This window comes from Sapajus apella, unplaced genomic scaffold (genome assembly GCF_009761245.1).
Source record: "Sapajus apella isolate SASKATOON/1434 unplaced genomic scaffold, GSC_monkey_1.0 scaffold153, whole genome shotgun sequence".
In the NCBI taxonomy this organism is placed as follows: Eukaryota; Metazoa; Chordata; class Mammalia; order Primates; family Cebidae; genus Sapajus; species Sapajus apella.
In genome coordinates this window covers 2,474,719-2,544,576 of record NW_022437093.1, presented here as the reverse complement: position 1 = coordinate 2,544,576, position 69,858 = coordinate 2,474,719, and the positions used below count along the sequence as shown (strand labels likewise).

General features: G+C 53.7%; 1 protein-coding gene across 2 annotated transcripts; it reads left to right on the top strand.

Moving 5' to 3' along the window:
- Positions 1-17,903: 17,903 nt before the first annotated feature.
- Positions 17,904-69,087, top strand: CRHR1 (corticotropin releasing hormone receptor 1). 2 transcript variants are annotated; one of them, XM_032266079.1, is made up of 13 exons: positions 17,904-18,212; positions 40,582-40,669; positions 50,115-50,234; positions 55,260-55,345; positions 62,427-62,533; positions 63,301-63,421; positions 63,617-63,770; positions 64,085-64,145; positions 66,444-66,516; positions 66,757-66,842; positions 67,001-67,136; positions 67,294-67,335; positions 67,882-69,087. In XM_032266079.1, the coding sequence occupies exons 1-13, from the start codon at positions 18,180-18,182 to the stop codon at positions 68,020-68,022; spliced, it is 1,248 nt and encodes a 415-aa protein (XP_032121970.1). In that variant the 5' UTR covers positions 17,904-18,179; the 3' UTR covers positions 68,023-69,087. The 2 variants fall into 2 exon arrangements, with proteins under 2 accessions (XP_032121970.1, XP_032121971.1); XM_032266080.1 differs by lacking the exons at positions 17,904-18,212; positions 40,582-40,669; positions 50,115-50,234; positions 55,260-55,345 and having other exon boundaries at positions 62,428-62,533; positions 63,245-63,421.
- The last annotated feature ends 771 nt before the right edge of the window (positions 69,088-69,858 follow it).

Below are 69,858 nucleotides of genomic sequence, written 5' to 3'. Positions count from 1 at the left end.
TTGAGTCCAGGAGTTTGAGACCAGCCTGGGCAACATAGTGAGACCCTCCCTCTACAAAAAATACCAAAAAAAGCCTGTAATCCCCACACTTCGGGAGGCTGAGGTGAGCTCAGGAGTTCAAGACCAACCTGGCCAACATGGTGAAACTCTGTCTCTACTAAAAATACAAAAATTAGCCGGGCGTAGTGGCGTGTAGTTCCAGCTACTCAGGAGGCTGAGGCAGGAGAATTGCTTGAACCCGAGAGGCGGACGTTGCAGTGAGCCGAGATCGCACCACTGCACTCCAGCCTAGTGACAGAGCGAGACTCCGTCTCAAAAAGAAAAAAAAATGTGGTGTGAGAGACCTGGCAAGGCAGAACACTCCACCCCTGCAGGAGCAGTTTGAGGCTTGTTTACAGGAAGCCATCGCATAGGCCTGAGAGTGTTCCTGATGAAAAGGAGACGTCCACCTGGGATGATAGATCTTTCAGATACATGATGATTTAAATTTTTTTACAAAAAGGTCAAATTCTTCCTGGGAGGAAAGAATCAGCAAGGTGCAAGGGGAGGCAGGTGAGGTCCTGCCTCGGTGGTTGGAAGTCAGTGGCTCTGCTGGCATGGCAGGGGAGAGGCCTGCAAAAAGCTCTTTTAAAAAGAAATATTGTAAATACTTTGCAAACATTTATGGATAGGTCTCAAACCACGAATTTTGACAACTAAAGGATTTCCAGAGAGGCTGAGGGAGAAGCCAGAACTGAGTGAGGCAGAGATTTATGACAGTTTCTGTTGGATGGAAGGTCCCTGTCTGCACTCAGAGACCTGGGTTACATTAAATCTCGCTTCAAATGTGATTGTCTTAAATTTAATGGGCAAAAGAGAGGAGTTAGATAAGTTTCTGTACCATGATTTTAACACGTCTCTGCTTTATGAGAAAAAAATATCTCTTTAAGAATAGCAATGGGTAAGCTGTCACAGTTCAGTTACCTGTTCCGGAAGCATCGAACCTCCCCTGGCTCATGCTCTGTGGTGGCAGCTACTTGATTTACAAACAGGCAGCCAAGAGAAACTAGCCAGCCGCTCTAGGGCACTGTCCCACCTTGCCAATTCCACCCCATTTCCAGAACAGAAAATGGGTAGGATGAGGACTGCTGGGAAGGAGAGGGACAAGACACGTGTGAGAGAGGGGGCGTCCGACTGGGGAGAAGGCCCACTCTGCAGAGGGGTGGGTATCAGCGGCCTCTCATGCTCCTCCCTTGCCTCTGGGGGAGACTTTTAGATTCTGCAAAATGCTTTTTAAAATATTTTTTATTAAACTGTTATCACAACTTCCTGTGGGGTAGGCAGTGACATCCACAAAGAGGCATTTCCCTGGTTTGCAGGAAAGGTAAGCATCAGACAGGTGATGTGGCTTCCGCAGGTCTCATAGCTGCCAGGCAGGACAGGAAAGGCCCCAACACCAGGCAGGGGAAGGGTAACCCAAGGGCAGCCTGGATCCTGTGCAGATGTCTGAGCAGAGGCATGGCCGAGGGAAGCAGCCTCTGTTCCACTCAGGGGGGGGTTGTGGGAACAAAGGAGTGGCAGAGACTCAAGTCTAAGGACCTCCCCGCCCTGTCTTCCTGGCCTCTGTGTCTTTCTCATGCCTGCTCACCCACCCACAGTGCCCTCCTGCACCCAGTGGGGAGGGGCCGCCCCTTCCTCCCAGGGGCTGTGCCCAATGCCAACCAATTTCTGCAGAGCTTCCTGTCTCCACAGGCATCCATTGTCATTATTCTTTAAAAGAATCGGAATGGATTTTATTAAGAGAAAATCAATGCACACAACATAACCTGCAGCAGAGAAAGAGAGAGGCTTTCGTTGCAGTCTCGGTGCCTTTCCCCGTCGTCCCTCCCACCACCTTGGGCATAAGCCTTTGTCCCTGGGCCTCCCCACTCCTCTTGCCTCTTGCCGGCAGCTTTGCTCTGCAGCCCCTTCTCAGCTCTGCGCTCCATCCTGGTGACTCCTCCCAGTCCAGCCAGACCAGCCGCCTGCAGACTCACTCTTGTCTTTGGCCTCAGGTCAAGGGTCTCCCCAGCAGGCCTGCCCATTGCCGCCTCCCTCCAACACTGCATCCGTGTCATTCCCCCAAGAAGCAGGCACTTCGGGGTCAATAGCCGCTGGTCTCCTTTCACTTCTGTGTGACCTTGGGCCCATTGCATAACCTCTCTGAGCCTCAGGTTCCTCATAGGTAATAATCTAGAAAATAACACTCCTTTACCTGCATTTTGGGACCAAGGAAATTACCTGGTACATGTAACAGCCTTTAACATGTGCTGAGCACATAGTAAGCATGTAGTGCTGTTTGATTCTCTCCTCAGGGTCCGCCTGTGTCCCTGCTCCTTCATTCCCCTTCTCTGAGCATTGAATTGCCGGAAGGTATGTCCTCAGAACAGAGCAGCCGGCCCCTGTCTGCTCTCCTTGGTGTACCACGTGCACTGGACATCAGGCTCCCCATGAAAGTCCTTGTGCTCAGACTCCACTTAGGAGGGAGAGGGCTGGAGTTTGGATGTCATGAGCACTCAGAGCATCCCAGCAAGAGACAGGGACCAGAAGGGTAGAGAAAGTGAGGGGAGAAGGAAGGAGCAAAGGGAGGAGAAAGAAAAAAAATCATGGGTGCAGGAAAGAAAGGAAAAATCCTTTTTTTTTTTCTGTAAGAGACAGGGTCTCACTATGTTGCTCAGGCTGGTCTCCAACTCCTGGGCTCAAGCGATCCTCCCATCTCGGCCTCCCAGAGTGTTAGGATTACAGGCGTGAGCCACCACTCCTGGCCGGAAGGAATCTCTCATTAGCAACAGACAACTTGTTAATTAGTCAGTGACTGGTACCAAGGAGGGACTCAAGGCCCTTGGTTGTAACAGATGATGGATGGATGGATGGGTATATGGCTAAATGGAGGGAAAGAAAACAGGGAGGAATGGAAGGAAGAGGGAAGGGACAGGGAGGGAGAAAAGACAGAGATAGTCTGTGTTCTCCCAGTCTGGGCTCCCCTTCCTGTCCAGCTCTGGTCTCCCTTGAGGGGAGATGGGGCTTCCAGTAATAGCTGCTCTGAGGAGTTCTGCAGCAAGGACCCCTGTTTGGTTTTGACTCACTGCTCCCCAAATCTCTACCATCCATGTAACTTTTTTAAAAGTTGAGGGCACTTACTTTACATCTTGACAATACTAAAATTTTGTGGACTGCAGTTTAGAAATGTTGCGGTGGGCTAGAGAACAGAGTTTTCTTATTTATTAATTAATTTATTTATTAATTTATTTATTTTTGTGACAAAGTCTCGCTCTGTCACCCAAGCTGGAGTTCAGTGGCACGATCTCGGCTCACTGCAACCTCCACTTCCTGGGTTCAAGCGATTCTCCTGCCTCAATCTCTCAAGTAGCTGAGACTACAGGCACATGCCACCAGGCCCACCTAATTTTTCATTTTTAGTAGAGATGGGGCTTTACTAAAAACCATGTTAGCCAAAATGGTCTCTATCTCATGATCCACCCACCTCAGCCTCCCAAAGTGCTGGGATTACAGGTATGAGCCACCGCTCCCAGCCAAGAATAGAATGTTCACACTGGAAGATTGAAGGGGTCATTGAGGTCTCTCTTGAAAACTACTCACCCTTTGAAGCCCACTTCAAATGCCCTTGACACTGAGTGGTGTTCCCCTACTTTTCCCCCAGGGAGAATTAACTAGCATCCTTTTCTGTGCCTCCATGACCCTTATATTCCACTTTATTTTGTTTCTTTCACGTGGAGTTGGTTGGTTGTGCCTGTTCCTGCCAGACAGAAAACTCGGAGGGCAGGAACTGTGTGCTGCTCAACTGTTTCCCTATCGCCTGGCATGTAATAGGTGCTTAATTCACATTTACCAACTGAATTAGTCCAACATCTTTACTTTATAAGGAAGGAGCTAAGACCTAGGCGGCACCAGGGCTGGCCCCGGTGTTCGCCAGCTAAGCTTGGCAGGGCTGTGTGCTAGCCTAGGTTTCAGCTCCCTGACTCTGAGCTGGCTGTCACAATTGCTGGGTTTTCTCTTGGCATTTCTGTTAAGTCAGGTAAAGAAAGGACTCAGGTAGGGATAGACCATAGCTAAGACCTCATCTTGGTTCAGCAGATGTCAGAGTGGCCATTTCTGTTCCTACATTTACACCATGTTTATGTTACTGGCAGCTGCAGGTTTGCTTTAAGGGCTAATAGGTCCTGACTAGGATCTTACCCTGAGCCTGGTTGCATAGAGGATTGTGCTTCCTCTTATGCTTCTCTGTGTCTGACTGCTAGTGCCCTAGGGAGGACAGTAGCCCTCAGTTAAATAAGCTAGGTGGGGGGATAGTGTCATGAAGATGAGAGGAGGCCATAGAGAACTTAGCAGCTCCCTGGCTAGGGGGCCGAGGCTGACCCCTGCGGAACCCACTTCTCCCAAGTCTTCCTCATGGGCTTTGGGATGGGGAATCCTGGAGCTCTGAACCAGCCTGGTGGAGACGGGGTTTGAAAGCAGATGTAGGGAGCTGGAAGAGAGTCCTGGAGCCCTAAGGGCTGGCATCACCCCGGATCTGGCCTTGCCCACCTGTGGAGCCTTCACCCCAGCCTGAGCTGGTTCCTAGCATCTATGTCTGTGCCCCCAGTGAGTGTGGCCTTGTCCCTACGTGGAGTTTACATGCAGTGTGGCCTCCGGGGGACAAGGGTGGAATCTTATGTTCGATCGGTTAAACAGTTCTGGAGTGGGCATGCTTTGTGCCATGCCTGGAGGGTGGGTGGTGATGGGCACAAAGGTTGTGCCAAAGGTAGTTTATTTTTAGGGCGTTTAGGGTCTTGTGCCTCTGTACCTTCCCCAGGGCTTGGCAGCCAGGAGGGACCCTGCAGGGGCAGACTGATCAGTGTCAGCCTAGGGTGGGGTCAGGAGGTGGGCAGCCTCCCTCACAGGCCATCCATGCACTGGGGTGAGATGGGCCCAGGGAGTGGTGTGAGGGGAAGGATAATCAGATTTTCAGAATGTGAAGGTGCAGGGCAACAGGGGCCCCTACGTTTCTAGAGGAGGAGATGGCAGATATGGCCAGTGCCCCACCCTCATGCCCTCCACTGGGATGATTCTGAGCTGGGGGTCCCCTGTGCCTCCCTGAGTTCCTCAGTGGGATTAACCTCCAGTCCCAGGCTTTCTTCTCTCCCCTGTCCCCCTTCTCCACCTCCCTACGGAGACTTCCTAGGATTACCTCCCAAATAAACAACCCGCCCTTGAATCTTTTTCACAGGTCCTGCTTCTGGGGAAACTCAACCCAAGACAGTGTAAATCAGTGCAATCTATTTGGAGAAAGATTCAGCAGTAAGTATCAAAATTATAGATGTATATGTTCACGGCCAGCAGCTCCACTTCTGGGAATTTATCCCATAAATATAACCTTTCACATGCCATGTGATCTATGAATGAGCTTATTTACTGCAGCACTACTTGTAAGAGCCAAAGATTGGAAGCGCTTAAATGGCCATCACTGGGGATGAGTTAGGCAGATTGGGGTTCATTCAGTCAGCAGAATATTATACAATCATTAAAAAGGAATGGAGGGGGCTACTCTTATGGACTGCTTTGGAACAATCGGCTAAGTGGAAAAGAAGCAAGGTATAGAAGAGCACGTTTGTATAAAACAAAAAGAATACGCAGCTATAATTGCTTATTTACTGGATAGACAATCCCTGCAAATCTACCAAGAAACTGAAAACCCTGGAGACTGTGGAGAGAGGACTTAGGTGGCTGTGAGTAGGGAAGGGAGGGAGATTTTCATGATATTTCCTATGCACCTTTTGATTTTTGCATCATGTGCAAGTTTTGCATTATCTATTAAAAATGTAGTCTATACAACTTAAAAATAATTATGGAGACTAATCATATACCTGGGTGCCTGCTATAACAATCAATCCAATTTTACCTTGTCTTAGAAAAGTTGAACCCATGGCCGGCAGCATTCAACCTTCTCTTTCTCATTTAACATTCCCATAAGGTGGTTCTGCATCATTACTCTGGGTTTCTAAATAAGGAAAGTAGGCCTGCGTCCATCCTTCCCCCAAGATGCTACGAGTCCAAGCCGTCCTTCTCCTATCCCCTACCTGAGACATCAGAAGCTTCTTAAATAGTTCTGACTATTTAAGGGAAGAAGGATGGTTGCAGCCCTTTCTTTCTCGAGTGATTTGAAATGCAGGCCACTGTTTTTGGAGAGGAGGAGGTGAGGCAGGAGGCTGGATGAAATGGCCTTTCCATGTCAGCTCTTCGTGGGTGAGCACCTATATTCCAGGGGACTGGTGCAGTACCTGGCATGTTTGTTGGCTGGTCGGCTGGCTGGCTGAATGCCTTTGTCCCAGAATTCCATGCAGGAACAAGGAGAAGAGGAACCTCTTCTTCCAGTTCCTGGGGTCCTAGTCAATGACGGTTGATGAGCAGAGTGCTGAAGTTGGACACATCCAGCTAAAAATCCCAGCTGTGCCCTCCTTACTGCCATGTAACCTTAAGCAACTATTTACCTGAGCCTCAGTTTCCTCATCTATGCAATGGAGGCAGAGTCCCTCTGCAGAGGGTTAAATAAGGTCCTATTGGGGTGCTGCATGGCATCCTGATACATAGTTGGCTTTGCCAGGTGTTTTCAAGTGCTCCCTCCCTTGCAAATGCCCCTCCCTCCCTTGGCAGAAGGATGACCACTGCTGGGACCAGACACTGTCCCCTCTGCCTCCATCACCCTCATGTCAGGGAGGTCCTCCTTCCATCTAACTTAAAACTCTCTGCTGCTACCCAAGCCCATGCCCTCCTATGCTACTGTCATGCACAAGAGAAAAAGCTGTCAGCTTGGTCCCACCGAGCCTCCTCCACACCTGAAGCCCCAAGGAAGGTCAAGGTTGAGTCTTGTGGACCCAGCTGTAGGCCCAGCAGCCCCAGGCCCTCTCTCTTTGCCGCCAATCCAGTCTCTATCACTTTTCTCCTCTCTGCTTCCTCCTGGGCAGAGGGGTTCTTGGTGCAAGGTCAGCTGTGAGCTGTCCAGGGTCCCAGGGCAGCCTCCTGCTCTTTCTTTGCCTGCTCCCTTCCCCTGCACCCAAGGAGTCAGGAAATAGCTCAGATTCCAATGACAAGGAGACTGGGCCCCCGGTACCGCAGTGGCTGACAAGTTGCATGTTACAATAAATCCCCACAATTAGACCCTGCAAACAACACGGCTGTCGCATCCGTAATATACAGCAGGGAGTTAGCTTAGTGTTCCTGGCAACCAATTCTTGAACTAAAAACAGTTGGCTGTGGCTTCACCTTTCCCTCCTCAGCATCCAGTCTCCATGGGTGCCAGGGACAGAATGACCCTGGTGTCCAGGTCTGGCCCTGGTGCTGGAGGGCAGAGCATCAAGTGTTAACCCATTCTTCACTAATGTGACTGTCAAGGAATTACCCTGCAGGGTAGGGAGGGGGGACATTCTGTGGGGGAGGGAAGCTGACCTGAGATGTTTTAAAGCAAGTAAGAGGATTTTGAGGAGGCAGCCACCTTTTGAAGCCTCCCAATGCCACCTCTTCTGCACCTGCTCGCACCCCCACCCACCCAGTAGCAGCACACAGGGGCCCAAAGGGGCAGCATTAGGGAGTCTAATGGTGTAAGGAATAAGTTCTAGCCCTCTCTGTCACCTTGGGCCGGTCACGTCTCTGGGTTTCGGTTTCCTCATCTGCAAAGCGAAGGATTAAATAAGGTGATGTGTTTATGTGTAGATCCTCAGGCGTGGTGAGCCCTCACAATGGCAAGTACTCTGTCCCAAGTGTGCTCACATGCATCAAAGTCTCTAAAATGCCAGTGGTCAGCATGTCCAGAGAAACAGTCCTATGTTAGAACCTCTGCCTTAGGGCCACTTGCCAATAATAAATCACCCACCATCCCTATGAAACAGGTGGTTCATGAAGTCTTGTCAGTCAGTCATACCTTAGTACAAATGAGTCTAAAAGTCCTTTCCTGGAAGACAGGAGGAAGCATGGAGTCTTGGGGTTCCTCCTGGGGCTGTTGGGATATTGAAAACTTTACCTGGCTTCCCACTATCCCTGTGGAAACCCCCAAGTGGAAGCCAAGAGCCACCACAAGATGTGGCTCCAGCCCAGCTTTCCAACCTCAGAATGTCATCCCCTGTCCCGGGGTCCTAGGACCCTCCCGTTCCCCAAAGGGGAGCAGGCGGAGCACAGGCCCACCTCCGGACCTTTGCTCACAGCGGCACCTCCACCTGGAATGCTGTGGTCCCTTCTGCCCTCTGTCCTGCACTACATTTCTCTGTAGTAGAAATCCTACTCATCTTTGCAAGTACAAATGCCATCAACTCTTTGATGGCGTTTTCCCTATCCCATGTTTAGAATGAAGCCCTCAGGGCCCCTCTTCTAACAGCATTTGAAACAATGTCGTGTTGAGTCAGAAGAATCGTAGGGATCACGCATACCAGCGTTTCCCAAGATATGTAGACTGTGACTCATCGTAAGAAACCCACTCTGTGTTGTGACCCAGCACGAACACACAGAGACATACAAGTGCATAAAACACACAGGCATATACATATAGTCCACATTCAACCATAGATACAAATAGACACATGTACACATACATGCAGATACCTGTGGAAATGTATGTATACACACAGATGCACAGCCGAAACAAATTTCTTTTCTTTTTTTCTTTTTTTTCTTGAGACAGCGTCTCTGTCACCCAGGCTGGAGTGCAGTGGCACAATCTCGACTCACTGCAGCCTCAACTCCTGAGCTCAAACAATCAGCCTCTCAAGTAGCTCAGACTACAGGCACGCGCCACCATGACCGGCTAATTTTTATAGTTTTTGTAAATATGGGGTTCCACAACATCACCCAGGCTTAGAATTCCTGAGCTCAAGCCATCTACCCGCCTCAGCCTCCCAAAGTGCTCTAGGGTTACAGGCGTGAGCCACCGTGCCGGCCCAGTAAGTTTCTTTGTGTAATACTTACCTCTGCTGCGTGCCGTGCTCTGATGCAATTGTTTTGGGTTTTTTTTCTTTCTTTGAATGTTGGTTCTGACACTAAATTTATTTCCTCATCCTGTAATGGGTTGCAAATGCAGTTTGGAAAATACTGAACAAGTTCGACCCCTTATTTGCAGATAGAAGCACCCAGGTGCAGAGGGAGGAAGGGACTGGATCAAGGTCATGCAGCTGGTTGGTGGCCAGACTCGGACTAGGGTCCAGTGTCCTTGATTCACAGCAGTGATCTTTTCTCTGTCATGGAGCCGTGGATGCTACAGCTCCTGCTGCAAGGTTGCAGGTCCACAAGTGAAAGGACCTTGTCCCCAGCATCTCCACCCTGCCTCAAGGGCCTTGTCTATAGTAAGTGCCCAATAAATGGCTCCATTGGACTGACTGCACAATGATGCAAAAGTGGTTTGGAAGTCAACGAGGGCTCTGCTGGAGTGAGGGGTTAATACATTCAGCTGCCGCAGCCTGGAGACAAGGTCAGTTTTAGCTTATTAGTGGGGCTGGGCTTTCCCAGGGCTTAGGAATTCTGAAATTCACAGTGGAGCAGAAATCCTGCTGCTCAGCTGTGGGGGAGGGGCAGAGGCAGGGAAGAGGAGAGGCGGAGATCGATCCATCGGCAGGGAGGGGACGTTTTGGGGAAGGAAGGTGGTCAGGGTGGCAGTGATGGTGACAGGGTGGCAGAATATGAGGGGATATGAGGGAAGCTATATAGCTCACTGAAAATCTGAACAAGCTCCAAAGAGGATGGAACTCAGTTTCCCCCCCAGCTCCTCCTGCCTTCCTCTGAGAAGTGGCAGCGGAGGTTGGCTAGGCGATGTGTAGACGAGCACAGAGAAATAAGAGCGGTGGAGATGCAGAAATGAGTAATTTTGACACAGCTCTGCCGAGTTAATATCAGAGGCTGCGCTGCTCAGAGATGGCCAAGCAGCCACTTGAGGCCTCTACAGCCCCTCCTTCCTGTGACACTCTCCCTGTCTGCCCATCAGAGCTCAGGACACTCATCTGTTAATGAGATGGGCAGCTCATTCCCCACACCCACCCTCTAATGGAGAAGAACTTGGAGCTGGCAGGCAAGGACTCCTCAGGGCGGGGGGTGCTAGGCCATCCCCTGTGGCCGCCCCGCCCCTCTACTTCCCAATGAGGGGTGTGATTGGCACAGATCACAGCAAAAGGAGACAAGTAGGATGGCCTGGCAGAAGCAGAGGCCTGGCCATTGGTTTACTCATTCATTTGGTGAGTACCCACTAAGCGCCTGCTGTGTGCCGGGCCCAGGGTGAGGTGTGCAGGAGTGTAGTTGTGAATAAGATGGAGTTTAGGTTGTTGGAGAGGAAACAGCTTTAGACCTTGCTTTGAGCAAGGGAGAGGCCCACAGGAGGCACTGGTGAAGGCTTCCTAGAGGGAGTGAGGTTTAAGGCAAAATTTATAAAGAAGTTGAGGGGTCCAGAGTCCACGTAAGGAGTTGAGATGGACGGGCAGCTGGGGATGCCCCTCATGTATATGGTTTGGTGGGGCCTCCTCAGCCCGTGTCTGGGCCTCAGCTTTGCAGCATCGGGAACTCTGTTGTTTCAGTTGCCTTTAGTGGGAATCTAACTCACAACAAACAAACCTTCCAGAGATGGAGTCATATATCAAAATGTCAATTTATTTTTTTAATGGAAATATATTTGACAAACTAAGTCTCGGCAGCAGCCTGCTTCAGGATCAGAAACCCAGATTGTGAGCCTCAATGGCACATCACACCAACTGAGAAGCTCTGGGCAAACCTTCATCTTCTATGAGCTTCAGTTTCCTCATCTGAAAATCGGGTTAATCATAGCACTCACCTACAGGAGTGAGGAGGATTAAGTGAGATATTATGTGTCAAAGTGCTTCATCTCTACATGAGAACTATACACGGGCTCACGATTTCATAAATTTGTGTTTATTTATTTTTATTTATTTACCTTTTTGAGACAGGGTCTCACTCTGTCACCCAGACTGGAGTGCAGTGGAATGATCTTGGCTCACTGCAGCCTTGACCTCCCAGGTTCAAGAAGTCCTCTCACCTCATCCTCCCAAGTAGCTGGGACCACAGGTATGCATCCCCATGACTGGATAATTTTTTTTTTGGTAGAGACAGGGTCTTGCCATGTTGCCCGGGCTGGTCTCAAACTCCTGTGCTCAAGCAATCTACCCACCTTGACTTCCCAAATTGCTTGGACTACAGGTGTGAGCCGCCGCGCCTGGCCTGCATTTATTTTTTAGTAGGTGACGAATGCACATGGTAGAAATTCCAAAGGTACCAAAGGACAGAGGTTGACCAGCGAGCCTCCTGCTGGTCCTCACCCTGCCTCAATCCTTAGCTACCCAGTTCCCTTCTTTGGAAGCAACCAAAGTTATCAGTCTTTGTGTATAACTTTTTTCTAGAAAGACTCTTTTATATTATAATAATAACTTGTATTTAAAAATCCAAAGGGAATACAATGAACACCTTTTATTTCTCCTAGGCTCCCCAAACTCATACGCCAAAGGTAACTGTGGGGCAATCTCTCATTTAAAGGATAACTCTTATTGCTGGTCCTGGATGTACCTCTCAGGGGACAGTCTGCTCAGGAGATCAAGTTATAAATGAGAACATGCTGGATTTGCCAGGAAATCGGCGGAGATGGTGTCAAGTTCCCAGGGGATATTTTTATCAACTTAGGGCCAAGCATGAATGGCCCCCATCACTATAGGGAGATTTATCATCCACCCACCCACCCATCCATCCATCTATCCACCCATCCATCCACCCAGCCATCCATCCATCCATCTATCCATCCATTCATCCATCCATCCATCCATCCATCCATCCATCCATCCATCCAGTCCTTTGTGATGGGGCTCTCTGCTAGGTGCTGTGGGGAACACACTGTTTGACTAGGCCAGGTTTCCTTAACCTCAGCACGTGGATATTTTGAGCAGATCATTCTGTGTCACGAGGCCTGCCTTGGGCACTGTAGGGTGTTTAGCTGCACCCCAGCTTCTACCCACCAAATGCCAGTAGCACTTTCTCAGCTATGACAACCCAAAATGTCTTTGGATATTGTGGAACGTTCCCCCTGGGAAGAGCCACTGGTCTAGGCTAGACGGATGTAACTTCTCTGTAAAGATAAGTGGATGTGTGCATGTCCTTTCCATGCTGCTCTTCTGGCTGGCATCTCTGAAGTGTTTTCACTCCCAAGATGCCTTCCCATTCACCCAACTCTTATTTCAAATTCACCTTTAATAAGTGTTCTTAAAAGAAAAAAAAAAGGCAACAAACTTCAATGGCCCTCTTGACCACACTTAATAAATGCAAAATATGGTAACTGTGCCCAGGGTAAGTTCACTCACCCTTGAGTGGCACAGACTCAGACTTGGAGAGAGAAGGAGGAGCCCTCTGTGGCCCTAGCCTGCTGTCACTGCCAACCCCTGTCCTGTGGCTTGTCTCCACTCCCTGCTTTAGCTCGTCTACTGGAAAAAGCAAAAAGGGAAGACTAGACCCAGAGCATCATTTTCCTGGAGCCAGGGCCTCCTACAGGTGATACCCCAGCCCCTTGGAGGGCTAGGCTCAGGTCACCTCTCCATGGTACAGTGGAAAATATCTGGAGTGGGAACTGGGGACATGGGGCTCCAATCCTGTCTGTGCCAAAGCCAGCTGTGTGACCTTGGGCTCAGAGGTACCAACCGCTGAGCTCAGCCTTCTCATCTGTAAAGTGAAGCTGTTAATAACCCCTTCACAGGGTTGTTAAAAGGATTAAATGGGAAAATATTTGTGAAAGCGCCATATCGTGCAAACTGCAAGACAAATTTTAATTATTGATATTTTCTGTTGTTCTAAGTGAGAGAATGAAGAATATCACACTCCTTATCCAAAGGCCTGGAAAATCCACAGCCCCATCCCCTGCAACCCCCAGCCTCGTCCCATCTTCTGTTCCCTTCAGACCAGTCTCCTCCCCTGCCCTATACTTGTTCCTTGGGCTGTGTCTCTAAGCGACCCTCCTGCCTTGAAAGTCTCCCTCGCTCACATGTCCCTACACACTTCCTTCAATACCCAGCTCCCAGCCCACCTCTTCCAGAAAAATCTTTCCTCTGACAAAAGAGGTGGGCTTAAAGCCAGATCGCCTCCTTCCCCAACTGAATTACCTATGGTGACTTCCACAACCCCATGCCAAACTAAGCACAGTGCCGGGCAGATATAGGTGAATAGTAACAATGACAATCATTCATAATACTGAATAATAAAAACAGCAAACATTTGAAGCATTTACAATGTGCTAAGCACTGCGCTGAACACTTCACACATTTTAATTCATCTATTGAATGCCGGCTGGCCATATGGGATTAAACACCTGCCTCTCTGCCTCCAAAGCCCAGCACAAGCATCACCTCCTTGGTAGAGTCTTCCCCATTGGTCTCAGGCAGAATTAATATTCCCGTCTCCATACCCACAGTGCCTGGTCTATTGTTGACCTAATTTCACTAGCTCTTAATTATTTATCAAAGCGGCTGCTTCCCATTCCAGCCTGTGAACATCTTAAGGGCCAGGACCCTGTTATATTTATCTTTATTAGCTTCAGTGTCCAACAGTGACTGGTACATAGTTGCTCCTCATTAAATGTTTGTTGAATGTAGGCACAGATGAATGGAGTAATTAACACAATATCCCCCAACGTTCATGGGATTTTAAAGAGGCCATTTTCCTAGCCTCATATGTCACAAACATTCTAGACCAGTGCTACTCCAAGCATGATCTACAGAACGGCACCTGTCTGCAAACTACATGTTGCTGGGTTATGACCAGGTAAGTGCAGAAATGGAGAGTAAGCATTTAGATGTGGTTTTTTGTTGTTTTTGTTTTGTGTTTTTTTGTTTGTTTGGTTTTTTGTTGTTGTTGTTTTTTTGAGACGAAATTTTACTCTCATCATCCAGGCTGGAGTTCAATAGCGCGATCTCAGCTTTCTGCAACCTCTGCCTCTGGGATTCAAGCAATTCTCCTGCCTCAGCCTCCTGAGTAGCTGGGATTACAGATGTGTGCCACCATCCTTGGCTAATTTTTATATTTCTAGTAGAGCCAGGGTTTCACCATGTTGATCAGGCTGGTCTCAACCTGACTTCAGGTGATCCACCCACCTCGGCCTCCCAAAGTGCTGGAATTACAGGTGTAAGCCACTGTACCCAGCCACATTTATACATTTTTAAGCCATTTGACAGAATAGTTTTATATCCATATGATGTGCTAGTGTTTAAAACTGGGCTTTCATTTTGTCTTTTTTTAATTGCATATTTCTTTTTTCTTTTCTTTTCTTTTTCTTTCTGCTTTTTTTTTTTTTTTTTTTTTTTTTTTTAAGACCGAGTCTTGCTCTGTTGCCCAGGCTGGAGTGCAGTGGCAAGATCTGGGTTCAATGCAACCTCCGCCTCCCGGGCTCCAGTGATTCTCCTGCATCAGCCTCCCAAGTAGCTGGGATTATACGCGGACACCACCACGCCAGGCAATTTTTGTATTTTTAGTAGAAATGCGGTTTCACCATGTTGGCCAGGCTGGTCTTGTACTCCTGACCTCAAGTGATCTGCCTGCCTTGGCCTCCCAAAATGTTGAAATTACAGGCGGGAACCACCACAACTTGCCTTTTATTGCATTTTTTAATAATTCATTCCTGAAGCGTTTTGCAATTATATTGGCCTGTGACAGATTAGAAATATAAAAATACAGAACCAGTCCTTTGCCACAGTTGTCTGAGAAGTATGGTTCCAGACCATCAACCTTCCTGGGATGGTTAAGCCAGTGGAATCTCACAGGCAGGAGGTGTTTCTTCAGCCCTCCCCACCTGGGTCTCACCAATCATTACATCAACTCTGTCTCTCCTACTGTTTGGAAGGACAAGCAATTGTCTTTTATTCCTGTTTGGGATCCTCACATTTCTCCTTTCTTCCAAATCTGGCAGATTAAATGAATGAAAGCCGATTCTGCTGCGGGCCTGGACAGGAAGGGGAGAGGGCAAGGGAGGGATGGGATGAGAAAGGAGTTTGGGGAAGATCAGGCTGGGAAAAGAATGCTGGAATGGAGTAGGAGCCTGTCCTGAGGAGGGTGTGCAGAGGCTGCTAAGATCACCCCAAGCCATGGGGCTGCTCTGGCTGGGGCTGAGAGGGGAGGGGGGTGTGGGAGGGAGGGACAGGGCAGACACTAGCATCTTCACCGAGCCCAGGAGATGAGAGCCAGGCCCTTGAAGGTGAAAGAAAGTAGCTTCAGGACAAATGAAAGGGGATATTGAACCTTTTTACAGAGGGACTGTTAAGTGCCAAACTCTCATAACCCCCCTCAGGCTGCCAAGGCCAAAACTATAAATAAGCAGGTCAAGGAATTAGGCAGAAACCTCCCTCCCCCTGCCTGCCAGTCTGCAGCTTCGGTGGGATGTGGTGGGGTGGAGGGTAACTCAGTGAAATCAAAATGGACAGGATGAAATGTGCTATATGTAGACGCCACTTCAGAAAGCGAGAAGGTCTGACTCCTGGGCAAAAAAGTCAGGAAGAGCCAGACTTGATTGCAGTCCAATCAATGGCATCAGCATATTTAAAGATCATGTCAAGGAGAGGATAATGGGGCTCAGAGAGGCAAAATTTGATGGTGTTTATTAAGCAGAGAGAAACACAGAAGCTGGAACTGTCTAGTCCCTAGAAAGTGTGCTCCAAGGTGGGGCCAGGGAGGGAGCGGGGCCTTGGCCGGGCCTGGGCAAAGCTCCCAGAGGACCAACCGGCTTCTTCTCCTCTGATTCCCAAATCTATTGCTGCTGGTGACTTTCTGATCAAGAATTCTGCTGCCCACAAAGAATTGCTTAGAGGGAGGGACCAAGCTGCCCCTCACACTTGAGCATCCAGTCCACTCCATTGTGATGATGATGTTGATGTTGATGGTAATGATAGTATTGGTGACAACAGCTAACCCTCATTAAGTTCTTGCTATGTGCCAGGCTCCGTTCCGAGCTCTTCACAAATATCAGCTCCTTCTAAACTCCCCAACCATTCTCAGAAGAGCATTTCTACTCCGATTATATAGATGAGAAAATTGAGGCATTGTTAAATAATTCTCTAACTTTATACAGCTTGTAAGCGGGAAAGCCAAGATTCAAAGTCAGGCCGTCTGACTCCAGAACCTGCATGACTTCAGACTGCCCTGCACCTAATTGTTGTTGAGACCAGTTAGTTGGCCAACTGCTTAGCACATCCATCCCATCTGGGGTTGGCTGGGGTGAGTCAGTGCCCAGCTCGGCACAACCATGTGGGTTTTGCAAGACTTGGGACTGTGTGCTTCACCTAGAAAGTGCCAGGTGTGTGGCTAAGCCATGTGAGCAGCTGGCTTCCTGGGCAATGCCCCTCCCCACTTCAGAGCCCCAGGCCCCTTTAGGGCCCAGCCCTCCAGGTGCTGTGAGCTGGGAATCAGGAGAGCGAGGACTAGACTTACCAGCTGTAGGACTTTGGACAGGTCACCACCCTCTGTGTGCCTCCATTTTCTCACCAGTAAACTCTATGTTGGATCATATGACCTCTTAAAATGACTCCATCCCCAAATGAAGGCCAGTGGACCATGAACATGCTGGCTCTTGCCCAATGTGCTGAGAAGCAGGCGGGAGGGAGTAGTAGGGTGGGCACAGCAATGCACAGGATGAGGGCAGGTGGGTTCAGTTTGATTTCAAAGCCGGTTGCCCGCGCCCCAGGTGCTTTGGTGTACCCTATAGGGGTTGCATAGGCCAGGCAGCCTAGGCTCTGCGGGTGAAGATTTCTCTACCTCCCAGTGACTCCTCTTCTCCCTTATCAGCTCTGATAGGAGAGAGGAAGAGGGAAGAGGACGTCAAAAGTTCTGTTCATCCGGAAGGGCTAGGAGTTGCTTCCTGGGATGGGGAGCTCCTGAGCCAATCCAGAAGACGACCCCGGAGTCTGGCGGGAGCCCCAACGCTGCCCTGAGGGCTCAGCCGGGAGGGGGCGCTGTGGCCTTCCCACGCCCTGCCCACGGGCTCCTAGCTCAGTTCGCCTCGCTGCAGCGCAATCCGCACTCGGCTTTCCCCAGGGCTGCGTTCAGTGCCCGCTTGTCCTGAGGGGCACCGCCATCTCCCTTTCATCTTGGGGCTCCCAGCTCCAAAAGGTGCCCAGATCCAGCCCCTTGCCTGAACCAAAGTGGGCAGGCACTCAGTTTGTAAGATGAACGAATGAAGGAAGGAACGAACTAATGAATAAGGGCTCATCCTAAAGAGCGTTCGCGTCTCAGCGCGCACCAGGCACATCAATGCCAAAGGTGCCGGCAGTCGGGCCCGGCGCCCGGAGCGGCTGGATTGGGGGCGGCGAGGAGCTCCCGCTAGCCCGCTGCAGGGCGGGAACTGCCCAAACGCAGGTCGCAGCTTCCCCGGGTTCCGCGGCGGCTTCGCTCAGTGGGGACTGCCCTGTTCCACCGTCACCAATAGCCTCGCCCTCATAAATTCACCTGAGCACCCCGCCCAAGTGCCCCCGGCTCCCCTGGACTTCCCAGGCCCGGACCTCTGCCGGACGGGAGGCGGGAGGCTGCATCCTCGCCCGCCGCCCCCTCCCCCATCCCCATCCCCATCCCCGGCTTCTCCCCGGGCTGCGGCGGCCGCCACCGCCGCCAGCGCGCCCCGAGGACTGCCGTAAACCCGGGCGTAGGGAAAGGGGATCCTGGCGGCGGGGCGCAGGCAGAGGGCCGGGTGAAGGGGAGGGAGCGGGGAGGGAGCCGAGGGGCGAGCCGCGGAGGAGGGACCGAAGGGGAGGAGAGAGGAGGGGAGGGGAGAGGGAGAGGAAGAGGGAGAGGGAGAGGAGGGGGGAGGGGAGAAGGGGGAGGGGAAGGGAGGGGAGGGGACGAGCTGGCGAGGGGGCGGGGAAACGAGGCGAGGAGCGGCGCGGACCGTGGGGGAGGCGGCAGGGGCGAGGCGGGCAAGAGGCGGCCTCCGGCCGGGCTGAATCGGGAAACGGCGGCCAGACTTCCCCGGGAAGGGGCACGCGAGAGCCGGCCGGGCCGGGCCGCGGGGCCGGGGAGCGTGGAGCCGGGCACCTCCGCACCGGGCAGCCACCGAGGAGTCCGGCCGCCCACCGCGTGCTGCCCGAGCCCGCAGAAGCCCGCCGGCCTCTCTGGGATGCCTGGGGGACCCGGGCGTTCAGGACGATAACCCAGCGAGCCCGAGGATGGGACGGCACCCGCAGCTACGGCTTGTCAAGGTAAGAGCCGCCGGCCCGCCCTCCAGTGCGGGCGCCCCCGGCCCCTGGCGGACGCGGGACGGGGCCCGGCTGTGGGTGCGCCGGGGGCGGGGGCGCCAGGAGAGCGGCGGTCAGGTCGGGGAAGGCTGGGCTCTGGGGCAGCCTAACTCTCTGGACCTTTGGAGCCAGGGTTTGGTGGGCAGGGGGAGACTCAGGTGAGAAAAGAAATCGTGGCGGAGCCGCTGGGATGTTGGCGAAGGAGGGGTCCGCCCACCTGGGTAGCTGTCTCCGCGCCAAGAATCGCTCTAGGCTTTGGGGCAGACGCTGGGTTCTGCCTCCCACGCCCTCCCTGCAGACCCCGGCCCCGGGACGGGAGGCGCTGAAACGGGGTTCCCGCCTCGCCCCAGCACCCCCTCGTAGCTCCCCGACTCCGCCCGCCCCCGCCGCAGTCCCGGGAGCGCGTCCTGCTGCTCCTTCTCCTCCGCGGCAAGCTGGGAGTCCAGGGAGATTAATGCCGCCCGCGCCTGCTAGCCCTTGATCAATATCGCAGTCTCCGGGGAGAAGACGGTGCCTCTGGCGGCGGTTCCCATTTCCCCGCCGCGGCCCGGGAGCGCGACACTCGCTCTCCGAGCCTGGGCATCGAGATCCCCGCGCTGCACAGCCGAGCCTACGACGCGGATCGGGCGCTGGAGTTTAGGAAAGTCGCCAGACCGTACGTCCAGCGTCTGCCCGCTGAAGTTCGTGGGCAGCGGGGGCGGCCCGCGGGCCGTGTGCGCCCGAGAAGGGCCGGGAGGCCGGCAGTCTGGCCCGCCGCTAGTGCCAGGCGTCACTTGCAGCCCCGAGCGCTTTCCACAGCGTTCTGGTCTTGCAAGGTGTAGGCGCGCCCGCTGCAGTCGGCCGGAGGAGCGGGTGGGCCTCTGCGAGGCTGCTGGGAAACCCCGTGCCGCGCCCGCCTGGGCACCGCCTTGCCCGGGGCTCGGGACCCCGCAGGGTCCGCTTCAGCCACAAACGTAGACGCCAGCCTGACCCGGTTCAGGGCGTTCAAAGCGATTACATTAAAGAGACTTCGGTGGATTTGGGGGAGGGGTGCGAATTGGCAGAATTTCATTTTTCCATCAGTTATTAAACCAACTGTACGTATACCGGCTTACCAAGTGGTTTGAGTTAAAGCACCAAGATTTTTCAATGAGACGTTAGCTGAGGCGTTACAAGTTACTGAGGTTTTTCTCTAATCGTGCCCCACCCCACATGTTTATAAATTGATTCTTAAAATGACTGAGGGTTGGTCTCATTGAACCCACATCCCCACCCCCGTCTGTTAACTGAGGGCTGGAGATGAACTCAGAGATTATATTCTGGGCATTCAAGGAGACAGACAGATGAGGAAGGTGAAGAAAAACATCCAGAGAGGTCGAATAGGTGGCACTGAATGGGAATATTTTCCAAAAGGCTTGTGTGTATCGAAGCCTGGTCTAAATGCACAAACCAGTTAGACCAAATTCAGTCTTTTAAATGGATTCAAAGGGTTGAAATGTGGGTGTGTGGTTTTTTTTTTTTTTTTTTCAAGTTTACACTGAAATAGATCAATGTTCTTTCTCTGGTCTTCCTTAGAGTTGTATGCAAATCTCTGTATAGAATGATCATGTTTTTCTTTAAAAAAAAAAAAAAAGTCTTTATTTCTGTTATTCCTACTAGATGGTGGCGTGTGTGCCCTTTATGACTGGCCTAATAAATTCAGTAAGCACTCAGCAAATACCAAATGAGTGAGGCGCAGCCAGGGAACGGTCAGCAAATGCTGGTTTCAAAAGCTGGTTTCTATTAAATGGTTGCTTTTTTTCTTTTATTTATGTAGTATGTACAATTCGCTGGGCATTATTCTACCTGCTTTGCAAATATTAAGTTACTGAGTCCTCCTAACAGCCCTAGAAAGTAGGAATTATTCCTGAGACACAGAGAGGCTAAGTAACTGGTTCAGGGTCACACAGCCAGTGAGTAGTGAAGTCAGAATTTAAACCTGGGCACTCTGATATAAGGCTTTGTTTTGTTTGCTTTTACCAGAAAATATCTTTTTTTCTTCTTTTTTTGGGACAGGGTCTCACTGTGTCACCCAGGTTGGAGCGCAGTGGCATGATCTCAGCTCACTGAAGCCTCAACCTCCCTGGGCTCCAGTAATCCTCCCACCCCAACCTCCAGAATAGCTGGGACCATAGGCATGCACCACCACACCCAGCTAATTTTTGTATTTTTTTTATAGAAATGGGATTTCACCATATTGCCCAGGCTGGTCTCAAACTCCTGGGCTCAAGTGATCAGCCAGCCTTGGCCTCCCAAAATGCTAGGATTACAGGCAAGAGCCACGGCGTCCAGCCATCACCAGAAAATATTCTAAGCCCCTTAAACCTCACCCTAGATCTCAGCCAGATGAGAGCCCAGGTAGTTTTGCCAGCATGAGAGTACAAATCTAGGGACTTAGTGTTCATCCCAAATCTAGCGCTGTCCCCAGCAAGTCAGCCAGTGCTGGGAAGGGTCCACTCTGGGGCCTATATTGTGGGCCTCGCACTGTACCAGCTACAGAGTCCTGGGGTGAAATGCACGTGAATGGGGAGAGACAGGGTGTGTGACGGTGTGTGCGTGAGTGGGGAGAGACGATGTGTGTGCAAGTGGCCATGAGTCAGAAGACAGGCAAGACATTGTCTCTATTCCCAGGAAGGGGCAGGGGCCTGAGCACCTGGGAGTCACCTACGCACCCACTGCAGCTCCTCGCAGGGAGGTGGAGTGTGACTGTAAACACAGGTCCCAGTGTCTGTGAGGGGTGCAGAAGGCAAGGCCTCTCCATGGGTTCTAACAGGAGAGTGATCTCCCAGGTGGAAGCTGGTTTTGTTATTATTGTTATTCTTATATAAGCAACTTAGCAGCTATAGGCAAAGTTTGAAAAACAGGATGGAAAAATGATTGCAACCTCACTCTCTGAATCCAGCTGTTGTGTAATTCATTTAAGAAATACCCCCCACAGGTCCCCTTCTTAAGCACCTGTCTGGGAGCAGCTGTGGCTGCCGGGCAGCCCACTCCCCAGTGTCACAGCCCAAGTCTGTTTCACGTTATCCTGAGCCTCCTTGGGAGAATATGTCTGCATGTTGCCTGTGAGTGAATGGACTTTGCCATCCCTATAAGGGTGCATATCTGGGCCATTTCCAAGTTGTTTCTTTGATTAAATGATATGGAGCCAGGTTTTCGAGGGGAGCGTTGGCAGGAGCCATGAGGAATGAGAAACGATGAGCCCAGCGTGTGCCAGTGGGCTGCTGCAGCCTGCGGGAACTACTGGCCTGGCCACAGACTAGGGGCAAAGTTGGGGAGGGGCCCAAAAGCCAGGCCAAGGCCCTCGGATTGAAAATGACCAGCCATAGAGAGGAGTGTGTAGATAACGGAAAAGTAGAACACTCACCCAGAGCCAGTGAGGACGAGCTCAAGTGGAAAATCCATTTCTCACCCTCTCTAACATTTGGCTCCTCAGAAAGCATCGGCCTCCAGCCAAGTTCAGCCACACACAGGGAGTTTGGGGGTCAGAGGTGCCACCACCCCAAGTGCCCATGATACCTGCCAAGGCCATGGGCCTGAGCTCTGGCCATGGCGCGGCCCAGAAGGAAGCAGTTAGGTGCAGGGCTGATAATTTCAGCAGCTATTGAGGGGGAAAGACCATCAGCCTGGGAGTCAGTGAACCTGACTGGTCTCAGCTCTGCCTCCAATCAGCTGTGTGACATTAGGTAGGTCACCTGCACTCTCTGAGTCATAGTTTGTCTGTAAACAGGGATATTGGACCGGATTCTCTGTTACCTCTCTCATCTCTCTGAAAAGTCTGTGTTTTCAAATACTCCTCACACGGGAAGAGTGGGGTGCCACGGATTCGATTCCCAGCTCTGCCCCTTCCTAGCTCTGCCCAAGCTAAGGGACCTTGGAACATGGTACTTGGACCTAAGTACTCTCTCTGGGCTTCAGCATCCCCAGCTGTAAAATGGGGGTAAATGCCTAACTCAGAAGGTTGAGGTAAAGACAAAAGGAGTCAATAGGTGGAAAGTGTCTGGAACAGCGCCTGGCACAGCCTGCTTTCAGAAAAAGTTGCAAGGTGGCTACTTTCAGCAGGAATAAGTTAATGCAGGAACAGCAGCCAGCAGCTCCTGGACATGTAATATATTACACATTGTTCATCTTTTACCCTTCGCGGCACCGGGCCTCACAATTGTTGCACACAGTAGGTGTTTAACAAATGTTTGTCAGCTGGATGGATGGTTTTATTGTTGCTTCTGTTTGGTATTGTACAACTGGAAAGAACCCGTTTCTGTTCCCACAGGATGCAAATGTCATGTCAAAACAGAAGGCTGAGAGATGCTCAAACCACCCTAGCAGAAAAGCCATCTCTGATGCAGAAAGGACTAGAACTCCCCCTTAAGCCCACTGTGGTTATTAGAAAAGAGAAAACAACAGCCAACCAACGCAGCACCCTAGAGATCTGGAGAATCCCTTGGGGGTGGGGCTTCAGCCGGTGAAACTCCAGTGCTTTTGCTGTGTCTGGAAGAGGGCAGGTCGCTAGCAGTGATCTGGGCCATTTCTTCCTCAGTGAAAAGAGGGAGTGGGGTGATCTGTCCCAGCTCTGATTCTACCCTAATCACTCACGGTATCAACAAAAGAACCGTGAGCCCGTTTTGAAGGTAAGGCCAGGTCGAGATTTCAGCTGTAGTTTTAATAGTCAAAGAATGAATTTGTTAATTACAAATGATTCCTGTCTACCTAAATTCAGAGGTCCCTGTCAGCAGAGTCCCTAGGAAATTTTTTTTTTTTTTTTTTTTTTTTTTTTTTTTTTTTTTTTTTTTAGACAGGGCCTCACTCTGTTCCCCAGGCTGGAGTGCAGTGGTGTGAACACAGCTCACTGCAGCCTCAACCTCCTGGGCTTAAGTGATCCTCCCACCTCAGCCTCCTGAGTACCTGGGACTACAGGCATGCACCAACTACACCTAGATAATTTTAAATTTTTTTGTAGATGCAAGGTCTTGCCATATTGCCCAGGCTGGTCTCGAGCTCTTGGGCTCAAGCGATCCTCCTACCTCAGCCTCTCAAAAAGTGTTGGGTTACAGGCATGAGCCACCGTGCCCAGCCTGCCTCCTTTTAAAATGCTTGTCTTTGGACTTGTTGCTCTCAGACAGCCATCCCTCACCCCACCTAATGTGGCAGTCAACATCTTCTTGAATGGGTGGGAACAGCAGATGAAGCAAATGTGGGCCCGAATCCTGAATCTGCCCTGAAGCTGTGGCCAAGTTATCACTCTGAACCTCAGTTTCTTCATCTGTCTAAATGAGGGGAACTAATACCTACTTTATGGGATAATCATAATGACCATGAGATGCCAGGTGTGAAATTGTGCACAGTTGCACAAGTGTCTGGCACACAGTAAGTGCATAATAAATATTAGCTATAGCAGTCACTTAATAAATCTTACCAACTTCCTCAGTCCAAGAAAGGCCATCAAAAGGAGGCGTGGTGAGAGGATGGGGGTAGAGGAAGGGTACTTGCCATATGCAATCTCCTCCTGCCTCAGAGCACTTCTCACAGTCCCTGGGGAAAAGGGATCAGCTACCAGCCATCAGCTGCGCTCGAAGGTCACGGACAGACCTGAACATCTCTGATATGGAAACACCTGACTATAAAAGTAGAGATATGCAGGGAGGATAATGCGAAATGATTCACTCACTGATACAAACAATCATTTTGAAAATAACTAGCTGGATTCTATTAGACCACAGATTATTAATCACTTGTTTTCAGAGTACGTGGTATCCGCTTCAACAAAATTGAAAGGATGGCAGGAAGAGGGGGGGCGGGCTTCATGAGCCGTGCATGTCAGAACCCGGCTCTGGAAGACAGGTTCCTTTCATGTAGAACCACAGGTTCAAATGCTTTAGCCAAACAAGTTCTTTGACAACTGTCCACCCAGCCACCACAAAACTGTTTCTGGGAAAATTAATATGTTTGTGGCTGTTTTCTGCCCTCTAACCACAGGCAATTTTGCCATCTCACCCCCGTGGCTCTCCTGGGCCCAGAGAGCAGCCTCAGCAAGGTGCTTTGAGGTGGGATTTGTGGGGCATGCACCTGCCCCCTCCACGTGTCAGCTGGTTTCCAAGCCCCAGTCAGTCTGGTTGGGAGCCAGTGCGCCTAGGTCAGAGCCCGGGAAAACTGGCTAGACTGGTCCAGCCACTTCCGTGGCTGCAGAAGCAGGGAGGCAGGGCTTGATCTAGGCTGACCACTATAGAGTCTACCCACTGGAGTTTTAAGAGGTAGTGGGGGCTATCAGGAAGCACAGTGGGAACCTTAGTTGAATTTTAGAGTGCTGGGATGTCAGGGCCTCTAGGAGAATTGGGACAACTTGTTGATCATCATCCCCGGTGGGTACAAAAGCCCAAAGAGCTGAAAGGCACCTGCCCGGGGTGAAAAGCCAGGACAAGAGGCGGTCGCAGCATTGCCATTTACATTGGGGAGTTTTCTGCCTCTGTGACCCATTCATCTCTCCCTCCCTGTTTTCCCAGCCTCCTTGGCAAGGTGTGTGAAGAGCTCATTTCTAGAAAACCCTTCCTAGCTCAGCAGAGGCCAGAGGTACCAGGCTGAGTGGGCAGTCTGTGCACAGAGAGGGGAAGGAGTGTGGTGGGGGTTGGGGGGCTGGGCTGTGTGGCTGGAAAGGCAAACCAGGTCCAGGAGTGCTTTTCCTGGGGGAACTGCTGCAGGACAGTCCAGGCACAGGTCTGGGCCCCCTGCACTGGGGACCCTGACTGCACTGTCAGAACAAGGGCCTGGCGGGATGCCCAGGGGCCTGCTCAGGTGGATGATTTCTTTTCTTTCTTTTTTTTTTTTTTTTTTTTTTGTTTGGGTCTCACTGTGTCCCCCAGGCTTGGGTGCAGTGGTGCAATCTCGGCTCACTGCAACCTCCACCTCCCGGGTTCAAGTGATTCTCCTGCCTCAGCCTCCTCAGTAGCTAGGATTACAGGTGCTCGCCACCACGCCCAGCTAATTTTTTGGTAGAGACAGGGTTTCACCACGTTGGCCAGGCTGGTCTCGAAATCCTGACTGCAGGTGATCCACCCGCCTCAGCCACAGGCATGAGCCACCACACCCAGCTGATGATTTCATTCTTATAGAAGATTCTGAGAGACAGACAGTGAGAGAAGCAGAGAGGGAGGGAAAAGAAAAATATCTGCCTGCCTGCCTTGGTCATTCTTGCTTTTTACTTTCTCCCCAGCACCCAAGAGAGCCTGTGCCCAGCTTCTGGGGCCAGCAGTGGCATTTCCTGGAAACTTCCTCTCTGTTCCTCACAAGAATTCCCCTACCCATCCCTATCCCCATGCCTGGGTGCCTGAAGCCATCCTCAGCTTTCAGGAGAGCACTGGGGGCAGGGGTGCCCTGAAGGAGCTTCCCCTACCATCCCACTCCCTCCCACCACCCCAAGGGCTGTGCCCCCTCCCCAGAAGCAGGATGCAGAAGGGACAGGACCTGTTGCCTCTGTGGTCCTATGTGTTTCTCAGTGGGCATTTTCTCTGTCTCTGTCTCTCTCTCTCTCTCTCTCTGTCTCTCTCTGTCTCTCTCTCTCTCACACACACACGCGCACGCGCGCACACACACACACACACACACACATGCTGGAACCCTGGAGAGTGAGCTACTGTGCAATGTTCATAATAACACCCGCATCTGCCACTCCTCTCAGAGGCCACTGTGTGGTAACCACCTTTCCTCTCCTGTAAGCAGAGCCAGACCCACGGCAGGGGCAACGCCACCTCAAGGCCAGCGTTGGAGGCTGACTTCCAGAGGAGCAGCTGGCACCCGGGGGCCACGGGCTTAGCCGGGCGAGTGGATAGCAGGTTGGACAGCTTCCACAGCATCCCTCGCTGCCTGTGCCTGGCTGGGAGCCCGAGAGGCTCAGCCACTCCTTCATCTTCCCAGACAGGCAGGGCAAGGCTGGTCCTTGGAGAGAAGCTGGTCCTTGTGTCCTGGGCTTGGTCTTGGTCTGAGCCACACCCTTCCCCTTCCCCTTTCTGCCCCCAGCTCTGCTCCTGTCCCCTGCCCGCACCACCCAGGTTCTCAGCCGGCTGCACTGTTTACTGGTCAGGTGCTCCATTTACTGAGCTGCTCTTGCACTAAGGCCCACAGGTGACCCCATTGAGTCCTCCTGTCTCCTTCTAGAGGGGAAAGAACCTGGAGTGCCTCAAATCTCTTGCTTCTCACCCCTGGCTCTCTGCCTCAGTCTCACTGTTCTCCTTCCTACCCTGCATCCCCCACCCCTAGCAGAATAGAATATTCATTTCTGATGCTTCTCTTACAAGAGCTTCTGCCCCCAAGTCTCTCTGTGCCAATCTTTACCTGGCATGTCCACCAAAGTCTTTCTGAACTGTCTCCACCTCCTCCTCCAGGAAGCCCTCCAGTCTAAGTCTGTCTCTCACTGGTTGTTCCTTTGTTCTCACCTCGTCCCTTACCCTGGTGTGAGCCTCTAGCTCGTGGTGGATCCTGGGCTGTCCCACAACATGGGGTCTTCCAGCTCTTTGATGTGCCCCCCACAGGGCACTCAAAAACACCTACTAACCAGATTCCACACGGACCCCTGGTGACCCACATCTAACCTGAACCCTTGTTCCCACCATAGATTATGAGCTTTGCCTAGACTAGAAAGATTCCCTTACACACACACATACACACACACATACAAACACATATACACGCATACACACACACATACACATATACATATACACACGTACACACACACACACACACACACACACACACACACTCTGTGTGCCCAGTACTTAGTCCAGAACTGCACACACAGTAAGTACACAATAGATGCTGAACTAAATGGAGGGCCTCTCCCTGCTCCAGCTCCCCGATGAGCATCTGTCTGAGTGTGGAAGTGCTATGGCGACAGAAGACACAGTGACAACCCAGACAGATTGGTCCCTCTCTGCCTCCACGTGTGGATTTGTGACTCAACGGCTTATCAAGGGCTACGCTGCCGCACAGCTTAGTAACATTAAAAGATTCCCGCACTGCCCTGTGTTCCGCCCCCGGTCCCCATAGCACCGGGGTGTTGTCCACGTGCACGCACAGGCAGCATTTGGCTTCATGAGCAGCTCTGGGCAGGTATGGTGGGGATGTTGCTAGAGGGAATTATGGCGCTGGGCTTAGAAACAAAAGGGCAAGAAGGTCTCAGAAGCTGGGGCCTCCAGAGAGCAGGTCCCGGGCACTTCAGTCCCTAAGCAGGGACTGGGGAGGCAGCCATAGTGGCATCCTAGGGTTCCCTCCCTGGTGCTGTCCTGGTTCTCCTGGTGATGAGGCAGGAATAGTCAGGCAAGGCAGGGGTGCTGAGAGCACTGGCATTCCTGGTACCTTCGTGGGATCCGGTTTATCAGCATCCCACCCCTTCAGCTCCCAGTGCGTCGGTGTTGTGGGGAGGCGGTTGGGATGTCCTTTCTCTCCTGATGGCTGGGGCCTCACGGCCTGACCATGGAAGCTGCTGCAAGGCTGTGAAATGGGAGGGCTAGGAGACGTGGGGCTCACGTGCATCCTGGAGGAAGGACCGCTGTCCCTAAAGCTGACAAGGCAGGAGGCCTGAGGTTGGGGCTGACTCAGCCACTTCCTGGATGGGTGACCTCGGGCAAATCACACGACCTCTCTGGGTCTTTGTGTCCTCTTTACTGGACCACGATGCAGAATGAAGGAGGAAATGCCTGTGCTGCCGCAGGGGACCTGCACCCACCAAAGGTCAAGGGGACCTGCTGCTTTCATGGGTGGGGCCCCTCCTTCACCCTCTGCTGCCTGCCCCAGGACTCCCCTCAAAACTAAGCCCAACCATCACTCAAGACCCGCCTCCTCCGTGAGGCCTCCTCTGGTAAGCCAGGCATTGCACTCTGTCCTCCAGCTCACGCAGGGCCCTCAGACTAGCTGTGGGGAAGGACCGCATGGATTTTTCCAATCCGTGGCGACTGGCCTGTGGTCCTGATGTGCAGCCTGCACCACGTGACTCACCTGGCAAGTCTGACAGCATCTGAATTGCTCTAGACCCTGTTTGTCGAGATGAGTGTATTGACTGCATGCTTGGATGTCCCAGCAGGGATGGATTCACATCAAAGTTTCCAAATGCCTACTCTCCATTTTTGTGCTTATCAAGACATAGACCAGGAACCAACTTCTCCTGGTTGGCAAACTTGACCAGTCGGACCGGTCCTCACAACCCTTTGAATAGCGCGGGCCTAAAGCCCTCCTTGGGGGCCGGAATTCACTGCCTGGCCCAGATCTCTGGTTCACCCTTCACACAGCCTGGCCTTCCTGCTGTGCTTCTCACACTTATGCGGCTCCGTTGCATGGATGCAAGTGATGTGGTGGCTCTTTTTGGCAGCCAAGGCCGGGCGACGGAAGAAGGAAGAACCCTTATCCAGGAGGAGGAAACTCTTTGGTTTGCTCAGACCCCTTACCTGGTAGCAGGTTCTGATTAGGCCCCTTTCCCTCCTTGTCACACTCATCAATCTGTACTTGTCACCAAGGTGAGCTGAGGACCCATGATCAGTGGTCACATGATTAGTGGGGCAAGGGCAGCCTTGCTTTGCGTGGGTTCCCCTAAGCTCACAGGACTTAGCCCCGCACCAGTTCTACCCCTTGTCCCTGCACTCATCCAGGATAAAGGAACCCAACTTCTGCAGGGTCCAGGGCCCAGCTCTGCCTACTGCCCCTGAGGTGCTGGCCCTGGGAGGCTCTGCTGGAGCCTCGGCTGGGTGAGCTCAGCTCGCTGACTCTGGGAAGAGGCTGCTGCTTAGGCTCTTTCTGGGCTGCCTCATTCCTCAACTCTGGCTACATCAGCAGGCAGACCTTCCTGCATCTCCTGGGCACACCCTGCGGGAGGAGATCTGGAAGCACTGACCCAGCAGGGCCAGGACAGCAGTGAGTGAGGGGAAGGAGTTCCCATCTACCCAGCTGGCCAGGAAAGGTCATTTCCACCAGTCCCCTGCCTTCAGACTAAGGCCAGGAGGTGGGAGACTGACTAGTCCAAGGTCGCATAGGGCATTCGCCAGGAAGAATGCAATCCGAGGCATCTTCCTGCCCTGAAGGCACCTCCCTCTTGTAATCCCACTCTTTCCAAGGTCCCCTTACAGCCACCTTCCTCCCCCGCCCCACCCCCATAACGGGTAGGCCGGCAAGTGTCTTCAGGCTGGGACGGAGCATTGCAACCTTCCAACCTGGCACTATTGACATTTGGGGCTGGATAGTCCTTCGCTGTGGGGGCTGGCCTGTGCATTTTAGGATGTCAATCAGCATTCCTGGCCTTTACCCATTAAATGCCAGTAGCACATCCCCCTTCCTGATTATGGCGACCAAGAATATCTTCAGACATTACCAAACATCCCCCGGGAGGCAAAATGGCCTCCAGGTGACAATCTCTGGGCTAGCTGAGTTATCCTCAATTCTGTTGATGCTTCAGAATCACTGGAGAGCATTTAAAAAAGTAGAAGGGCCCCTGAGCTTCCCACAGGCCTACTGAACCCCAAGTTTTGGGGTGAGGTGTAAAAAATGGGATTTTCCGTCTCCCAGGTCAGGTGTCAAGCACTGTCGGGAAATTCCGATTTTGGCTAAGTCACTGCCTTTATAGGCAAAGAGTCAGAAGATAGGGCCATTTCCTGCTTTATGGGCTGTATGGTCTGTCCTATTTCTGCCCTCAATATCCCTGCTCAGTGGGATTTGGTGGTCCAGCAGCCCTCTTTAACTGACCTCCCATAGCCTTGGAAGGCAGTCGTTTCTCTAGGAAAAACAGCCCCAATGCCTTTAGCATTTCTAGATAAAATGGAACCAAATTTCCAGCCACCAGTTTCACTCTCCCTTCCTGGCCCTCTTTAAATCCCTTTAGAACGCAGCTCCTGAAAGGACATCTTTTCCCTGCCAACACCGAAATCCCCCTCACTTTACACTTGTCAGAGAGCCGCAGAGCCGAGAGCACAGCTGATAGTGTCACCTGCGTAGCTGGTGTCTCTGCGGCTGTCCCCACACCTCGGCTCTGCCTCCCACCCCCTCAGGGACAGTTTCCCAGTATCTGGGAGCCACTTACAGCTAACAGCTCCCAAGAGTAGGGGCTGGATCAGAATGCCAAGCTGGGCTCCCCTCTTCGGTGAGAGCCAACCTTCCTGAGTCCCACCCATTGACAGGGTCCTACTGTTGTCTACCCTCTAATTCCCACTGCCAGCTCTGAGGGAGCTGGGCTGCCGCTAGAAGCCAGAGTTTGAAAGGCAAAGGAAAGCTGTACCCGTATGTCTTTTGGAGGATCCAGGCTTGTGACGGGGATGAGGCAGGGGAAGGCAGGCAGGGCAGGCAGGGAAACAGGCTGTGCCGCCAGGGGCAAGAGCCCGGCTCGGATCCCAATCCCTCCAGTTACTGCGGTCAAACCCTGGGCAAGTTACTGTCTCAGGTGCCCCAGTCTGTCGCTTGAACAATTGGGAGAGAGTAAGGGCTCTGCCTCACAGGGTCAAGAAGGATCCAGTGAAGAAATTCACAGGGCCTGGCACTGCGCAAGCCTTCAGTAAAAGCTGCAGAGAGAAAGAAAAGGAAGGAAAGAAGGGAGGGAGGAAAGTGAAAGGCAGGGAAGACTGAGAAAGGTCAGGCGGTTAAGACAGGGAGGGGGGAAGCTGGGGAGGAGAGAGGCAGGAGGCCAGGGAGGCATGAGCTATAAGAAATCACCCGTGAGTGAATCCAAGAGCAAATCACACCAACATGGGCGGCAAGGAATGCAGGAGAGGCAGAAACGCAGGGAAGACGGGAGGACGGGAGGTCAGCTGCGCTCCGGGCACCTCCTGCCCCCGTGCCCAGCAAACCCATATCCTTGACCAGGGTGGACACTCCACCTCTGTAAGTGACTGCTGCTGGCTTCTGGGAAAGAGTGGTGCTGGAAAGTGGGGTGCATGCCCTGAGTGGGCAGGGGGCTTTTCTGGGGAGAAAGGCCAAGTCAGGAAGGAAAAACGTGCAAGGCCAAGTAACGAGTGGCAGCCGTGTGTGCTTCCTGTGCAGCCAGCCCGGTGCTGTTTTACATGCAGTGTGTTGGTGAATCTCTCCAGGAGCTTTGGGGTGTAAATATTTTATCCCTATCAGCCCCATTTACAGATGGGGAAAATGAGGCTCAGAGAGTTTCAGTGATTCTCCCAAGGTCACACAGGTAGGAAAGGGCAGATAAAAGATTCTGACAAGGATCTCTCCAACCCCAGGTTGAGAGACTTGAATTTCTGCTCTTCCGTAAGTCCGGGAGTCCGGGCATATTCAGACCTGGAAAGGAACGTAGAGAACACAGTGACCTCCTCATTTTACAGATGAGGAAACTGGGGTGGGGAAATGACTTCTCTACCATCACAGAGCAAGTTTGGCAGATTCAGAATGGGGTTCCAGCCCTGTGCTTCCCACCCAGAGTGCTTTCTCCTCTAGCACACCCTCCTGGAATCCAAGGTGCAGGGTGATGCTGGGAGCAAGGAGAGGAGAGGGAGCTCCTAATGAGCAGGAGGAACAGAGAGGAAAATGACAAAACAGGAGCAGGCCCATCACAATGTCCTGGTGGGAATCAACATGAGACCCCATCCCATGGTCAAAGGGGGCAGAAAGTGAAAACCCGTCTGTTTACTTATTCACTCAGTCATTTATGCATTCAACAAATGTGTTGGGGCCTGCTCTGAATCAGACCCCATTGAGGATACGAAAATAGCCAAACACAGGCTGGGCACAGTGGCTCACGCCTGTAATCCCAGCACTTTGGGAGGCCGAGTTAGGTGGATCATCTTAGGTCAGGAGTTTGAGACCAGCCTGACTAACATGGCAAAACCCTATCTTTAATAAAAATATAAAAATTAGCCAGGCATGGTGGTGGGTGCCTGTAATCCCAGCTACTCGGGAGGCTAAGGCTTGAGGATCTCTTGAACCCGGGAAGTAGAGGTTGCAGTCAGCTGGGATTGCACCACTGCACTCCAGCCTAGGCGACAGAGCAAGACCCTGTCTCAAAAAAAAACCAAAGAAGCCAAATACAGACCTTGCCCACAGGAAGCTTATAACCTAAACAAACAGTACATCTGAGACCTTGGAGTGGTGTGTGTGACTCTGGAGCTGGGGTGGAGGAGACAGGTGAGCCCTGTTTCTAGCCCTGCTGCAAGGCTTTATTAGGGAGCAGAGGCGTGAAGTAGCAGGGAGGGCGGGCAGGGGCACCCTGAGCCGGGGGCCCCAGGGAGAAGGCCGGGGGCGGGGAACACCCAGGCATCCCCCCTCCCTTAACTGTAGGCAGGAGATTTTCCTTTCCATTTTTTCCTCTCTGTACAACAGCAATTTAAGTTAATTAAATGTAACAATAAATTATTTCTCGCCTGCCTGGAATAATCTTTCAGTGCTCACCCACTTTGGAGGAAAGCACAGGCTCTTTGCCTTGAGATGGGGGCCGGCTGTGGCTGTCACAGAAAGAGGCTGTGGGAGGAGGCTCAGGCCTGAGGTGGGATGGGGAGAAGAGGCTGCTTCCAGAGCAGAAGCCTGGGCCATCAACAGGGCTGAGAAAGGACCCCTGGCACCACTGCCCTCTGTCCTAGTCTAGTTTGAATCTGGCTGGTCTCCACCTCTGGGTGGATGGGAAAAGGCGCCCTGGGGCCCCCTCTGCTGGCACACGTCCTGCATGTCTCTCCCCCACTACTCCGCTTGGCACTTCTGTGGCGAGAAATTCTGCAGAAACCACACAATCGCGTGTGGGGCCTGCCCTGCTCTCGTGTTCGGTTAGTCCGTAACTACAGATATATCCCCCGTAGGTACAGAGACATTTCTGAAGGGTTGATTGCACAGACGCTTTATTTCTGCAAACCAGATCCCAGTATTTCAATGCAATGGGAGACCCAGCTTTTGAGAGAAATCTTCATATATGACCTCATTTCTTTATCGAATTTAGATTTTCTTCTCTTGGCTTTGCTTAAAATAGGTTCCACCAGAACACAATGCAATGCTAAGCAGAGTCAGAAGGGTCAGGGACTGGGATTGTAGAGCCTGCAGGACCCCAGGACCCAGGACCTTGGCCAGCAGATGGCAAGTGTGGGCTGGGGACCTTGCCTCTGGGGTCACCAGGGAGAGCTATGATCTGGGCCACACTAGGGAGTCAGGGGCATCTCTGGGCCCTGAGTCAGAGTCTGCCAGAGCCTCCCAGACCAGGGAAGGCAACACGGCCTGGTTTCACCCGGACCTGCAGAACTGCCTCCGTTGGGCTGTCTGGCTGGGATGATGGGGGTGACAAGTTGGGAGAATTCACTGCTCAGGAACCTGCCATGGTGCTCCAGGCTGACTGGATCCATCTCAGCCCAGTGTCTGAGCCTCTCCGCAGGCAGCCTGCCACACCCCCACAAGCTTAGGACCCTCCCCTTGCCTGGAAGGCCGTCTCTCTCCTTCTGACAGCGACATCCACTCTGCCCCATCCTCCATCTCACCTCCCCCGGGAAGCCCGCCCTCACTGCCACAGTGCTGACCCCATCTGAAATTCCGTGGCCCCCTGGCCTCAGTCTGCACCTCTTGTTGCCATCGTCACGGATGTGTGTGTCTGTCTGTCCTTCCCCATCTCTTCTGAGTTCCTTTCCTTTTTTCCAAATCATGTACTTAGCCCTGGACTCTGAATGAAGGATCCCAAACCAGCACAGGGGTTGGAAACACCACTCAATCCAGTGGATTTCAAACCCAAAAAGCAACTTTCCTTTTAAGCAGAAAAACTCCTTCCTAAAGGAAAGCTTCCTGGGAAGGCAGAAGGAACTGACGGAAGATAAGGAGAGGCAGGTCCTGCCTGCGAGGCCTCCCCCAGGGCCCAGAAGGGACATCAGGAAAGCTGCTGCAGGCCCGCCCTCTGCAATGGAGGCGCATGCTGGGGCCCGGAGCAGCCAAGTTGCGCTGACTGGTAAGGACATCACATTGCAGAAGCAGCTCTCGTGGGTTCCCGCAAGTGGCCCATGTCCCCGTGAAGTGGGTAACACATACCGCATTGCCCTCATTGCAGATGAGGAAGTGGAGTCCCAGAGGGGTCAGGTGACTCACCCAAAGCCACACACTCAGTGGCAGCACTGCCACAGGGCTCAGCAGAAGGGTGAGGAATCATGCTGAAGATCTGCTCTCAAGCTGTGGCTCTGTCAAAGGCCAGCATGGTCCCTGACCCCTGGGGGCTCTGGGGACTCTCCCAAGCTGAGCATCAGTGCCAGCTGTGAAAGGAGAGGGAAAGCAGGCTCCCTTCTCCCTGTTCCTCAGATGCCATGGCTGCCTCCCTCCAGTGGCACTACAGGACCCTCCCCAAAGGTTAATTACCAAATCATCACATCAAAGGAAATTGCTCTTTTGTGCCTTAAAGACCAAACTGAGCTGTGGCAACAAGGTTATTTATGGTCTCTAATAAGCATTTTCTGGGTGTGATTAACCTTTAAGCCAAAATCACACTGGGAATTGGGATGGCAGCTTCATTCCAGCCCCGCTCTGTGCTGGGCCTGGGGGTGGGGGCATGGGTAGCAGCTGCAGCAGGCTGGAGCAGGCCACGTCACAGCCTGGCCATCCACCCCCTCCACGGGCTTCTGTGCTACCTCCCTCTCCGCTGCCCGTCCTTTCTGCCAAGGCCCCGTCTTGACCTGAGCCTGGCCAGCCAAAAGGCACGACTCTCCTTATTGTTCATCTTGAAAGGCAGGAGCACCTGCTTAATGAGTCCTAGCTCCTAAAAACAGTTCTGTGGGTACATCAACTACCCCAGACTTAAAATGGGGAGCAGGAGATCTGCCTGATCTGCTTTCCCTTCCATGCCAGGGACCCACTAGATCTTTGGAAAATCCTTTTACGAGATGCTATCATCGAGCCACATACACCCTTGGCCTCAGACTTTAACCTTGAAGGTTTGGCTCTTTGGTGAGTGGAGAGATTTGTAGCCGAGGTGCAAGTTTTACTTGGAGCCTTGGGGCTGCCAGGCTGGTGAATGGAAGTGAGGCATTAGCCAGTGAGTGAACCTCACACTCTGCCAGCTTCAGCTTCAGTGCCGTTTTGATTTTCTCTACTCGTTGGAAGATAGTAAATCACATGAAGTCTTGAAAACTTGGCTCTGAAAGGGGAGCCAGTGGCTGAGCTGGTGATGGAGGAGCAAGAGGCATCTGAGAAGGGCCGAAAGCACTTTGGTTTGATTTCAGAGGTGACCTGTCCACCTCACCCCATTTGCCATATGCCCCGACCACAGTTCTCACCATTTTTGGGGTGCTTGTTGTTGGTGAGAAGTAAAGGAAGCCAAGAACCCTCCCCAGGAAACTGGTTTTCATCACATACAGCGGCTGCATTTATTTGTAGATCTTCACACTGCCTGCTCCCCAGGTTAAGAATTCATTTTTTTTTTTTTTTTTTTTTTTGCCGAGAGCGGTGGCTCACACCCGTAATTCCAGCACTTTAGGAGGCCGAGGCGGGTGGATCACTTGAGGTCAGAAGTTTGAGATCAGCCTGGCCAACATGGTGAAACCCCATCTGTACTAAAAACACAAAACTTAGCCACGTGTGGTGGTGCAGGCCTGTTATCCCAGCTACTTGGGAAGCTGAGGCAGGAGAATTGCTTGAACCTGGGAGGCAGAGGTTGCAGTGAGCTAAGGTTGCACCGCTGCAACCTAGCCTGGGTGACAGAGCGAGACTCTCTGTCTCAAAAAAAAAAAAAATACACACACACACAGAATTTTCCATTTTAAGGGAAAACAAACAACATTCTTGAAACTTTGGGGCCCTGCCCCTGCCAGTGCAGTAATTGCCTGTTGCTGGAGACAGAAAACCACAGTGGACCTTGAAAAGGGGACCAGCAGATGGTGGGAGGAAAAATCTAGGAAACCTCTGGACTTTTCATGGAAGTGTGATTCAGGAATCAGGCAGAAGCCCTCACAAACCTTCCACAGAGCAAGAGGTGGCACAGGCACAGATTCTGCTACAGAGCAGACCTTTCTGGAGAGGAAAGGTTGGTCTGGGAATTTTAAGAAGCATTTTTCTTTGCATAATGCAACACCAAGCGTCTGTTGGTAGAAAATGGCTTTGTGAAGCATCACATTCAAGAGAGAGACAGAAGTGTCGGGGTTCTAGGCAGCCAAGGGCAGACTAGCCCATTGCCTAGCATTTGGCTTGGTTTTCTGATGAATCAAGATTTGCTCTGCTCCTCTGTGCACGCCAGGATATTAAGATGTGAGAATAAGAACTTCTAGCCTGTATATTTGCCATCTAATTAGTGCCTTGGGTCCTAAGTGCTTTGTGCCGAGGTGGTTTTCCTGCACTCAGGGCTGGTTCAAGGGCTCTACTCGTGAGCCTCATGAGCACAGGGTCCAGCACGTGTACAGAGCACCGGGAAAAGGGTATGCTGGAGGGGGAGCTGAGCTGCTTTGCTTTGGAGGATTGGGCAGGTGCTGCCAAGCGAAGGGTCCTGGAACTGGTCTCTGAAGAATGCAGAGTGGACCAAGTGACCAAGGGTGGGGGGCAGAGGGCTGAAGACATAAGGAGGACCTGGACATGGGGAGATGGTAATTGGATGGGAATAGAAGGTGATGTGCCTTCGAGGCAGGAGATCTAAAGACTGGAGCATGAAGCACAGCTTAAGGATGAGATGGATAAGTGGAATGTCACGAAGCGGGGCTGATACTGTCAAACAGGAGATGTCTCCAGTTTATTTCCTTTCTTTCTTTTTTTTTTTTTTTTGTTTCTGAGATGGAATCTTGCTCTGTTGTCTAGGCTAGAGTGCAGTGGCACCATCTCGGCTCACTGCAACCTCCACCTCCTGGGCTCAAGCAATTCTCTTGCCTCAGCTTCCTGAGTAGCTGGGACTACAGGCGTGTGCCATGGTACCCAGCTAATTTTCATATTTTTAGTAGAGCTGAGGTTTCACCGTGTTGACCAGGCTGGTCTCAAACTCCTGACCTCAGATGATCTGTCTGCCTCGGCTTCCCAAAGTGCTGGGAGTACAGGCGTGAGCCACCGCACCTGGCCAGTGTCACCAGTTTCTTTAATTTGCCTGTGGCTGAGCTGGCTCTGGGAGCCCCAGTTTGAGAGAGACAGACATAGAGAGAGAGAGAGACAGAGAGAGAGAGAGAGAGAGAGTGTGTGTGTGTGTGTGTGTGAGAGAGAGAGAGAGAGTGTGTGTGTGTGTGTGTGTGTGTGTGTGTGTGTTGGAAGGTGGCATGGGGAGATATGGGGTGGGAAACAGGGAGCGAGGATTTTTCGTCTCTTCTAGAAGGAGCTGCCCCTCTCTGGGGACAGGGAAGCGTCTGCGTCCCTGCCGGCTGCTGAGCAGGCAGCGCAGCTTTGTCATGAGGACACTCTGCTTTCTGCTTAGCTGGCAAGAGCCACCGGCTGGCCTGGTGAACTCCTCCTCTCTCTACTTCTGCGTTTTCACTTGGAAAATGAGGGTAAAGATATTTCTCCATCTCTCCGGAGACTGTGAAGTTTAATTACTGATTAATAAAATGTTGGAAGTTCCTTGAGGCCAGAGAAATGAATTAGTTTGTTATCATCACTCCTAAGTCCCAGGATCGAGTTGGCTAACCCCAGTGCCATCTTGTTGAGTGTCCCGTGTACAGAGCACAGGATGGGGGTGGGGGGCTGGTGTTGTGCTTCAGAACCTGGAGCTTGGTCCAGGGCAGAGAGACCCCTACGAGAGTGCCAGCAAGGGAATGGCGTGAACAAAGCCACTGCAAACTCAGGCACCACAGACTCCGGGGACCATGTGGGTTAGTCATGGGTGGGAGGACCAGGCTCTGAACAGGAGTGGGCACTATTCCCCTGGACCTTGGAATGTGGGTGGGACAGAGGGGAGCAGAGTCTGCCTTCATCATCAGGACAGCAGTGGGAGGGAGTGGGTACCATGAAAGGGGGTGGCCCTGGTGGGGGGGGGTGGGGTGGGGTGGGATAAGGGAGAATATTCCCAGCAGGTGAACATAGAAAAGGGAGTCAGTTTGCTTCTAAGGACTGGGGGAAGGTCCCGAGATCCTAAAGGGGCCAGTGAAGAGCAGTCCAGGGAAGAGAGGATGGGCAGCCCTGGAGGGTACGGGACCGGCAGTGATGGAGGGATGGAGTCTAGCTTGGGAAGAAGGAAGACGGTGCATGAGCAGGGCCCACCTGGGGTTAAGCAAGTGAGGCATTTCCTCAAGCCCACCACGAGAGGAGGTGCCAGCAACCTCAGTAATCATGATAGATATATCTTTTTTGAGTCTTTGTCTGTTTCCAGGCTGGAGTACAGTGGCATGATGTCGACTCACTGCAACCTCCACCTCCCGGGTTCAAGTGATTCTCCTGCCTCAGCCTCTCAGTAGTTGGGATTATAGGTGCATGCCACCACACCCAGCTAATTTTTGTATTTTTAGTACAGATGGAGTTTCACCATGTTGGCCAGGCTGCTCTTGAACTCCTGACCTCAAGTGATCCACCCACCTCAGCCTCCCAAAGTGCAGGGATTAAAGGCATGAGCCACTGCACTCGGCCATGACAGATAATATTTTAATATCATTGCTGGCCTTTCCCCCTTTCATCCCAAACTTCTACATGGCCCAGCACTGTTACTGAGCCTATCTTTCCTTTAAAAAGTTTTCAATAATTTGCTCGATGTATTTTCTATTGTTAATTTTGATTTTAAAAAACTTATGTGAAAATATTCCATATCTTGCCTACTAAGTTTTTTGATGCTCTCTTCGCTGTTGCTCTCACCACGTGAAGTCCCAGCCCCTCGCAGGAAGGCTGCGTGCTGCCTGGTCTGGCCAGCGCCCTGCTTCTAGCCTACACCCTAGCCTAGCAGCTTGCTCACCGAGGGACAAGCCCCTACCTCTCTCCCAATCTCATTTTCCTGCTGTGAAATCCTAAGCCAGCTTCCAGAGCTAAAGGTCTCTAGTGAAATTTGCAGTTGGTACAGAAATGGGCTGGTGCTGAGACACTTGGCCGTGGGGTCAAGGGGCCTCAGAAGGAGGGGACCCCAAGAAGAAACATCAGAGAAGTGAAGGTGGTGATGAGCAGAGTGGCCTCCCCTGAGGCACCTCAGGCTTTGGGCTCACCATCCTGTCTGGGAACTCCGCTGGTAACCAGGCACCCAGCTCCCCACAGCCAGAGGGAAGGGCCGGTTACAACGCTCCCCTCTCCCTGCTCCTCACCCATGCTTCTTAACCCCTTTGGAATCAAATCCCAGGGGAAATAGCCATCTCTCCTCCAACAACTAAATAAAAACCACCAAGTTCAGATCAGTCACCATATCCTTCTTGAGTGCCTATTGTGTACCAGAAACACAACCTCAGTCATTCATTTCTTCAGCAAATTTGAGTGCAATGAACAAAAGAAAATCCCTGCCCTCACAGAGCGTGCAGTGCTGTGAGGACTTCTACATACATACTTTATGTAAGCTTGAAAGGAGGTGGGACAGTTATGCCCATTTTTACGGGTGAGGACACAGAGAGGCACAGAGAGGCCAAGCGACCTGCCCATGGCAACACAGTGAAATGGGTTCCTGGACACTCGGTCTCTCTCAACTCTAACCCTATAGGGAGGAGGGTGATGCGAAGGTTGTGTGGGTCGGTTTAGTGGGAGAAGGGGCAGCCCTCCAGGAATAGGGCCTATGCCACTCACCTCCCACCTGAGCTGAAATTCTGCATTCAGAGTGACACGGAGCCTTCAGGGAGGTTGAAGGGCAAAGGTCTTCCCTAGAATAGGGCATCCATCTTTCCAGATACATTTATCCCTTAACCTCTCTGTGCCTCAGTTTCCTCATCTGCAAATAGGCACAGCCACACCAGCCCCAGGGAAAATTTAGTGCCGAAGCAGATGTCCAAGGGCATGATCAATGATGAAGCACAATCTGTGATGATGGAAAATTAGGCAGGTGGGGATGAGGGCTGGGGAAGCAGTTCACAAAATTAGAGGCCAGCTCTGGAGGAAGGGAGGGAAGTGGGTGCACCAATGGGGATCAGTGAAGCCGCGGTGGTCCGTGGGCCGGTGAGGGTGTGGGGCGTGCACAGGTATATGTGGAGGTACACCACTGGACCATGCTCAGGATCCCATGGGGATGGAGGGGGCTTCCTCTGGCAGCGCTCCAGTCCCTAGGGGCAAAATTCACCTCTTCCCTAGGAGCCTGGGTTCCTGTTCCTGTCAGCTTCCCTGCCAGGCCCCTCCATGAACGGGGCAACTCCAGACCTTCCAGGCAAAGAGGACCCAGAGTGAGGGGAGAGGAGATGAGGGGCGGGTGTCTGGGAAGCAAGTGGATGGGTGACGGGCGGGAGGGGGAGCAGGCAGCTGCAGGCCAGACGGCTCATGGCTCATGGTCCCTGCCTAACGTGTCCTTCACCTCCTGTGCCTGCAGGCCCTTCTCCTTCTGGGGCTGAACCCCGTCTCCGCCTCTCTCCAAGACCAGCACTGCGAGAGCCTGTCCCTGGCCGGCAACATCTCAGGTGAGTCCCTTCAACCCTCTCCTACAAGATTTCTGGTCGCCACAATGCCACCACCCCAGGTCTCCCAGGACCTGCACCCAGAACCATGCCCTAAGGCAGGATTTGCGGAGTCTCATCCTCTCCAGAGCTCCAAGCGATTCAGTCTCCGCGGAGCACCGTGTTGAGAAGGATCCCGCAGTTGGGTGTAAGGTTGGTGGGAAGGAGCTGCAGTTGGTTAGTAGCATCTGCGGGCCCAGGAGGAGCTTGCAGCAAGGATTCTGAGTAGTTAACTTCCCTGCTTCAGGATGGGCACAGGTAAAGACACCCCAGCCCTTGCTGCTGAGCTGTGACTCGGGGAGGCATCAGGGGAGGAAGAAAGGCTGCCACAGTCTGCAGCTAAAAATGCCCAGAGTGTAATACTGCACGGTGCCAACATGTGCCAGGTACTGATCAAGGACTGGGGCTATGTTCACCCAATTTGCACAATGTCTTTCTAAAGTAGGTGCTGTTGTCCCTATTTTACACATAAGAAAACTGAGGCGCAGAGAACCAGTAAGTGCTGGAGCCCTGAGCGGAGCACGGCAGCCTGGCTTCCCGTTGTGGTAACACCGTGCTCTGTACCTCTCCAGTAGAAAAGACAGCATGGCTGCAAATATTACCAGGATCTGCATCATTTTACTATAAACAGAGTGCTTTGCATAATCATCTTATGTCATCCTTACAAGAGTTTAAAGCCCGACATTTGTATGGTTGAGGAAACTGAGGCACGGAAGAGTTACATAACCCCCATGGTACCACACAGCCAGTACATGGCAGTGACTGGGACCCAAATCTAGGTCTTTGGGCTCCAAAGGGCATGTCTTTTAAAACCGTGGATGTGGTCCTGGGCATGGCTGCTGCTGGGCAAAAATGGAGAGGGTCCCTGCACCTGAGGGTATTTAGGCGGCTTGTGGACCTTCCATTTAAGTCTTCGAACCTCTCCTTGATTCACAGCAACTCTTCCATGAAGCACCTACTACACAGCAGGCCCCATGCAGGGCACTGGGGGAAACAAGAGGGGCTCACAATCTCGCCCAGGAGTTGAGTCCACAAATGCATTCGCCAAGAGGCAGAGAGCAAGACGCATGCTAGCGGAGAACAGACACAAGTGTCTGCAGGAAGGCAGGAGGCATTCGTTTCTGAAGCTGGCTCTGTGGACGCAGGAGGCCTCCACAGCTCAGGGCAGCTGCTTCCTGGCCAGCTGTTCGTTCACCAGGGAGAGCCTGGTGGCAGAGAAACAAGCCCCGGACTTGCAGAAGGCACCCTGGGTTCCTGTGCTGGCTCAGAGAAGGTGCCTGGTCATGTCCTGCCTGGGGCGGGTACTGGTAGCCACAGGGATGAGCATACCCTCAAATGCCCTTGCACCTCACTTTACCCAGGTGTAGAGGGGCAGGGGGGCTGTTACCTGCCCCAAGGATCTCTTATGAGATTCAATGAGATTCAGTTTGTAAGTTTTATGGCAATATTTCACAAACTGTAAACCGTACAGTGTCATGCCAATACTAGGTTTTGTTTTGTTCTGTTTTGTAAGAGATGGGGTCTCACTCTGTCACCTAGGCTGAAGTGCAGTGGCGCAATCATAACCTACTGCAGCCTCGATCTTCTGGGCTCAAGAAATCCTCCCGTCTTGGCCTCCTGAGAAGCTAGGATTACACGTGCACACCACCACATCTGGCAATTCTTAAAAATTGTTTTGTAGAGACAGGGTCTCTGTTGCCCAGGCTGGAGTGCAGTGGCACAATCAGAGCTCACTGCAGCCCAGATCTGGGCTCAAGTGATCCTCCTGTCTCAGCCTCAGCAGGCTTTTAAAAGGCTTACTGTATAGCTGGAATGAAGAGAAGGAACTTGCCAGTGATTACTCATAATGATGGAGGGAGCAGGGAGGCTAGGCAGGGGTGGTGCGAATCCAGGAAGGCTTCCTGAAGGAGGAAGTTTCAAGGTGAATATTAAGAGACACTCTAGTATCAACTGGCAGGAAAGAGCCAGAGCTGTGAGCTATAGCAAGAGGTGAGCAAGGACCAGTAGGTGGGTTTGGCGGAAGGACCAGGGAGGAGTGAGGAGGGAGGAGTGGGAAGCCTGGGAAGGTACAGGGAGCCCTCAGCATCTGGCTGCAAAGTTGGTTCAGCTGTGATGGGGAATGGGGAAGTAAGTCCTTGAGCAGGAGTCTGGAGTTCTAGGAGAGAGAGATGGGGAGGGAGGAGGCCTTCTCAGAGGCTGGGCCAGAGAAGAAAAGCTATATCCCCAGCCTGCCAGCCCTTAGGCCAAGTGAGGCTCTATCAACGTGTTTGTTATGTCAGGAGTGACATCCCTGAGCCCACGAAGGTGTCACCTGTCCTTGCAGGTAGCAGGCCATGACGAATGGCATTCATTCCACGGTGATTTGTACCCCGTGCCCGCGCCTCCAGCCCAGCCTGCCTGGCTGCATGGTGCGCAATCCATCACCCTCCACAATGGCCTCTGATAATGGACCATTTGTCTTCTGACTTGGAGACCTACTCAGACCGACGGGCACTGGTAGAGACAGATGGTGAGGGTGGGGCGGGGGGCCAAGACAGATGGATAGGCATCTGGCCGGGGTGGCTGGCACAGAGCCAGGGTCTTTGGGGGACCTTTCATGTGCCTCGTGCCAGGAGCTGGGAGAGGAGTGGGTCCCCAGGGCTGAGGCCCATCATGTGGCAGGCCACAGACTTGGCAACTCATAAAATTATGGCATGAGTATAACAATGCCAGGAAGAAATAGAATTATTTACTAGTGACATCACAGACGAATAGAATCAGAGTTGACAATTACCTGGGGTCATCAGTTCTATCTCTGGTCTTAAGGTAGTGAAGGATAATAATAATTAGCTAGGCTGGGCATGGTGGTTCACACCTGTAATCCCAGCACTTTGGGAGGCCAAGGCGGGCAGATCACTTGAGGTAGGAGATTGAGACCTGCCTAGCCAACATGGTGAAACCCTGTCTCTACTAAAATAAAAAATAAAACAATTAGCTGGGCATGGTGGCACACGCCTCTAATCCCAGCTACTCAGGAGGCTGAGGCATGAGAATCTCCTGAGCCCGAGAGGCCGAGGTTGCAATGAGCTGAGATTGCACCACTGTACTCCAGCCTGGGTGACAGAGGGAGACTCTGTCTCAAATAGTAATAAAAATAATAAAAGTTAATATTTATTTAGTGCCCGATATGTGCTGGGTACCATTCCAAGTGCTTTAATCTCATTCATTACAATACTATAGTCAGGAAATATTTTTATCCACATTTTACAGTAGAGGAAGCTAAGGCTCAGAGAAGTTAAATAAGTTGCCCAAACCCACTAAGCAGTGGCTGCAAGATATAAACCATGTGGGCCTGGGTTCAGATTTTACTATCGGCACCACATTATGTGGCCACTCAGAACCAGGGTGCCCAGGGCCCAGTGTAGTCAGCTGTCTAGGGCTGCAGTGTTACCCCTGCAGTTTTCCATATCCACACTGGGTCTGCACATGGCCCCATATTCTCCTCTGTGTCTCTTATATGCCTGGCACTGTACTAGCTCCTGCAAAGGCAAAATTGAAGAGCCCAAAAACCACAGGGCAGGAGGGCCATCCACTTGTCCTGATGGGTCACCCACCCTACACAGGCATCTTTCTTCTCTGCCCAGCCAAAGAGAAGGCAGCTCTACCATGAAATGGCCGCACAAAGACCAGGTTTCTCTGCCCCCCTTTCCATACCAGGTGGTCCAGGCACGGGCCCTGCCCATTCATCCCACAGCACATTCCTCTGACTGGGCAAGAATGTGTGTTTCACAGGCTGCCCTTGGACCACCTGGCTGCTTCCCCTCTGGACAGCCTGGGCTGAGTCCCCCCTCCTGGATTTAAGCCAAATGGGGGGAAGGGCTTCCCAGCCACAGGGCTGCTGCCAAGTGCCCACCTCCAGAAGCCGCTGATGAGACAGCCAACATAACTGGGGCAGAGCCAGGTTCCAGCTTCCCTCTAAAGTTATCCACCATGGGTGGATCTGCCAAGCACACGTGGCCCCTGAGCCTGATGGGAGGAAAACTGTGTAATCTACTTGGGAAAAGAAGCCAGTGCCCGATTGTTCACAGCATTAAATAGGCCATGTTCAAAGGGTTCTTACCTGTTCATTAAAGCAGGCCTCCCAGGACTCTGACCCGACAGGGTTTCTTCCCCAGCAGGTGGGAGCCCTCCACACTGCCCCCTCTCCTCTGCTCTCCTTTTGCAGGGATTTGAGGCACTCTGACCAGGATGCGGTCCTCACGCATTTGTTCTGTGCATGTGTGGGGAAGGTATAGGGCCGGTTTTTGCATTACTTTAGCCTGCTTGACTCCCCCCAGCTCAGCCCCCACCTGAAGGCCTGTGATGACCAGGACTGGTGGGTGGGCTGGTTCCACTCCCACATCTCCAACCAGGAAAGACCCTGAAGGCATCTACCTGCCCCGTGAATGAGAGAGTGAGCCACGGAGTGACAGGACGTTGACACCTCAGACACAGCAAGCACACGCCTGCTCCTGGGCTCTTGCACTTGCAGTTGCCTCTGCCAAGAACACTCCCCCGCCACCCCCCCGCGCTCTCACCCTTGCTTCCTTTCAGTCTCTGCCTAAATGGTAGCACTTTAGAAGCCACCACCCTTGACAAGATAGCACCCTCGTCAGCCTTTATCTCTTCGCACTGCTTAGTTTTTTCTCCATGGTATTTCTCACTGGTTAACAGAAATGTGTGTGTGAGTGTGAGCGCATGTGTTTGCTGTCTCCCCACTAGAATGTAAGCACCCTGAGGACAGGGCATTATTTTATTCATTATTACATCCCAAGCCCCTTCAATATTTCTTAGGTAGTCAGTAAATAACAGCTGCCTCTTGATATCCATGGGGACTGGTTCCAGAACTCCCCATGGATATCAAAACGCAGGGATGAGCAAGTCACTGACAGAAAATGGAGTAGTAGTTGCATATAACCTATGCACAACCTCCTGGATACTTTAAATCATCTCTAGATTATTTCTAATACCTAATACAATGTGAATGTCATGTAAACATAAATAGTTGATACACTGTCCTGTTTAGGGAATAACGACAAGAAAAAAGTCTGTAGTGTTCAGTACACTTTTCCCCAAAACTTGTGGCTATGGAGAACCAACGGTACTTGTTAAAGAGCAAAGTCACTATTCCTTAACTGCCCAGGAGAGGCACTGCGGGACAGGGAGCTGTCCGGAGGCGTTGGCTCCTAACAGCACCTCTGCCTTTGTGCAGCTGGCTGGTAAATTGGCTTGGCTATTTGCAAGGTTGACTTACTCTGGACCAAATTGCTCCTCATCCCAGGACTATGACATCTGGGTGGGAAAATACCTCCGCCTATTGGGAGCAGAAGAGGTCAGGTTTTTTGGCATTGGGACCTGGAGGGAGGGGACACTGGCCCAAGAATCAGAGTCCTACAGGTACTTGAGGTCCTTACAGCCACCAAGCTGAGTGACACAGAACTGATTTCCTGCTTCTCCCATTCCCAACTAGGGGCTAGACACCCTGTCCCCAGCACCCGTTAAATGATCTTTCTGTGTGCCTCTCCCCTGACTCTCTGCCTGCCTCTCCCTATTTCTTCCTTAGTGTCTTCTTCTCCCTCTTCTTTCCTCTCTCTCCCCACCTCTCTCCTGGCCCACTTGGCCTCCCACCTCCCTCCTCCTCCATCTGTTTTCTCCTCCTCAGTGTAGTCGGGTGGCTTAAATGAGTGGCATGAATTCCATCATGCAAAGCACCCTTCGCAGTGCCTGGTATATATTATAGTAGTGTCCAACAAATGCTCCTCCTCAAGTCCTATGCACCATTTCCCTTCTGAGGCCTTATCTCTACCGGATCCCAGGGATCTCTACTGTCCTCCTCCCCTGACCCTGTGTCTGCAGGACGGCCCTCTGAAATCTAGCGTGGGAGCTAGAGCTCCCACACCCCGAGGCAGAGCACGTTGTGGGAAGGCACTGAGCCCACAAGGCAGTCCCGGGCCGGGAAGTCCAATGGACAGTGCCTACTGGCCAGGAGTGTGGCGCCTGAGCCCTGTCCTGCTGCCTCTTCCCTGCCCTTGGCCTCTAGGTCCCCTCCCTTATTCCTCTACCCTTCCTTTGCTCCTCTCTTCTCTCCCGGCCTCTCCCTCCTCCATCTGCTCCCAAAAACACGTGGCCAACCCCTAGTGCACCTCTTGCAGGTGTTTCCGCGGGGAGCCGGATTGCCGCTCCTGATTGGCCCTCGAGCTTATGACCACGCCCTGTATGGCCACGCCCCCTTCCCGCCCCCCGCCCCTCCAGCCCTAGACCCCGGCGGTCTTGCTGACCTTTCACTCGGGGAAGGGGGAACTTTGTCTCCTCGCCCCTTTTCATTTGGCTTCTCTCCGTTCTTGCAGCCTCTCCCCCGCTTTCTTCCCGTCTCACACTGACTTTCAATTCCTTCCAGGATTTTCTGGGCCCTTAACGTAAAGGTCGCGTCCGCTGCTGTGTCTCCAGCGCCCCCTCCACGCTTCCTTATGAGCCGCGGGGTCCAGGAGGGAGAGGGAGGCGCGGTGCTGCTGGTGAACTGGAGTCACCGAGACTGGGCGCAGCTCTAGGCTCGAGAGGCAGCTGCCCAGATCGGTGCCAGCTGTGCAGCTGTGGGCAGCGCCCTGAGCTGGCATCAAAAGGCGAGCATTGAAAATCCACTCCCGCCTCAGTATCTCTGGGTACTGATTGTCTTGGAATAAGCCATTTGACCGCTTTGGACTCAGTTTTCTTATCTGTAAAACAGAATTAACACCCACGGTGGCATGGGAGGTGGCTGGGCACCGTACCATGGAGGAGGGGCAAATGGCTTCTGACCTGCCCACCCCTTGAGGGTCTCCACATCCCGGGCCAGCTGTGGACAGGGTCAGGCCTTTGGTGAGAGCCCTTAGAGCTCCCAGCAGAGGCCGGTGCAGGTCCTCCAGGCCCGGAGGCTCATCCTGAGTGGCCCACTTCTGCCTTGGCTCTGGCCTGGTCCTGGCTGCGACTGGTGCCCAGTCCTTCCCTGCCCTTGGTGCCTTCCAAAAGCAGATCTGGGGGACTGGCAGGGGAAAGGAAGAAGGGAGGGCAGGTGCCAAACTGACAGAGAGGGTGTGTTCTGTACATTCATTCCATATGTGCCACATGGAGCATCCCGTTTAAGCCTAGCTCACTAGATTCTGTGGATGAATGGGTGAGGAGTGAATGAGCAAGCTAGGAAGGTACAATGGTGCCGTTAAATAAGGTGGCATATGTCATCCGCCTGACATTGCACATGGTCAGCCCTCAGCAAACGCTGCTCCCTTCCTGCTGCCCCCTTAACCGTCCCTCACCCTCTGTGATTGACTCACACTGTGGTGTAATGGAAAGAGCACTAGATTTAGAGTCCAAAATTCCTGCCTATGAGTCTTGGTTCTTTCACCCATTGACCTGTGACCTTGGAAAAGTCACCTAACTTCCCTGGGCCTCAATTTGTTCATCTATAAAAAGGAAATAATGACATTGCCGGATGTATGACGATCAAACAAAATAGATGAAGAAGAACTTTGAAACATCAGGGCATGGCTCCTAATACGCTCCTCCCCTCTCCACAGCCACATGCCCCCGCTCTACCCCCATCCCCTGGCTCAGCAGTGTCAGCAGGATCCAGGACAGGTTAAAAAACCAACCTGGCACGCCCTTGCCGCGGATGGCCCTGCTTTGTCACCTCAGCTTCCACCGCTGCTCTGTGATGACATTCACAGTCTCTGCTGTGGCCTAGCACCTGGGCTTGGCCCTCTCCAGCCGGCTGGCCCGAAGTCACCTCGTGTCCATTAAGCCCCAATCCAGATTTCTTTCTCTTTCAATTAAGCCACTTGGCCTGAAGGCCTCTGCCCCTTGAGTCCTGATTTGCACAAATGCCCTATGAATAGCTTTGATTAGAAAGGAAAGCCAGCATTTGGTACAAGTGCTGCTCGGCACTGCCCTGAGTCCAGCAGGGAAAGGCAGCCAATTTAACCCAGCACTGCTTCCTGAGAGATTGGGGACAAGCTAATTTGGGGAGGAGATGGCAGGCAGGCCCCAGCCAGGGCTTGGCAGCTGCTAAAGCCTCAGCCCAAGCCTGAAGAGGCTGCCCCAACCCACACGCGTTCATGGTTCATGGCCCTCTCTGGCTTGTCTGTCCACTCTTGTACCAATTCTAGGTTATTAACCTGGGGACCCTGGGGCTCAAAAGGACTGGTGTGCCAGCCTCACTCAGAGGGAGGCGCTAAAAGGCAGAGAAAGAAGGGGCAGCCTCAGGGGGATGATAGGACTGTGCCAGCCCCCACCTCTTGGAGGCCATATCCCCCTCCCCTCCTGAAGTGTCACTGGGGCCTCAACTCTGCCCCAACATCATACATCATACACCTCTCCTCTCTCCTTGTCTCTGTCTGTCTCTCTCTCCCCCACCCCCTCCAAAAAGCAAATATTTAGAAGGGGACTTTGACATCCTCTTTCTGGTTCGGGTTTTTATATCTCCTTGAGTCACAGACCCCTTTGAGAATCTAATGAAAGCCATGGGCCCCTTTCCCTGTTAACATGAATGTATACACCAATATTTTCATTACGTTCAAGGTCTCTGGGAACTGTTGAGGTTTCTAGTGGGCTGAGATTAATAATTTCTGATCTGGTTCAACCACTATTTTGTTATAGAGGAAGATAATACACTAAGGCTCAGAGAGGGCAAATGACTCGCCTACAGTCACACAGCAGATTAGTGGCACAGCCCATTCTGAAGCTGTTGGGCCAGACTCCCAGCTCAGTGCCCTTTCCACCCCCCCAGTTGGCGTCTCCCTCGTTTCCCCTCCATAGCTCACTTCTCCATCAGTCGTGTCTTAGGGCCCGGCACAGAACAAAGTACACACGATGTATGGTCAGTCAGCATGGTTAGCGGGCCAGCTGGAGGAAGGACCAGCTTCATTTGGCTGGTTCTTCCCGGCAGGGCCAGGGTAGAGGGTTTGATTGCAGAGACATGTGAAGGGCTGGATCAGTGGTTGGTTGGGCCTCTTCCAGAGTGTTCCTGTGACATTTCAGAGCTCCAGGCTGTCACCCTGTGAGGGGCCAAAAGAAGTGTCCTCAGGCTACAGAGCAGGGGACCTGAAGCATGCCCAGGCTTCCTCTAAATGCCAGGACCTTCACTTTTAACACCACCTCCAGCCATCTCTGTTCCTCCTCTGCTCTGGAACCCATGCTGGCTCCCTAGTACCATAGCCTCAGATTCAGATTTCTTCCCCTGATGTCTCCTCTGCATAGGATGAGCTCATTTCTGCACTGAGGTCATTGCTGTCATCCTGTCCCTAGTTGGTGTGTGAATGGGAACCATTGGGGAGGTGGGCAGGACTCTGGAACGTACTCTACCTGCCTGGGGCCTTGGCCGGGGATCTTGCTGTGCCTCACCAGCCGTCTCTGTCCCCAGGACTGCAGTGCAACGCATCCGTGGACCTCATTGGCACCTGCTGGCCCCGCAGCCCTGCAGGGCAGCTAGTGGTTCGGCCCTGCCCTGCCTTTTTCTACGGTGTCCGCTACAACACCACAAGTAAGGAAGAAGTTGGAGGGTGGGCCATCTGCTGGGAGGTGGGACAGGATGGGGAGAGCTTGGAGGTGGGGGAAGTGAGGATGATGATGACAGTAACAGTAATACCTCTTGTGGGGATAGCCCCCATTTTCCAGAGGTCAGCGCTGTATTCTCCCGGGTGTTCTGTTCTCATTACTGGTGATTCTCACAAGACCCCTGCAAGACACTGTCACGCCTTCCATAAGGCCCCCGGGGCTCAGGGAGGTTAGGAAGCTTGCCCCGTCACCAGCTGGTGAAGGGTGAAAATGGAATTTGCATCCACGTCTGTCTGGCACTTTCTTCTGCCGTTAAACTTCACGTTAGCCTGTTTGAGCCTACCGTAATACCATGAGGCAGGGCAGAAGTCATCAGAGCCCCAGCTGTGTGGATAAGAACCCTGAGTCGAGAGGTTCTGAGGCTACCCCAGGCCCTCCAGCAAGGAGGCAGGGGACGCAGAGTTTTAGACGCACAGGCAGAGGCTCGACTCCGTAGGTGGGGTGGGGACAGGATGGGATGGACCCAGGGTCCATCGGATACTTGATCCTCATGTAAACACCTGGCTCCCCGGAGGCCTGGAACCCCCACGGCCAGGCTTTGCAGCTCCCTGCTATTCCACTTGCCACTCTCAGAATTAATTTGCTCTCCCCTGTCAATGACTCAGGTCCCTGCTTATCAAGAGAGCAACAGCTGTGGGCCAGGGGCCCTAACCTACCCAAGGGGAGGGTGGGGTCCAGATCCCTGCAATTGGGGCCCCCTGTGTACACCCTTGAATCCTGGTGGTCTTGAACTCAGAACCCCAAGAGGGCACAGGGTGACCACAGACACCATGTAGTTTACTCCAAGACTCACTGTGTGACCGCCCAGCACATTTTTTACCCTTGTGGCCCTCCAGCCCCTCATCTGCAGATGGAGAGGGCTGGATGGCTTGGCTTCTAAGATGTCTTCCAGCTCAAAACTCCAAATTCTTTTCCTGCCCTCTTTCCTCTACCAGATGGATTAAGGGGGTTAAGGTTGGGGGCCACCTTAAAGGAATGGGGAGACCCAGCCAGGGAGTGACTCCCCAAGGAGTGACCTGGGAGGCCAGGGCAGGGCAGGAGGCTGGGGCAGCCAGATCAAGCAGCCACATGTGTCTGTACCATGTCCTGGCCAGGGGAGGGACCCGGGAGAGGGAGAAGAGACGCTGGGAGCGGCATGGGGACCCAGGGGAGGAGGTGCAGAAAGGAAGAAGAGGAGAAGGGCCTCTTGGCCAGGTCAGTCCAAGGGGTGCACAGTTGGCCAGCCCCCAATATAGTCAGGCCCATTTTATAATAAAGAAATTGGGGCACAGAGAGGCTAATAACCTATCAGAGGTCACAGAGCCTGGAGACAGGGTCACAACCCAGAGATGAGAGCTCTCATGATGCTGGGGACTGAGTCCTTCCAGAGCCCCTAGGAAGGAGGCATCATCTGTGCATGAGAGGGACTTCCAGGAGGAGGCATCAGTTCCCATCATTTCCACTGCCAGATTGATTCTTGCGTCTGGCCCTTCCTGCCCTCATTCCCCAGTGCCACCACCCAGCCTCAGGTTTCAGATCTGAGTCAGTCACTCCCTCACTTGAAATCCATCCTTCTGTGGCCTCTAAGGTCAAGCCCAAGCTCCTGGGTGGGGCCTGCCAAGCACTCTGTGGTCATGGCCCTGTCGCCCTTTGCAGCCAGCCCTGGTCACCCCCCATGAGCTCCCTCTACCCCCGTTCCAAAGGCTTACTTGACATGCCCCAAATAAGCATTTTAACCTCAGGGCCTGGGCGCACACTTCTCCACTTACCAGTCTTGCCTGAAGTGGTAGCCAGGAGTCCTAGCTTCTCATTCCCGCTGCATCTGCAGCTGGCTAAGGAGCCCTTTTACAGGCCCCCTCCGGGCCTCAGATTCTCCACCTGCAGAATGGGTGGGAGGGTTGGGTGTGGTACTCTCTAGGCTCCCCTACGCTTCCCTCTGTGATCCCAGGAAAGAGCTGGGGTGATGGCCCCTTGACATGGGGGGTCTGTCAGGGTCTGTCAGGGCAGGGCTGGAAGACCCCTTTCCAGGTGCCCCTGGCGCCAGATGAGGCGGAGCACGCCCAGGCAATCAGTTGCAAGTGGGTGCCCAGAGCTGCACCTCATCATTAGGCACTAATTAATCCATTTACTGATGAGTTGCTGCCAGGACTTCTAGGCCTTCTCCTTAATGCCCTCCCTCCTGCTGCATCTCATCTTCAAAGGGATGGGAAGCATTTCCAAAAATATCCATTTTCCCGTGATTCTTCGGGAGGACTGCTCAGCTCAGCAATTAAAGACAAGGAGGTCGCATCTTCCCTGGCAACCGCTCCCCGCTTGTTGGGCCTGCTTGCTTTCGGATCAGCTCTTTTCTCCCCATCAAAGCCTGCTCCCTCTGGGTGGCACGGCCTTGGGCAGGACTCCTGGCTCTCCCCCACATGCCAAGGGGGTAAGGGTGTCGAGCAAAGGGGGCACCTCCCACAACATCCACTGGTACTCTTTGATGGGGACAAGTGACACGTTCTGAGTCTTGTAAGGTTATATAAATATAGCTCCAAGACAATAATAATAAAAATAACAGCCAACATCACATGCCAGGTGCAGTTCCAGGCACCTTGTGCATGTTAACTAAAAATACTCAACTCTTGAAGTAGGAGCCACAATTCAGACGTCTAACTTACAGAGGAGGACGCGGACATGTTTCGGGATATGCCCAAGGTCACACAGTTAGTAGAAGGTAGTGCCAGGATTTGACCCTAGGCTGCCCGGGTCCAGGGCCCACACTTAGCACTACTCCATGCTGCCTCTTAACTCAAGAACCACTCATCTCGTCCCACTGTCCCGGGCCCCTTCCAACCAGATCTCTGTCCCCAAGCCACCTTCCTTGGAGGTATTTCGGAGCAACCTCTGGTCCCGGGACTTCCCAGCCATGGCAGAGACGATGGTTCCCCTGGTTCCTCGCCTCCGCCTCGCCTCAGGCCTCTGTGAAAACTCAGCGGCTGAGCCTCAGCCCTCCGGTAACTCATCCCTCATTTGGCAATTAAGAGAAAGTCAGCAGCCTCTTCACCAACTCTGCTCAAAGGCCCAAGGCTCCCCGAGACTGCGGTCCACTGACACGGAAGAGCTTTAAAAATCCATTTAGTTGCTGCAGTTGAACACCTCCTCAGCAGAGGGACCAGGGAGGAGAGTGGAGCCAGAGAGGAGAGGCCACGTCTACCTTGCAGCCCTGGAGGCCAGGACAGCCTCCCTGTCATCACCTTCTTGCCTGGATGCTGCCAGCAGAGAGGCGTCTCCCAGGCTAGATGGTCCCTTGGGGATCAGCCAGTCTAGCTCCTCCTTTTATAAATGAGAAGGGAGGTTCCCGAGGTCACTCATGCAGCACAGCAGCAGCTGAGCTGGCCCCAGGGCCGCAGCCTCTAGACCCTCACAGGGTTCTGCCCCATGGGGCTCTAGACTCAAGCACCCAGACTTCGGCAGCTTGGAAGCCACAGGAAGGCCTGAGGTAAGGGAGGCTCCAGTGGCAATGCTTAGGGCTTCATTTCTCTGCCAAGCAGTTCTGCCTGGAGTCAGAGCCAGAATTAACTCAAGGAAGCATGTTTAGAGCTACTGATGCCAGAGCCGGGTACAGGGTGGGGTGGGGCGACCTCTGCCAGCAGAGAAGATGAGATGGAATTTAGAACTCGCTCTGTCCCTTCCCAGCTGGGTTTCCGGACCCCGGAGCTCAAGCCTGGTAGGCAGGAAGGAGGGTGAGGAACATGTTGGGCAGCTCTGCCTATCCCAGGACCCTAAAGCCTGGGTGTCAGTTCAGCTCACAGGGCTCCTCCCCATCTCCTTAGAAGGTGACAGGTTCTGGGCCGCTGTCCAGGCTGGTGGCTGCATGAACCCCCATATGTCTCCTGCCTTCTTCCTTGAGTGACATGGGCCTGGCTAGGAGCAGCTGTGGCAGACTTGAGTGACGAGATCTCCTCACACATACCTGTCATCTGTCATTTTTTGTTGAAAAGACCTCCACCATGGATGTTCCCCCCGACACAACCTTCCAACAGAGGCCCACTGTGGGGAAGTACTGTCCTGGGGACCTTCCCAAGACCTGCCCCGTGAACTTTGAGCCCCCATGGGCAACACAGCCAGTAAGGACCTCCCACGGCCACATCTATCAGATGGCTCGACCATGAGAAGCCCGTCATGTCACCTGCCACCTGAGCTGTCACCGCATACCCTTCCACCACTCATGCCCAGCCTTGTGAGAATTGCCTCATGTGGTCTCACCATTTTTTGCTGTCTTACAAGATTCCCAAATAGGAGATTTCTCAGGAAAGCACCTACCTGGTCATCCGCCACCACATAAGGACTTGCAAGGAAACAGCCCAGGGAGCTGGACAAGCCTGTCCCCAGGCCAATGCTGTGGGCAAGATAGTGCCAGCTTGGGTGGGCAGAGCCATGGCCCACAGGTGGGAATCAGGGGAGCCACCAACCCCTGCTGGAGGCCAATGAGTAGAAAGAGGGAGGAAGGGCCAGGCACGGTGGCTCACACCTGTAAACCAAGCACTTTGGGAGGCCAAGGCAGGCAGATCACCTGAGGTCAGGAGTTCAAGACCAGCCTGACCAACATGGAGAAACCCCATCTGTACTAAAAATACAAAAATTAGCTGGGCGTGGTGGTGCATGCCTATAATCCCAGCCACTCGGGAGGCTGAGGCAGTAGAATCAGTTGTGGTGAGCCGAGATTGCACCATTGCCCTCCAGCCTGAGCAACAAGAGCAAAACTCTGTCTCAAAAAAAAAAAAAAGCGTCAGGAAGATGGGGGCGGGGTGAGGAAGTTCCTTTCCGCAGCTTCACTCCACACAGCCCCCACCCAGCAGGTGCCTGTGCTGGCCTATATGGATGCAGAGAAGGCTGGCCATCTACAGATCCCCCTATTCATCCATCTGGGCCAGGATGGTCAGACAGGGGCTCGGACTGCTCTGCCATCGCTGCTTCTCTCTTCCTTTTCCAGACAATGGCTACCGGGAGTGCCTGGCCAACGGCAGCTGGGCCGCCCGCGTGAATTACTCCGAGTGCCAGGAGATCCTCAATGAGGAGGTGAGGCTGAGCCAAGCGAGGCTGCCCATATGGAGGAGGGTCCAGGGTCTCTGGCAGAGTTTTGTGCCTGCTACTTGGAGTCAGGGAGCCAGAGGCTAATGTCAAGGCCCTGTTGTAGCAAAGCCGACTGGGGAGCTGGAGCCATTGGCTTGGAAATGGCCCATGAGCCATTGAGAGTGAGCTGGGCCAGTCGGGCATTGGGCAGGCTCTGATGGCGATGAGACGGGTCCTTGTTCCTTCCTTCTCCTTGTGCTCATTGGGCAGCTGCTTGCACTGGGCATGGGACTGTCCTGGGGGTGCAAAGGGAGGCCAGACTCGGTCACAGGAGTCCCACCCTTTTCCACCACTTGAGCCTGAGCAATACATCCAGTTCCAGCCATGGGGCTGTATGGGAACCAGGGACGGGGTGTAGGCAGCAGTGCAGGTCAAAAAAGCCCTTGGAAAATCTTTTAAAATGTTAAATGTTTTTGAGTAGATGTTGCTTACACGGAATTCAGAAGGTACAAATGGGAATATAGTGTCCCCTCCCACCCCGTCCCCAGCCACTGGATTCCCTGCCAGAGGCAACTGTTTTGCCAATTTCACTAATGTTCTTCCAGAGACATTCTCTACATATACGAGTAATTATATATAGGTATTATTTTTTGTTTTTACTTGAATGTTGCATATTAGTCTACGCCTTGCTTTCTTCATATAATCATCTGTCTTGGAGATGGTTCCACATCAGTACATAAAGAGCATCTTCATTCTTTCTGCATTTGCATAATATCACAAAATATACCACAATTTATTTTAACCAGTCTTTATTCCTAGTCTTCGGTTATTACAAATGGTGCTGCAATGAATAATCTTTGAAGGGTGACATTTGGCAGAGACACAAATATGTCTGTCCTGAAGCTGCTGCTGCCCTCAGCCTCTCCCACTCCCTCTCCTTTCCCACCCGACGCTTTCTCCCTGGGTGCTGAGGAAGGCAGGGGTCAAAGGGCAGAAAAGGGGACACCCCAGGCTGTTTGAGGACCCGGACTTCTGAGTGTGGAAGAGACACACCAATCTAGGCAGCCACAAGAACCCATCACCTAAAGATCAGAGCTGGAAGGGAACTTGGAGACTCTTCCTCCCATGTTGAGGTTCCCAGACCTGCCTGGTTATAAGAATCACCCAGAGGCAGATCACCTGAGGTCAGGAGTTGGAGACCAGCCTGGCCAACATGGTGAAATCTCGTCTCTACTAAAAATACAGAATTAGCCGGGTGTGGTGGTGGGTGCCTGTAAAGGCAGGAGAATCGCTGGAACCTGAGAGGCGGAGGTTGTAGTGAGCCAAGATTATGCCACTGCACTCCAGCCTAGGAGACAGAGCAAGACTCTGTCAAAAAAAAGAAAAAAGAAATCGCCCCAGGGCACTTGCCCAAATACAGGCTCCAGGGCCACACCCAACACCTAAGAAACACACTGTCCAAGGAGGACCTGGGAATCTGTGTCTTTAATGAGTGCCCCCAGGGAGCCTTCTGATGGGGCAAAAGCCAGAAACTCTAATCTAGTGTAACCTGTTCACATTACAGAAGAGGAGACTGGGGACCAGAAAAGGGGAATGAGTAACACAAGGTCATTCGGCCACAGTGAGTCAGAGCCTAGAACCCCGGGCTTTGAAGCTCAGGCTCTGCTTTGCCCACTGCCGGGTATCTGGTGTGAAACAAAGTTAACAGAGAAAGAATCACTTTCCTCCACCTGTAGCTCCCACCCCAGCCCGCACGCTTTGGTTACCCCCACTCCTGGCTTCCTGGCCTCAAGTCACTGAGCTAACTCGGGACTCTGCTATCTCTTTCCAGATGCTGCAGATAGGTCAGTGCCTAGCGTAAACAAATGATGAGTTCTTCCATGGTGCTGCTCTGGCAGGGCGGGGGCTGCCTGGATCTCAGATCCCATAGGCCAGACCCTTGGGTGGCACTCAAGGCTGGGGTGGGTTGGTTGGGCCCCTGATGATCTGACCTGAGCAGAGAAAGCCTGCAGCTTGCTAAGACCCCACACAGAAAGTCCACCTGGAAAGCCCTGGGATTGGGAGGAGGGCTCCTCCTGGACCAGGGGAAGGAAGTGGAGTTCCAGTTTAGGAGACTTAGTTGGGCCAGAGGAGATGGCCTTGGCTGGAGGACAGGAGTGGGCAAGACCGTTCAGGGATGTGGGACCCATAGCCTGGCACACAGTAGAGGAGGTGGGAGGATAGGAAAGCGAGTCAGTGCTGTCGGCGGCTCAGGACCATACACCATGCCAGAAAGAGATGGCGGGGAGGAGACCCGTCTGTCACCGCTGGTCCCGGCCTCACACCCGGCACTCCACCCTCCTGAGGATCAGAGTGGGGTCTTCGTGGGTCACCCGTCTCTGCTGCTCTAATGTAAGCCCCCTTCTTTCAGTTGGCTGATGGAGACACCCAGCAGCCCCCATTTTCCCCAACACCCTTCAGAGACCCAAGGGCAGTAGGTTAGCCACCCTCAGCCTGCCCTGCAACACCCACCCCTGCCAGGACAGGGGTCTCTCCCTCTCTCCAGCAGCAGGGTTAGGACCAGGAAGAGGGTGAGGAGCCCGCTCTCATCAGCCCCTCTTTGCATTGCAGTGGGAACAGCATGGACCTTCGGGGTTGGGTTTCAATGGGAACCTGCTGCGTGACCTGAGCAGGCTACTTAACCTCACCAAGTTCCCTAATATGACAGCCAGGAATTCAGATCTCTGCCTCCTGGAGATGGGAGGGTGGTGTTGGCCTGTCTTGGTGTATGGGGGACGTTCCATTCACCTGCTGCTCCCCATCCCTCATCTCCCCTGTGAGGTCAGGGAAGGTCCTAGTGTATACTTGGGGGAGAGACCCGCCCCCACCAGCCCACCACTGCCTGGCTCTGCCACCTCTTTCCCCAGCAGCCCCTGCTGGCCTGGTGCCTAGCACGCTGAGTAATCAATTAATTTAATTAGTGAAAATGCCATCCCCTTCTGCCAGCCCCCAGCCTCGCCAGACCCCTCCCGGAACTGCAGGGAAAAGTATCCAATGAATTGAGTGGCAGGTTTCTCAGCTCTGGACTTGGACTAAGCCCTAATTAAGCTCCAGCGCCCTGGGGGATTGCAGATAATGGATTCACAGAAGCCTGTCTGTGAAACGGGACTTGCGAGGGCACCCCAAGGCCAGACACCGCAGGAGATCTGCCCAAAGCTGGCACCACCAGGGACAGGCCCCCAACTGGAGAGCCTGTTGCATGCATGGCTAGCCCGGGGATGGCACTGAGCCCCCAGTACCACCCTACATGTCCCCCCACCCAGTATCAGCACCTTCCCCCTCCACTATGTTCTCTCCCTTCCCCACCGTCCGACTCTCCCCCTCCCTGGCACTTGCACACACCCCATCCCCTTTCCCCACGCTCTGCTGAGCACAGGAGCCGGGCTCAGGCACAGCCTGGGAGACCACACCTTGGTGGGACATGAAACGGATTCTGGGGTCTGGGTTTGTAGGCTAAGGTTCACTGCTCACCGTGTGGGGAGAGGCAAGCGGTGGTTGGACCAGGGCTTCTGAACTGTGCAGGTGCTTTTTCCTGAAACAAAGCTCCGATTCTGCGGGCCTGGGGTAGGCCATACCGCCACTCTCCTCACCGTCACTGCAAGCGTCTCCGCGTGCCATTGCTGGGCCAGGGCCCTTCGAGAGTCGAGGGGCTGGAGTGAGTGCCTGCTGTGGGGCAAGAGGAGTAGCTCTGGAAGCCTCGGTGGAGAGGAGGTGCCAGAATGGAGGGAGCACCCGGGGGAACTTGGGAGGGAGCTCTCATTGCTACTGTCCCAGCAAGGCATCAGGACGGGTCTGGCACTGCAGCGCCTGGGACAAGGTGGTGTCCTGCAGAGAGTCCAGGGCACTAATTGCTTATTCAATTTGGGTCACTGAGGGTACAGCGGAGTGGGCTCTGTGGAGTGCCATGCTGTGCCACCCTCCTTAGGGTAGGGTGCCTGCTGGTCTTAGGTCTCCAGACTGGATGGAGATGGAGTGCTGGTCAGGGCCCCAGGGGTGGCTGTGTCCTTTGGACATCCCAGCTGCTTTGCTGTCATCGTGGCCGTCGGTCAGGGTGTCACTGGCTGTCCCTGGGGGTGCTGCTGACTCTCCAGGCGTCACTGGCCACCTCTCAGGGTGTTCCTGGGAGTCTCTTAAGGCCTTGCTGTCTCTTTAGATAATGCCGGCCAGAGCTCTGGTTGTTACTGGAGATTTCTCAGTGTCGCTGGCTTCTGTCTGGGTGTCGCAGGATGTATGTCTCAGAGTATCGGCAGCCATCTATCAGGCTGTCTCTCCAGCTGTCTTCTCAGGCTGCTTCTCAGGTTGCGTCATGCTGATGTGGCCGATGAGAGACAGGGCTTGAACCCGGCCCAGGGAGTCGCGCAGAGTCTTCGTCCCCCAGGAGTGGTTTGGCCGATTCTCCCTCTCAGGCTCTGTGGAGAGAAGCCCTCGTGGGCACCATCCTCCTGACGGGAGGTCCCCTGAGGCTCCTGGGCCCAGAATGGAGCAAGACCAACCCAGAGGGTGCCTCTGCTTTCAATTCCTGCTTGTCCCCCAAGAAATGTCCCAGGGGGCTGGGTGCAATGGCGCACACCTGTAATCCCCACACTTTGGGAGACAGAGGCGGGCGGATTGCCTGAGCTCAGGAGTGTGAGACCAGCCTGGGCAACATGGTGAAACCCCATCTCTACCAAAAATACAGAAATTAAGCCGGGGTGGTAGCGCATGCGTGTGATTCCAGCTGCTCGGGAGGCTGAGGCAGGAGAATCACTTGAACCCAGGAGGCAGAGGCTGCAGTAAGCCAAGATCCCACCACTCCAGCCTGGGTGACAGAGCGAGACTCCATTCCCCTCCCCCAAAAAAAGAAATGTCCCAGGGAAACAGGGGAAAGAGAGATTTCAACGCCAGGCAGACTCAGGTTCTAGATACATGGCGTGGCCAAGTATTCAGCCTCTTCCACGGGAAGAACGGGGATGAGAGGGGCAGTCTCCAAGGGCAGCTGTGGGAAAGAAAAGCAGTGGCATCTGCAGAACTCCTGGCACAGGGCTCATCATACAGCAGGTGCTTAATAGATGACTCCTCCCCACTCCATCCCCAAGGGCTTGGTGTGGCCTGACTCAGGAGTGAGGTAGGGCCCTGGCAGGTGACAGTGAAGGGTCTCCCTGCATGCTGTTCTCATCCCGCCCAGCCTGGGCCTGTGAATGAGGCTGGGTGTCGTGCCATGCTCGGCTCCACGCATGCTGTCATTACCCAGGGGCTTCTCAGCATGGATTTGTGGGAAATTTAATAAAAGGATATTAAATACCAGCTCCAGACAGCCTGTGATATGTGCATATATTCCACAGCCTCTGGACTGGGACCTCTGCCGCCAGGCGCTTAGAGATCCTCCCCGCTTGCATGGGTGGGTGATAGGTACCCTCCCCTCGCTTCCCCTGTCTGTCTCTCTCTCTCTCCTGCCTTCGTTCACATCTCCCTGGATCCCAGCCTTTTGAAGGCTGGAGTTGCTAATGTGATTTCCTGCCATGTTCCAGGAAGCCTCTGCCTGGAAACCAGCTCCTAGAACAGTTTCTATAGGAGCCTCTGGAGCTGAGAGGTTCCCCAGTGAGGATGCCCCTTTAGAAGGGCCTTAGCGGCCTAGCAGAGCTGGGCATAGGGCCTTGGCTCCTCCTGGGATGCCTGGTAGATAGGGCTGGACTTGGTCTCTGGTTTCGTGGGTTCTGTAATTCTGACAGGAAGGCTCGTGAAGGGCCAGGAGCTCCTTGGTGGCTCTGAGAGGATGATGCGGGCCGTTGTGAGCTCACCGCTTCTGGGCGCTTGCACGTTACCCATTTCTGTGCCTCGTCATCTGTCAGCCCCGCCCCAGAGCCCGGAAATGGGGAGGAAGGGAGGTCCTGCCAGGGACCCATCCCTTCTCAAAGCCACCTGCTATCCAACACCCATCCCTCCTTCCTTCACTCACACACCGCTTCGGAGGTCTACTACGTATCAAGCTCTGAGTTTCCAGGCCCTGCTTGCTTCTTGGGACCTGTAAGAGTGTGGGTGGGGGCTTTGCTGTTGGGCAGGTGTCTGCAGAGAGCTGGGCATGGGGACTGGCCAGTGCCGTCTGATGGGCTGGGGACCTGGTTCAGCCTTCACATCTTGCCAGTTCGCACATGCAAGCAGGAGGTGGTTTTGACATTGCTCAACCTCCAGGGCATCTGCAAAGCCTCTGTGCTGTTCACCTACAAAATAAAGCCCAGATGCCCTTCCTGCTCCCCACGGGGTTGCCCTGGCGGTTTAAGACGATGACAGATTTGAAAGTCCTCTGTTAAGTGGGAAGGCTTCATCACTCTTGGAACTTAAGATTGCTGGAAAGAGGAGGGCAGTGACCTCCACCGGTATATTTAATTCATTCAGAAATAAACCGAGGAATGTGTTCCAGGCCCAGGAGAGGATCGGCTGACTCTGCACAGATCCCGCTGGGCCAGGGATGGGGAAGGCCCTGGGAAGTGAGTTATGGAGCCTAAAGAGACTTTTCTGTGGTTTCTGCTGATTTCTAAGCAGCTGCCTGGCCCCTCGTCGCTCACAGGAGCAGGCTGCGTAGCAGCAGGAGGGGTTTAGGGGTGCCGAGAAGATGGTGACTCGGTTCAGAAATGGGTGGTGAAGAGAAATCCCGGGAGAACGGCGTCTCTGCAGCTGAGAGGTCCACCTGGTGTTCCGACCGGCGGAAGCATGGGCAGATGCGGGTGTGAGGGCACCCCTGTGAGCTGGCCACGTGCACTCGTGCGCATGGAGGGGAGTCCATGTGGACTGGGGAATCCTGCGTGATGTGGAGATTCAATTCAACACAACACGCAGTAGTGAACAGAGCACAGGATTCAGGGACAGACAGAGCGTCAAACTGGATGGCTTTGCTCTGATGTGAAGCGTGACCAGCAGCAGGCACTCAGGAAGTGGGGGGTGGCCCTTGAGATCATGCCCGACTCCATCCCAGCCACCCCCAGGCGATGTCCTCACACAGTGGCTCACACCCAGTGGGCGCAAGGGCTGAGCTGTGCAGGAGCCTCACCTCTGCCCCTCTCTCCTGCTGCAGAAAAAGAGCAAGGTGCACTACCACGTTGCAGTCATCATCAACTACCTGGGCCACTGTATCTCCCTGTTGGCCCTCCTGGTGGCCTTTGTCCTCTTTCTGCGGCTCAGGTGAGAAGACCCCAGCAGTGCCTCCTCCTGTCCTCTGGCCCTAGAGCAGGAGCAGGGTGGAGAAGTGAGAGACGGGAGCAGCTCTGGGTCGGGTGGGGGTTTCTGGGAGGGGATGCAGGGGCTGGCTTATCCAGGAGGCTCAGGTCTCTGGGAACCTCTGGCAGAGCCGCTCTTCCCCCTCCCCAATAGCTGCTAGAATGGTGGGGAGGGACAAAGTTGGTCTTGTGTCACCCACTCCCAGGCCAGGCTGCTCCCACTGGGGTGACCAGGCAGATGGAGCCCTAGAGGTGGAGGCTCCATGGAGTGGTGCCCCCTTTTCAGGTTCAAAGGTGCCTGGGCCCCAGCGCTACTGCCAAGGATGCAGGTGGCAGAGCTGGGGATGGGGACCGGTGGGATCAGGAGCCGAGCATCAGGGCTGGAGGCTGGGAGGAGGGCTAACCCCTGTGACTGTCCGTCCTGGAATGGCAGGGAGTGGAAGGCACCCCCAGGGGAAGCAGGCATCCCCAGGAAGCCAGCTGCCCTGGTCCATGGAGCACAGGCTGCATGACAGGCTCTGCGTGGGGCTTACATCTGGGTGGGCTGCAGGCAGGAAGGGCTCCATGGGGCATCAGGAGAGCCTTGCTGCCACCTCCCTGTGTCACTTGGACAGTCGGCCTCACCCTGTGCCTCAGTTTCCTCATGTACACCTCTGGGCGAGGGTGATGCAGACAGCCTGCCCCTCATCCTCTCTCCTGTCACTCTGTCACCTGCCTGCCCTGCTGTGCCAGGAGCATCCGGTGCCTGAGAAACATTATCCACTGGAACCTCATCTCCGCCTTCATCCTGCGCAACGCCACCTGGTTCGTGGTCCAGCTCACCATGAGCCCCGAGGTCCAGCAAAGCAACGTGGTATGTCCTGGCGGGGACGTGGGGAGCAGGCCCGGCTAAGCCCAGGTCAGAGGTGGGCCTGCCCTGCAGAGGAAGGGCCCACAGAACAGGAGTGGGACCCCAGGTGTGCCCCGTCCTGCCAGGGGGAGGCCCAGGTCCAGGGCTTGGTGCTGCCCCTGCCCCCATCATCATCTCCGGTTGGGGGTGGGGTGGCAGGTCTGGTGCAGGTTGGTGACAGCTGCCTACAACTACTTCCACGTGACCAACTTCTTCTGGATGTTCGGTGAGGGCTGCTACCTGCACACAGCCGTCGTGCTCACCTACTCCACCGAGCGGCTGCGAAAGTGGGTGTTCATCTGCATCGGCTGGGGTGAGCTGCGCAGCACCCTCCCTCAAGGCCTGGGCAGTGACGGCCGCTGGGCTGCCCTCCCTCGCCCAGACTCAGGCCAGCGGGCTGGGGGGCCTGAGGGATACAGGCCTTGTTCAGGTGGTGGGGTGCGCGTCATAGCCCTCTGCTCCTCTTGGGGGTGGTGGGCAGTAGGAGCACCTTGAAGAAGGCTTGTGAGTTTGAGATCCACCCTGGGTAGCCCCAGGGCCCCTGGAGCCTGGGCTGCACTGGGGTCCTCCAGGCCTGCACCTCCCAGCCCCTGATGAGGGCTCTGTAACAGCCCATCTCTCCCCCAGGTGTGCCCTTCCCCATCATTGTGGCCTGGGCCATTGGGAAGCTGTACTACGACAATGAGAAGTAAGTCACCTCCTTTCACTTCCTGACCCCAAGGTTTAGGCTCCCAGCCCAGCTTGGTGACAGTCCCCAAGGGCCTTGGGTCATGCCGGCTTTCCTGTCAGGACCATGGTTTTCTGCATCTATAAAGGGAGGGATTTGTGGGCTGGACTCAATCAGAGGGTCCCTGCCTGTGCTCTGCCTAGGTGGGGCTGGATAGGCAGGACCCAGCCTCCTCTGTCTGCTTCACGGTAAGCAGCCTGGAGCCAGACTGCCCAGGTTCATAATCATGGCTCCATCATTAAATAGCTGTGTGACCTTGCACTGATAACTGCGGTGTGCCTCAGTTTCCTCATCTGTAAAATGGAAGTGCTATTGCCTCAAAGGGCTATTGTGGGGTGATATGAGTTAATCTGTATTAAGCATTTAGAATAGTTCCTGGCACATAGAGCAAATGATGTATGAATGTGTTCTATTTGTATTAAGATGTCTTAATAAAAGATTTCTGCGAATTTAATAGAAATGGACCCAGATAATCTCAGAGGCTCCTTCCAGCTCTGAAGTTCTTTGGTTCCTTGTGAAACGGACTCAGATGTTTTCAATTGTGCCTGAAAACTTGATTTCTGCTGCAGTAGTTCTCAATCTTGCTCACATTAAAATCACCTGGGATGCTTCAAAAAGTGCCAGTGCCCAGGTTCCGCCCCCAGAGAGTTGGGTGTAATTGGTCTGGGGTGTGGCCTGCCACCCAGAATTCTTGAAAACTGCCCAGGTGATTCTAAGGTGCAGCTAAAATTGAAAACCACTGAGAGAGAGGGGGGCAGAAAAGATGGACATGGATAGCAGTGGAGCCCCAGGATCTTCTTTGCCAAACAAAGTGTTTCCAGGAACCTGTCTGACCTGGAATCCAAGTGGCCTCCATCACAGTGACAAGCCCTCTCCTCCCTCATGGAGGGAACCACTGGGCTGGAGGAGGAGCCTGGAAGAGTATCTTGTATGTTTATGAGGGTGACTCCTTCCTGACTCAGGCCCGGCTGGCTCTCACTGCATTTGCACAGCCAGAAAGGTGGGGGCCCAGCCTGGATGGAAGGCCTGGGTCCCAGAGCAGGAGCACTGTAAATCCCGAGTGGCGGTGCCCGCAGATGTGTACGAGTACAGGAGGTGGTGGGGAAACTGGTTTCAAAAAATGCTTGGGGCCAGGTAAGGTGGCTCACGCCTATAATCCCAACAGTTTGGGAGGCCAAGCGGGCAGATCACTTGAGGTCAGGAGTTCCAGACCAGCCTTGTCAACATGGTGAAACCCCACATCTACTTAAAAAAAAATACATAAATTAGCAGGGTGTGCTGTTGCGTGCCTGTAGTCCCCCAGCTACTCGGGAGGCTGAGGTAGGAGAATCTCTTGAACTCAGGAGGCAGAGGTTACAGTGAGCTGAGACTGCACCACTACACTCCAGCTTGGGCAACAGAGCGAGACTCCACAACTCTCAAAAAACAAAGCAAAACAAAAACGGTTTGAGCTAAAAGAGAAAGGGGGTCTGAGCGGCTCTGAAGCTCCACCTGGTGGTGAGAATTCAACACTGCAACAGAGAGGATCTGGGACTGGACTGGCCCTCAGAAGCTGTGTTTGGCTGGCATGGTGTTTTCTGAAAACTTCATTTTGTAGCCAATCTTTAAAAGTCCCAAGGTTTTATTTACATATCTCAATTTCTGGCTTTTGAGATCTAGCCACTGGGGGTTCATACCCACGAGGACTTACGGGCTTCCAGTTTGTCTGGTCCCCAGGCCTCCCTGGAGCTTGCTGGAGGGACTCTCGGGAAAAAAGCAAAGCGATTACCTCCTGCAGCAGGTGGAAGCTGTGCACGTGTTCCTCTCAAGGTCGTTTAGGCTGCGATTAGACAGATTCAGGCCGAGATTGTGAACTGCTGGGTGCCCACTGGGTGACAGGTGTGGTGCCACTCCCACCAGCAGCCCCCCAGAGGCCATGCTGGGCCTCAGCCACAGCTAGGGGACTGTGAGAGGGAGCTGAAGATGCAGGCTGTGTGGGGCCGATGCCCATTCCCGGCCACTCAGTCTTTCCCACTGTCCCCCTCCTGCCCCGGTGCTTGCTTCCAACTTTGCATGTCATCACAGAGGATGCTGTCCATTCTGCAGATGGGACAACTGAGGCATGGCAGTGGAATCAAGTGACTTGACCTTCTGCCAGGGTTGGAATGTCTACCTCCTGGCCTCCAGCCCCAGTCCTGTCCTGGCCAAGCACTGTCCCTCCCCATGCCACTGAGGCGGACACAAATGACCCCTCCTCCCTTTTCCGCTGTGGCCTTCTAGGTGCTGGTTTGGCAAAAGGCCTGGGGTGTACACCGACTACATCTACCAGGGCCCCATGATCTTGGTCCTGCTGGTAAGAACCTGGGTAGGGGCGGGAAACGGAGCCCAGTGGGGAGGGGCAATCAGTGCTAACTGTGAACGGAAAGGACCCCTCTGCCTAGAGGTGGGGGCCATGCAAATAGGGGGCATGGGCTGGGGATGTGCAGGTGCTCATGAGGAGGAGGGAGAACAGCAGGAGCACTGAGGCAAGAGTTGAGAAGGCTGCGTTCCAGCCTCTTGCACACTCCGGCCCACTGGTGTGCTCAACTTGCAGATCAATTTCATCTTCCTTTTCAACATTGTCCGCATCCTCATGACCAAGCTCCGGGCGTCCACCACATCTGAGACCATTCAGTACAGGTAACCGGGTACCACCTCCCCCAGGCCTGGCAGTTCTTCCTGATGAAACCCTGCTCCCCATGCCTCTCACATGCCAGAGGCCTGCCACTCCCTCCCCTGACCCGGCTCTGTCCTGGGGTGGGCTGTGACTCCGAGCCTCCCCACCTGCCCCACCGCAGGAAGGCTGTGAAGGCCACTCTGGTGCTGCTGCCCCTCCTGGGCATCACCTACATGCTGTTCTTCGTCAATCCCGGGGAGGATGAGGTATCCCGTGTCGTCTTCATCTACTTCAACTCCTTCCTGGAGTCCTTCCAGGTACAGCCCTGGAGGGCCACATTGGTGACTCCTTGGGTGGGGATTCTCCCAACCAGGGGCCTGGAGGGCAGGAGGCCAGGGAGAAGCAAGGGGCAGCCCAGAGGCTGGGTGGGCGACACCTGCAGGCAGGCTTTGACGCCTCCTCTCTCCTCCCCAGGGCTTCTTTGTGTCTGTGTTCTACTGTTTCCTCAACAGTGAGGTGAGGACCACGGGGACCTGCCTCGGGGCTCAGGGTGGCGAAGCCTGTTGGAGCCGGAGATTTTCTAGAGCCTTCTGCTCCCCTCCCAGGACTGGCTCTCTTTTCCCTGCTCCTCCTAGGGGGATGCTGCTGGGAGCCCCAGGCCGGCCCCTCCCACCTGTCCACTCCCACAAGACAGCCCCTCCTTTGCTCTCAGAGACAGCTGGCACCGGTCCCAAAGCCAGGGCTCCAGCCTCCTTGATGAGCCTGTGAGAACCAGGAAGTGCGGAGCCCTGGGCAGAGGATGCGTGTGGGTTGAGGGTAGGGAGCCTTCAGGGCAAAGGCCATATGGCGCCTTCGTGTGAGTTGGAAAAGAAAACCCCTTCTCCAGTGCACTTTAGAAACCTGTTCCGACAAACATGCATAGCAGCCGTGTTAAGGGTGTGAGTGTTGCCCCTCCTGAGGACCTCCGTGTACTCAGCTCACCTGCACAGCTGCCTGTGACAGCCCAGAGGAGGGGGGGTCCTGAGCCCCAGGCTGATGTTGTGCTCTTCCCTGTGCCCACAGGTCCGCTCTGCCATCCGGAAGAGGTGGCACCGGTGGCAGGACAAGCACTCAATCCGTGCCCGGGTAGCTCGCGCCATGTCCATCCCCACCTCCCCCACCCGAGTCAGCTTTCACAGCATCAAGCAGTCCACGGCAGTCTGAGCTGGCAGGCTGCGGAGCAGCTCCCCAAGAGCTGCGGCTGGGGGCATGACAACCAGGCTCCTGGACCGCCCTGTCTGTGGAGGCGACCTGTTAGATCTCATGCCCACTACCCCAGGAGCAGCTGGCACTGACGGCCTGGGGGTTCCACTCTCCCCCTGCAGCTGTGCAGCACTCTAGCTCATGAGTGGAAAGTCATCTACAGGACTGTGTCGGGCCCAGGGCCTCTGGCTTCCCTGCCCGATCCTCCCTGGAGAAGGGACATGGGAATGAATGGACATGCGGCGCTGGACACCCACAGCAGCACGCGTGTCCCTCCAAGGCTGTCTTCTCCCAGAGCACAAGAAGACCAGCCTACAGGGGCCTGGGGCTGCCCTCGGCATCTGTGGGCAGGCTGTTCGCTGCCCCAGCGCATCATGGGCAACTCATGACAGCCTCTGACTCACCATGATGATGCCTCTGAACCTCGGCAATGCCTTCCGACACCACTGGGAACCAAGGGCCCTTGCTCAGGAACCCTGGAGATAGAAGTCAGGTGTCATCGTCAGACATGGGGCCACAGCACTAGAGTCACCCTCCAGGCCTCCAGAGCCTCACTGGCACTGTGGCACTGCCACCAGCAATGCCCTGCCTCACTGCCTTCACCCTGAACATTTACTACCCTGCAGGCCAGGCCAGCTTCCCCTCACTTAACCCTCACCCCACAACCATCACCCCCTGCCCCTGGGTTTCCTCTTTTGTGAGTAGATGGGAGCTGAAAGGGTCAGAGTGGCCTGTGAGCAAGAGCCAGGCATGTCTGAGCCCCGGCTTCTGGGCCAGAGCTTGTGGCCCCGGATGGCCTCTGGGGCAGGACCACTAGCTAAGCAAGCGAGGAGAAGGCCCTTGCCTGAGTGGCTCTTGGGACAGCATGCTGCTTACACTCCAGGTGTGACTGGCCCAGCACCCACTGAGCTGCCCATGTCCGGAGGGACTGGACAGCCAGAGCAGGGTTCGGGGGGCACTAGAAGATGAGGGTGTCGGCTGTGAGGTGGGTGGCTGGTATAAATAATATTTATCTTTTCAACCAGCGTTTGTGAAGCCTGGACTCCACGGGGGCTGGATGGAGAGGGTGTGTCACAGAAGTGGGGCCATTTCCCACCTTCCAGGGGCTGCTGTGCTGCTGGGAACCCTGCCCCGCTCTAACCCCAGCACGCATGGTGCCAGGAGAGCCCCTGAAGGCTGGAGAAGGGTGAGGGCAGGAGGGAGCACTTCGAGGAGCAGGTGGCTCTGGCCAGGGCCCGCTTAGTTAGGGACAGCTCACTGTGAGGAGGTGAATTGGAGGGAGAGGAGGGATAGCATGGGTGAGGGGAAAGAACAGCTGGAACAAAGGACACAAGTGTGTCCCAGCCCCAGGCAGGAGCTGAGCTGAGAAGCGGGAAGTGGAGTTAGGACGCTGGACGCTGGACAGGCCATGAACGTAGCTGTCTCCACTTGCACCCCGCAAGAGGCCATGCCCGAGACCCTGATCTTTCTTGTGTGAACTTGAGGGAAGGGGAATACAGGGAGAGCGACAGGGAGTGAAGCCAGGCAAGGAAGGCAGGGCAAAGGTGGGGGCTGAAGGCGGACACAGTGGCCTGTGAGCAAGAGCCAGGTATGCCCCAGACCCTGCCAGTGCTGCTCTGAGGTGGGCAGCACACTCCTGGGCTCCCCTCGCCTGCCTGCTTCAGTGCCCCCAACTAGGGCAGAGCTTACAGCCCTGAGTGGCCTCTGGGGCAGGACCGACACTCCAGCACTGTTGTGGGCGCCTAGAGCTCCCTTCTGCTGGGGAAGCCCTCCTTCATCCCAGCCGAGGGGGCGAGG

Coding starts and splice junctions, on each gene's coding strand:
- CRHR1 (XM_032266079.1), top strand. CDS start 18,180: ATGGGACGGCACCCGCAGCTACGGCTTGTCAAG. Junction 66,843..67,000: donor TCTGAGACCATTCAGTACAG/GTAACCGGGTAC, acceptor GCCCCACCGCAG/GAAGGCTGTGAAGGCCACTC. Junction 67,137..67,293: donor CCTTCCTGGAGTCCTTCCAG/GTACAGCCCTGG, acceptor TCTCCTCCCCAG/GGCTTCTTTGTGTCTGTGTT.